Source organism: Miniopterus schreibersii (genome assembly GCF_964146895.1).
Source record: "Miniopterus schreibersii genome assembly, chromosome: 1".
NCBI classification, from domain to species: Eukaryota; Metazoa; Chordata; class Mammalia; order Chiroptera; family Miniopteridae; genus Miniopterus; species Miniopterus schreibersii.
The window spans coordinates 105,080,433-105,152,521 of NC_138101.1; the positions used below are offsets into that span (position 1 = coordinate 105,080,433).

The 72,089-nt window shown below is 44.6% G+C and overlaps 1 protein-coding gene across 2 annotated transcripts; it reads left to right on the forward strand.

Annotated features, from left to right (window-relative positions):
• Nucleotides 1-45,241: 45,241 nt before the first annotated feature.
• TBC1D21 (TBC1 domain family member 21) lies at nt 45,242-58,263 on the forward strand (the record flags this gene model as incomplete). Of its 2 annotated transcripts, XM_081141183.1 has the most annotated exons (11): nt 45,242-45,301; nt 51,892-51,999; nt 52,119-52,222; nt 53,679-53,773; nt 54,255-54,365; nt 54,493-54,593; nt 55,577-55,673; nt 55,889-55,989; nt 57,017-57,133; nt 57,779-57,862; nt 58,231-58,263. In XM_081141183.1, the coding sequence occupies 11 exons, from the start codon at nt 45,242-45,244 to the stop codon at nt 58,261-58,263; spliced, it is 1,011 nt and encodes a 336-aa protein (XP_080997309.1). The 2 variants fall into 2 exon arrangements, with proteins under 2 accessions (XP_080997309.1, XP_080997310.1); XM_081141184.1 differs by lacking the exon at nt 51,892-51,999.
• Between the last annotated feature and the right edge of the window lie 13,826 nt (nt 58,264-72,089).

Sequence of the window (72,089 nt, forward strand, 5' to 3'; positions counted from 1 at the left end):
GACCCTGACAATGTGAGGAAGTCTCTGAGTGACTCCTTTTGCTCCTTCTGAGCTTCCTTCCCCTAAGTCAGACCAGGAGCAGAGCAGGCATGGTGGCTGCTCCCCAGGAGGAAGCAGCAGGCTGCCTGGCCCTGGGCTCTTTGAGGCTCTGAGGGAGGGAAGCCTGTCTAGACCCTTGTGGCAGATGGGATTCCTGGAATCTATGGAGAGACTCATGCAAGAATCGGGGAGGTTAGCACTAATATCTGGTGCAGGCTTGCTTGGCCAGCTAGCTTTGCCAGCTACTGCTGAGAGAGCCACCTTAGCTTTGCTGTGAGGGATTGAACTGGCCAGCTTTATTGGTTTCCACTCTATCAACACCCTTTGCCAGTGCTCTGTGCTCGACAATGGAGCAGGCAGAGAAGGTGGCCTCCTTATGCTTGGTGAGCTCCCAGGTTGGTGGGAGAGAAGAGACTCATACTCCAACTCAAGGGAATCATTCAGTTCCAATTTATTGAGCATTTACCTTCTTCTAGATATGGGCGTGGTAGGAACCCACTGTGGAGGTTAAAATGTTTATAGTTTGTTGGGAATTGAAACATAGAAGCAACTAGATATAAGTGAATTACTCAGGTATTAGCTCAAGGTGACAGGTGGTTCACATATTAAGTGCACAGGAGCTAGGGGAAGGAAGAATTCAGTATCAGCCAGAGTAATCAGTGCGGGCTTCTTGGATAAGGCAGAGTTTGAGCCTGACCTTTGCAGGAAGAGAAAGAATGGCTAAAAAGATTAGAGGAGGGGAAGGCACCCCAGGTGGGCTCAATGCATAGTAAACATGGAGGGGTAGAAAAGAGTATTCAGACAGAGATTTTCTGAATTTTAGCTCAGATGTAAGGTCAGGGGGGCAGAAAATAGATCCTTGGGTGAACCCAGCAGGTCCAAGGCCACTATAGGAGCAAATGTTTCTCTGTAAAAGGAGCCTGTGCCTAGGGATAAAGTAATTTCAAGTCAAGGAGATAGAGATGTTTCAGCAAGACTGTCCCTAAAAGGAAAAAGTGGCATGCATTATGATTTAACACAAGACATGTGTGTCTGCCCCCCTGCAGCCCTTTTCTGGGGGCTGTTTTCTCCATTATCTCCCCCAATCCCATGGGTCAGCCTCTAACCCTGGAGAAGTCCCTGCCTCTGACCTGGGAGAACAGATGACCAGAGTATAAACTGTATGGTGAGGAGGACTGTCAGGAAACCCACATTTTCCTGATTTACCTGCTGTATCCCCTGGGGATGTGAGCATTCCAGGGGAGCCCTCATCTCTCCCCCTGATGGACCTAGGAGAACAATGGCAATTCTAGGTACCAGTTGTGTAGCCTCAAAGAAGTCACTCTCCACACTCAGGACTGTCACCTTCTCCATTAAATGACAGGATCAAATTGGATGAACCCCAATGCTTCTTCCCACTCCAAAACTGGATAAGCACAGGTCCTGAAGGCCTCAGCTCATTCAAGGCAAAGCCTAGAGAAGCCAGAGCCAAAAGCCGTGGGTTATAAAAATGCGACTTAGGGGATCTCATCGGGACCTGTTCTTTTCATGGAGGTACTTCACTACTGGCTCCCACCCCATCTTTTCCTCTGCTCACTTTCTCTCTCTCCCCGTTCCCTTCTCATCTGATTTATGCCTGCCTTGAACTTTGCCATCCTGCTTCCCACAAACTCTTTCAAACTACATTTGTCAAACCAGAAATGGTCCCAGTGTTGTCCCAGGCCCAAGGTCAGAATCTGAAGCCTCAGCTCCCAAATTCTGGTTGGTCTTATTTTTTAATGACATCAGAGACTGTCTTAGTATGAGATCCCCTTGGAGAAATGATGGAGAAACATTCCTGAACCTGGGAATTGAACATCCAATGTTCTTAGAAGTTGGGAAACATTTTCACTGTAATTTCTTCAGTCCACTTTCCACTGTTCTGAGGGTGTAGCTGGTTCTGTCCAAAGCAGTGAGCTCCAGGGGTCCTTTCAGAGGAGGCTGACCTGGAGTGTGAGGTGAGCATTCACACAGAGGAATCTCTGTGGCTCCAAACACCTGTCTTAATAAAATAAGTAACATGGTTCTGACACAGCAGTGTCTTTTGACCAGACACATGTATTTAAGAAATTTTTAAAATCTGAAATATCTTCCCATGGTTCCAAAATGAAAAACTATTAAAGGTATATAGTGAAAGGTTTTCTTTCATTCTCATCTAAAATCCAAGCAGTTTCCACACACCCCCAACTGCTATTAATTTCTTATAAAGTCTTCCAGAGTATCTTTATGTCTATTATAAGCAAAGCCAAATATATATTCCCTTTTTCCCCTATTTTCCATAAAAATTAGTATCCTATACACACCATTTTGCTTTTTGCTTTTTTCACTTCATGAAATATCTTGGAGATCTTTTCATTTCTTAATAAGCTCACTCATTTATTTTCGCAGCTGTATAGTATTCCATTGCAGGCTTTATTAGTCAAAATCCTCCTACACCCAAACACATTTTGAAGTGGTTTATAGGAAGGCATACCTTCAGTAGAGGATGTTTGAGATAAAAAATTACTCGTAGCAGTGAGTCTCAGTCTTTCCTTTGCATAAGAATTTATTTGGGCTGGGCCAGCCGTGGCTCAGTGGTTGAGCATCAACCTATGATCCAGGGAGATCGTGATTCCATTCCCAGTCAGGGCATATGCCCAGGTTTCAGGCTCCATCCCCAGTGGGGGGCGTGCAAGAGGCAGCTGATCAATGACTCTCTCATCACTGATGTTTCTATCTCTCTCTCTCTCTCCCTCTCCCTTCCTTTCTCTGAAATCAATAAAGTTTTTGTTTTTTTTTAAAGGAATTGACTTGGGATGCATAATACCACCCCTCCCCACACACCTTGCCAGGATTCTGACCCAGTAGGTCTGATATTAGACCAGTACACTGTACTTTAAAAAGTTGACTCTGATCCAGCATCTTTAGCCCTCTTTTTGAGAAACTCTGGTGTGAATGGGAAAGGAGGAAGCAAGAACTACACCCTACACTGAAAATACAGAAGTTGTTACACTTAATCATTAAATTTAGCTCTAAGGTTCCTGGCAGCTCAAGACCAAAGTGGAACCAAAAGGATATAGTGTTCTCCCTGCCAGAATAAAAGGCTATTTTTTCAGGAGACATAAACATGCCCCTGGCATTAAATTATAAGCAGAATTTATCATGGGAACCATTACTTAAAGTACATTGAGCTGCACAACAGGCAGCATCTCCCAACAGCCAAAGAAAATGCAGGCACACTTTTCACAGTTCCTCTGCAGAAGTCATGGCCTGGCACCAAGCCCGGCTCAGGACAGTGTTTCTGTAGCCAACATGGGCCAGAGAAGTGAGAAAACATAGGCCATCTGAAAGTGAATGTCTAGTATACTCATGATACTGTCAGAAAACTTGAATGGGAGAGGGTGCTCAATGTGACTGAGGAGAGAGAACAGAAGACACATCCACTCCTGGGGCTTCTGAACCCAAGGACAGACAGGGACTCTGTCCCTAGACCATGTGCAGTATGAAGAAGCAGGCCTCTCATCTTACCCTAAGAAGCTCCTGGAACAATGTGGTGGGAGGGAGAAGAGTTGTTTCCCCCTTTTCCCACCTAAAGCTTTGGGATTTCCTGAATCTTTAGCAATCTGTAATTTTTCCCTTAAGTATACAACTCAGGGATTGGAACATGTTGAACGCTCAATAAATGTTGGCACTGATGACAGTGATGGGGGGGAAGGGGTGGTAACCAGTGTGTTTTCCGTCCTTTATAAGGGCTGGCTCAGATGGCAGAAACACAGTACAGGTAGGCAGTTGAGTGCAGAGGCAAAAGAGTTCAGTGCAGTCTTCTCCATGAAGTGCAGTTTGTAGGAGAGGCCTCTACAGAAATGGCTCTGCTTTTTTGTTTGTTTCCTTGCTTGTTTGTTTTAATTTGAACCCAGTTAGCCACCAGGAACCCTTCTTAGTAGGTGTGTTCTTTCTCAGGGTCCACACCAGCAATGCCAGTTGTGTTTTTAGTCTATCATTCTGACATGACTCATCTGCCACTCTCTTCCACTTTTAAGGACCATTGTGATCACATTGTACCAACCTGGATAACCAAGATTATCTTCCTATTTTATGATCAGTTAATTAACAACCTTAATTCCATCTCCAACTTTAATTCCCCTTTGCCATATAACATAACATATTTACAAGTTCTGGGGATTATTCTGTCTACCACACTAAGTAAAAGAGACTATAGTATACCCAGCTTCTACCACTGGAGCTCAGGCTGTCACTGGAAGCTGGGGACCTGTATTCTCACTCTGGCTTGCCCCCTAACTGGTGTGTAGCCTTAGTCAGGTTATTTTCCTTTTGGGCCCCAGCATTTCCTTTTATATTTAAGATGGGGGAACTAGATGATGGCTATATTAGTGTAGAGATGGGCTTAGAAATATAGACACCCAGTAATAATTCAGTGACTATAAAACAGCCTGATATATCAAACTAAGATGAACAACCAAGGTTTACAAAGGCTCTGCTCCATGTGGTCATTCGGGGATTGAGATTTTTTTTCTTTATCATACATTGGGACCTTGCTACTCACAGTGTGGACCAATAGCATCAGCATCACCTTGGAGCTTTTTAGAAATGCAAATTCTTAGTTCCCACCCCCAGAGTTATTAAATCAGAAACTTGAGGTGGCACCCAGCAATCTATGATCTAACAATCACTCTAGGTAATTCTAATGCACATCAAAGATTAAGAACCACTGCTTGGTTGCATATCCTAGGGACAGCAGGACGGGGAACACACTTGTTACCACCCCCACCCCCCATCACTCAGTCCAGTCTGAGTCTTCATCCCATTAAACATTTTAGAAAAAAATGTTGATGCCTACGGGCAAGATTGGAGTGTGGCTGACACAAATTGGACCTGTTCCCATAGACCAGCTTGTCATGTCTTGTCAAAGCCATTGGGGACATAGGGAGAGTCTTTGGGGGAGGAAGAGAAAGAGTGAGGTTGGAATCCAGGTTCCCTCTGGAGGGCTGTCTTTAGTAGTGGATATGAAGGCAGCCTGCAGACCTGGCGAGAGCATTTGGCCTCTGGGAATGGAAGCATTAAGCTTGACCAAGGGCTCTGGGTGTCTGGAGGACTCTGTTGAGTGAGAGGTTGTGCAATGAAAACTGCAAGTGTCTGCCAGTGAGGAAGATTGACATGGGATCCTCATTGGCTCTCACAGGTCCCCGTCCCCAAAAGGAGTTCATCACCTGACTGACACTCCTCCCAGGGCACTGGCCTGTTCCCACAGTGAGATGCAAGCCTTGCCAAGTACCCTCTCCCAGGAAGGCCTTGTGACTTCCTAGCTCTCCAAGCTCTGATCCCTTCAGCTCACCTTGCTGCATCTTTCTGCCTCCTGGGTCACACTCTCACCTGTCCACCCTAACATGAGCTTCCTGAGGACAAAGCCCTGTTTCTTTCTGCAAACAGGCACTCATGTTCAAGCTGGAAGAACTGCAAGTAAAAGATGGTGGCAGAGGAGGCCACTGAAGTGTTTGCTATGGAGGGCAGGTAAGGACAGGAAACCTGAGCAGAGTGCAGGAGCAGATATTAGGAGCCCTGAGATTACACAGCCTTGCTACAGTCTCCCTGTGTGACCTTAGGCAAGTCTGCTTATAATCACCTGCTGAAGCTTAGTTTCTTCATCTTTAAAATGGAATCATTAATCTATACTTATTCAACCATGTGGGATGATTTATGGGAAGGGCTTAAGAGTGTCAGGAATTTTCTGCCTTGAAATTAGGAACAAGCAGCGGGAGTAGAGCCTGGGAGTCCAGGGACAGATCTCCTATGCACCAACCCTCTATGAAGAGGCTCAACTTGTGACTTTCTTGCAGAAGAGAAATTGAAACGCTGCAGACCTGTTCCCCCCAAGGTGATGCATGAACACACCCCTAAGATTCAGCAACAAAGACAGATCTAGGGTACCTGGGATGGAAAAGGGAGTTTATAAAAGCAAGAGAAAGGACTGGGCATTTCTGTGAGTTACCTCTTAATCTGGAGATGGACCAACCCTGAGTGAGAACTGACCCCCTTCCCTCAAGGTCTCAGAGCAAGGAAGTAAGAGGATGTTTCAGATTCTGCTTACCTGACTCCTCTCCATTATTCAAGACTCATCCTAAGATCTCTCCTTGACTTCCCTACCTTGCTGGATCCCTTCTCTGAATTAATTTACCCCAAGAGCTAGCAGAACCATCAATGACAGCCTGGGAACACACCATGTGCTGCTCTTTGCCTGCTCCCATATATGAAGCTGCACCCCAAGCCAGAATGTGGATACCTAGATAGAGGACAATCTTGACCTTTACTTGTCTCTTCCATTCTCTCCCTCTTTTTCTCCTACTTGGCGTAGCTCCACACAGGGCTAGGCTCTCAAGACTTTTCTGGAGGACAAGTTTGCCAGGGGATGACTCACCTTTGATTTTCTTCTCAGGATTCCATCCTGGGCACCTTTTCTGTCTGGCACAGAGAGCAGAGGGGCAGATTCAAACTTCAAGTTTCCTTTCAGAACTCTTCAGCCCAGCTTCTTTCTCCCATAATCTGCAAGGCCATTGTCCCTAAGGAATCTCACCCATGGTCTGTGTCATGCCTGTACATCCCTGTCTATCCTGGAGTTGGCCTTCCCCAACCATCTCTCCCACTGGTATCCCTGAGAAACCTTGTCATGGATGCTGTGCTGTACCACCCAGACAGCCCCCACAAGACGTATTCTCCCAGCTTTTGGAAGGTGTCTGACAGCTCTCATCCATCTACTCTCTCTGGAAATTGCCTCAGCTGAAGAAAGCATCCTTATCCAAGAACACATCTCCTTTCCTAGGCAGTCAATGCTCAATGACAGGTCAATGACTGGGTATAAAGGCCCAGCTCCCTCACCCTAACTCTAGACAATACTGAAGGGTCATCCTGGCTCTAGAGCTCCTGTGGAATCAGCTGAAGCTTCACAGAGACTGTATTGCAGCCCAGTTCCTCCCTCTGCCCAATCCTGCTCCCTTCCCTCTACCACAAGCATTGTCCCTGAGACCACTCCCCAAGAAATTTTCTGCAAACTAATCATCTCAGAGTCTACTTCCAGATGAACCCAACCTGTGATAGCTCTAAAGTCGTAGCTCAGTTGTATTAAGCTTCCTTCTGACTCCCCTGCCCACCATCTGACTACTGTAGCCCACGTGCACTAAGGCAGAGTAGAGCTGCCCTCCATATCACATTCCCAAGTCTCCAAAGACTGTTTGCTCTACTTTTTGTGATAGTCCACAACCTTGCTTCTAAATGCTAGCTTTCTGTGATGTTCCTTGGGCCAGATGGCATTCTAAGAAGGGCTTTGAAGGCAAGCAGATCAAGGTTTGGGCCCCAGCTCCTTCACTAACTCTCTATGTGATCTTGGGCAAGTTACCTAATTCCTTTATGCCATTGTTACCATATCTGAAAGCGGAAATGACAATAAATTAAAAAATCACAGGTCTGTTATAGGATTAAATGATGTAACATAAGGAAAAATATTTAGCACAATGCCTGGCATGTAAATATGTGCTCAACAAATATTAATTCCCTTCCTTTCTTCTTTTGGGTCTGGGGGCACTTTAAAACAAATTACCAATTACTATTTTAAAATTGACCCAGTATTGAGCATTATAGACACAGATGTGGTATAAGTCTACAAAACATTTTCTAATATGCCACATCATGGAGCAGGGAGGTGAGGTGCTGTTCATTCAATTCAGTTCTCCCTGTGTGCTAGTCTTGGTTTACATGCTGTTGGAAAATTCTTGACATCTAACAAAAATTCTTTTGGCATGAAGAATAGCAGGTGTTTTCATTTTATCTTAAGGGGAAATGGGATCCAGCCAGACATCCTTTCACACCTGGCTGGAGCAGAGGCTGTGCTCCCCTGAGACACAGGACCAATCCTTCTTCCTAAACAACAGGGAATGAGTTGGAGAGGAGGTCTCACCTTAAATTATGGCTGCTTGGGACACACAACTGGAAGAGAACATGTGAGCAGACAAATCAGCCTGCACAAGCACTGTCTCTCCCCCAAATACAATGATCATCCACTCCCCTTCACCATCTTCCTTCTCCTTCAACCCAATTTTCCGGGGAGCAGGAGAGGCCCTGACCTCCCTGGAGCTGGCACCACCTCCTCACAGCAGCATCCATGGGCTGGGCTGGGTGTGCAGGGTTGGACCTGGAAGGGGATTGGAGAGCCTGGGGCAGAAAGCCACACACCCAGTACACATTCCAGCTCCAGCTGAGCCTTTTCTGACAACCTTAGTCCAGGACATGCCGTCCTCAGTGACACCCTCGCTGGGCTCAGAAAATGCTGAATTCAGCCCCAATTAAGGGGTCATCTCAGGGCAGGCTGCTGGCACCAGCAGCAGCTGCTATTTTGGGACTATCTTCTCTCCCTCTCCTTCTCCATGTTTGCTATGCTTTATTTTTCCTTCTCTCTTGCTTCTTCATTTCCATTATCTCTAGGTTTTTCTCCCTGAGTATGCATGTATGTCTTTTCATCTTTAGGCTTCTCTGTCTCTCTGTCACCCTGTCTCTGTGACTGTATCTCACTCTAGATTTCTCTTATCAAACCAATTTGACAAACAGTGTCCCCATCACTGGGCCAGGCCCTGGCTGTGCTCTGGGAAGAAGCCAAATGCAGGCCCTGCCTCTGGGATCCCCTGGTGTGTCTGCATCTCTCTGGTTTTCTCCACCCCTCATCATCTTGACCAACCCAGCTCCTCCTGCCCAGGAACTCTAGGGCTTGTTTCTATAGGCCAAGGAGAGAATCACATTCCAGGTATCCCATGATTAACATGCAGTTTCTATGCCCTCAGTTTCCCAGTCCTGTCATTTGAGGTTGGGAACTTCTCCCCTCTTCCCATAGGCTTCCATTCCCAGCAACAAAAGGAGTGGCATTTCCCAAGTGGATCTGTGACAGCAAAGGCTCCAGGATGCCCAAGAGGCCCAAGACCATGCTGCCTCACTATCCTGAGCTCAGGGAGACCTGGCCTGGGGCTGCAGTTTGAATGGTTTGATCTCAGGCCAGAAGGACATGCCCCTTGTCAATCAAGAGATGCAGGGATTCATAGACCAAAATCTCTTCTCCTTCCAGAGGACAGGGCCTCCTGAAGGGCCCAAAGCCAACACCACGTGGGGATTATGAGGGTTCTTATTCCAATTCTCTCAGTATTACAAATCCTTACATCCTACTCAGTCCAGCTCACTTACCTCCTTCTTGATCACACAGCTTACACCATAGTCTCCTGCCCCCACTCCTGAAGCCCTGGCAGACTGGGCTCTCAGCGCTGATCTCTTCCACCCTGGAACCTGCTGGCTGGATTCAACCTGACCTGCGTCCTTTGGCACAGGGTGTGAAATAGGGACGTTTAATAGGACCTCCCTGGGAACTCTCCAAGCCCTTCTCCTCTCATACATTCCTGTTGAGCATCTTCCCTTCGGGGGCTTCCCTGTATACCAAGATCAGGGGCTACGTGCTAACTTATGTACATAATTGAATTAATGATTTTTTAAAAATTGATATCTTCTATGTTTTAGGCACTGTTAGACATTTGTAGATGTATTACCGTATTCTATTCATAGGCCAGCCTTTTGAGGCCCATTGGCCCCATTTTAGAGTTGAAGGATCTGAAGCCCAAATGGTTTCCCAAAGTCAAATGGTAGGAACTCAGGTCTCCTGATTCTACAGGTAGAGTTTGTTCTGAACCCCAACTTCTGCCTGTAAATAAAAGAAGAAAAGACTTCTACAGAGCAGGCTCTTCCCCAGGGAATTCTGAAGTTGGGATCCAGGCGGCCTCACTGCCCTTAGCTGCTCAAGAGCTAGATCTAGATCTAGCTATTCAGGAAAGACTGGCCTGGTCGCCAGCACGCTGAACCAGCCTGGGGTCTTGCAAGCACCTGCGCCCTTGGCAGAGCAGAGAAGCCCTTGCTCTGGTCCAGGGTAGGCATAGCTGGTGAAAGTTCTCAAAGGGGACCCAGGGGCAAGAGGAGTCCTTTGGGGAGGAGGACATGCTTCATGAGCCAGTGTCAGCCAGAATCTCAGGGGAGAAAATACCAAAGTTTCCTTGGTGGCAGGTGGGATTAGACTTCCACACCTGGTGGGAAATAGGTCAGTGACAGGGCCGTCTTTGAAGCTCCCTGGGTCAGGGACACAAGACTCAGAGCCTCCCTGGTGATCATTCAGTCACCCTCAGGCCTGTGACGTGAGCAGGATGTCTGAAGCAAGCTTTGGAAGGAAGGCCTTTGATGTCTCCTTTCTTTGGTGGCTTTTTCAAGATCCCTCTGCTTTGTCAAGCAGTGCTGTCATGTCAGGACGTCCAGATGAGGAGGCAGCAGGTCGGGAGTAAGGGCTGTGCCAGGCTGCTCTAGAGGGAAGAGCAGCCCTGCCCTGGTGCCAGGGGCCTCCGGATGAGTGGAGTCAGAGCTCTAAAGCCTGTCTGCAGCCCAGGAGTCCAGAACCCTAATCTCTGGGAAACCCCGGCTCCTGAGCTGTCCTGGCCCATGGCTCTCTCACTGGCTTCTAACCAGCAGAGTGCCAGCACTAGCCCTGCTTACCCCTAGATTTCAAGGGACCCCGCACCCTCAGCTCCAGCTTGGGCCCTGAACCTTGGGCCCAAGACTGCTCTGCCTTGGGGCCACATCTTACAGACCACTCAGTCCTTTAGACTTTAAATGAGTTCTCTAATCCACTATGTCTTCTTTGGTTCTACCACCTCTGCCCTGTTCAGACCTTCCTCATCTCCCCCGGATTGTTGTCACACATATCTGGTCTGCCCAACCCCCTGCAGAGCCCACTTTCTAACTCAGTGGCAGTGCCTCCCTCATCCTTCACCTGACACCCGAGGTACTGTGACATGGCCCCTGTAGACCTCTCCAGGTTCACCCCCCCTCTCCCCAATGTACCACTCTGGGCTCAGCTACATGCAGCCACGACTATTCCTCAAAAAGGCCCCCTGCCCTCACCACTAGCCCTAGGCCTCCGTCCTCCCTGAACACAATGGTTCTCTCCTCTTCCTCCACTCAGTTTCTGGACTCCATTCAAGCTTCACCTTTTCTGGAAAAGCTTTCCTGGCTGTCAGGCTGGGCGAGTGCTCTCTTTGTGCCCTGTATCCTTTGTGTCCTGGTCCTTGCCATGCTGGGTTGGCACTGCTGGCAGGAGTGTCTCCTGGAGGGCAGGGGCCGTGTCTGCTTCAGCTCTGTGCCCCACAGCCTAGCACGATGGGGATGATAAGGGCACGAGCAGCCTTTCACCATTTCCTACCATCTGGTTGAGGTGGCAACACACACACACACACACATACACGCACACACAGAAACACATATGCTCACAGTCACATATATTCCCATATACACTAACACACTCACACAGATAAAGCTTTCACAAATATTCTCATGCACACTCACACAGTTCAAACATACAGAACTACCCACACCTTCACAGGGCCAAGCAGTGGCACTAAGCTGAGGGCTAAGTCAATGAGGTGGTGTTCCCTGAGAAGGCAGGATTTGAGCTAGGTGCTGGCAGCTGGCTCTGTGCCTATTGAGGGACCCTTGTGCCAAGGCTGGGTGCAAAAGACTGTGGTGGATCACATTCATGACCCCAATGTTTCACCCTCCCTATGTTCATGCTCTTTACATGTAATTTTGTACTCCCCTCCCCCAGCCTGTCAATTCTTGACCAGGTATGTGACTTGCCTTGGTCAATGGCTGCCAGCAAACAAGACATGCTTTGAGTAGAGGCTTGCAGTGGAGCTTGCTTCCTATGCTCTGCAATCATCATGAGAACACACCTGAGCTAACATGGTGGACGATGAGAGACTTGTGGAGCAGAGTCAAATTGTCTTAGCCCCTAGCCAAAGCTAGCTTAAGTCAGCCAATGCCAGGCCACCTCCAGAGATATGAGCCCAACTGAGACCTAAAGAGCCACCCAGCAAAGCCCAGCCTAAATTTCTGACCCACAGAACAGTAAGCTTAATGCATATTATTTCAAGCCACCGAATTTGGGAGAATTTGTTACACAGCATTACTGTGACAACACAGTGACTAAAACCTAAGAGATCAGCCTCTGGAGGGGCAGGCATATCCACAGTGGTGCCGAGAGTGGGCTGACAAATAGGCAGCCTGGACAGAGCCTATTTTTGCAGCAAGCATTGCTCATTACCTCTCCATTCCAGCCACCTTGGGCTTTGTGAGGCCTCACACATGTTCTGGATCTTTGCACAGCCTGCTCCCTCCTCAGGAACGCCTGCCCCATCTTGCCCTCTGAATCCTGTTCACCCTTCAAGACTAAGTCATAACCTGAAAACCTTGGTGGATACACAGCCTTACAGCCACCCTAAACATTTTGGGAAGGAGGTAAGGTAAAGGAAGTAAGTAAAATCCTCCTTTTCTCTCTCAGTCCCTCCCCTCCCCTATACCTCACTGTGGTCAACCTGTAGTTATCTCTTTCATAATTATCAGTCTGTGGAGCTGAGGAATATCCTGTTCAGTAAGTAGGTCCTGCCTGGCCACAGAGGGAGAGGCCTCATGTAATCCTTGATCTCACAGAGCCTCAGCACAAGGCCTGGTACCCAGAAGCATCTGGGCAGTGGGTAATGAATAGAGAGGAATACACTTTCCAGCTATTGATTTTGAAACAATGTGACACTATGTATTGTAAAAAAAAATAAAAATAAAAAATTCCAAAGACCTATTTTCAGTCCTTACCGTGCTCTGCAATACTTATCAGAGCCTTCTTTCCCTCTGAGCCTCAATTTCCTCCTATGCATATTTAGGGTTTGATCCCTTTCCCCACTCCCTGCCACTGCTGAGCATCTGTGAAGTTTGCCCATGTGTCCAGTCCTTTGCCTGCCAGTCCTGGCCTCTTCCTCCCACCGCTCCTCCCTGGCTCTAATTTTGTGTCAGAGCTTCCCGCCTGCCAGCAGCACTAGCCAAGCTTTTTAATAGCGGTGGCTGCTGAGTTGGTCTGGCTTCTTTTGCCTGCCAGTGTCCTCCACTTCATAAACCTGCCCATGGGATTGTTGAGGCCTTGGTGTTGGGAGTCATCTTTCCTCAAAGCTCTGCTGGGCAAGGCTGGGTTGCTGCCTGTGTGATAGGAAAAGCCTGGGCCATCTTCAGGAAATTCACACACACACACACACACACACTGCTCCTCTCTTGGTAGCTTCTGCTGGGGCAGGTAGGAAGGAATGCTAAGTGGTTGTATATCCCCAGCTAGAGTCAGGTGAGAAGAGGAAACAGAAGGAAAATGGGCCAGTACAATTATCCAGAGAGGGGAAGACCTTTCCACTCCAGCTTACCAAAAACAAGGATGAGAGATTTCAGAAGGCAGAGAGCCAGGTTGGTGCACACTTAGGGCACAGCTTCCTGGATACAGTGCAAGACGGGAGGCAGGGGCCTCTGACCTAGATTGTAGCCTTAGCCAATGTTGCTCTTGTTCCAACCTCACCTCTATGCTGTTTTGGCCTTAGGAGAGCTGCAGAGATGCTCAGATCATGTGTCTCCTCAGAGTTTCACGAAGGAACATGGAACAGGAGTTCATGGGGTGTCTATCACTGTGGATGAAGCTGCAGAGGGGAGGAAAGCCTGGCTTGCACTCACATTCGCCCTGCCACCAGAGCTTCTAGATACTGTCCATCAGCGGCTGTGAGGGGCTGACCTGATGCAGACCCTTCAGCTTTGCTTCTCTGTTCTGCCTTTCTGTCTGCCTCTGTGTCCAGCAGAGAAGGCTTGAATAAAGCACAGAAAGGCTGTGGGCAGGTGCTCACTCACAGCTCTGTTCCCACCCCACCTTCCACCCCACTTTTGTGAAAGTCGGAGACAGAGACTAAGGGGCTGGAAGTCAAAACCTGAGGTTTAGTCAGGTGTTTGCCCTTGGAAAGTCCAACTCTTCTTTTGGATATCTGAATGCCTGGTTATCTCTTCTGCAGGCAAGAAGTAATCAAGCCCATTGTGTCAAATGGTCTCAGGGATGGGAAAGACTTTCTGAACCTCAGAGACCCCTATGCATAGGTGTTTTCATTATCTAGGCTGCAGAGTGGTCTCCAAAGTGCTCTGGGCCTCACTATGGGGGCTTCATGTCCCTCCTTCACAGCCTCTTTGTAGCCTAGGCTTTGAGGAGCACAGCCAGGATCTGGCTCACCCCAATACCCCACTTCATGTTCCCACAGTGAGCCGGCAGTCTTAGAACCCTCTGGGTACATCCCAAGATAAGGCTGTTAGCAAGGTAGAGAAGGAGGTGTTCTGAACCTTCCCTTCAGAAGCTCCCTGCCTGGGGTGTTGACAAAATGAACAGTAACAGGTCAGAGTAAGACAGATTGTGAGTTGAGACTCTCCAGGAAGGGAGAGGGTGGCGTTGGGGCTGGAGGAGCTCAGCAGCTTTCCTGGAGGAAAGGAGAGGCTTAAAGGACACAGTTGAAGCTGCAGTGAGCATGGGCATGGCTGATTGAGGTTTCAACGCCTGGATGCAGGACAACCAAACTCCAGGGGTGGTTCTTGTACCCATCCGAGGTCTAAGGAATAGACATCCATGCATAGATGTCCTGCAGCAGGGAGCCAATGGTGGCTGGAGGGGCGTTCGAGCAGAGGCAGAATGGCACTGGTGCCCCAAGGGTTCCCCTTCTGCCCCTGCCACAGCATCTTTTGCTCTGAAGGAGGGAGCACTAAATTAATGAATGAGTGACCCAGAATACAACCCTGCTGGTGGCTGCCTGCTTTTGCCTGAGAGCCTGGCCAGAATAGAGGCCAATTATCAGCCCTCATAAGCTCAAGGTGTCCAACTTCTTGTCAGGGTGAGAAGAGACTGGAAAATTCTACACCATCCTCAGACCTCCTGGGTCTGCCAGAGCAAACTCCCTTCATCTACATGCACCAGCCATCTGAGCCATGGGGGTCTATTGGGTGAAGAATGGAGATTGTCCCATGCAATCTAGAGATGAGAAAACCGAGTCTGAGGGAGAATAAGGGGTTTAACCTAAGTGTCAAAGCCCAGAACTGGACCCTGGTCCTCCTGCTCCTCAGCTGAGTCACTATAGAAAGGCTAACCAGATCATCTGGGTCAGTGTAGACAACCAGATTACCAAGGGCAAAAGAATACATTTTGAAATAAAACTTACCCTGTGGAGATGTGAGATGACCACTGAGTGCACACACTAGGCACTGTGCTGGACACTGCACAGGGGCTTGTTTAGGACTCAGATCCACCATATAAGTGAATTATCCTCAGCTCCCTGCCACAGGTTGGTGAAGGAACAGAAGCCTGAAGAGTCTGGGCAGTTTGTCTAAACCATCCAGGAGGAAGATCAGAACCAGGGTCTGAAAACAAGTTTCTGTGAAACCTAAGCTCTGTTATCTTTCAACCACCACCTGGCAACACCACACAGCTGTCTGCATTGTCAGGAATGGATGGGCCAGGGAGGAAACAGCCATACAGGCAGGGGCAGAGTGAGGGTCCTACTACCTGCCCCCACTCCAATTTGACTTTCTCATTGCTTCTTCTTGTGCCAGGGCCTGGTACCTCCAGAAACTGGCTCAGAGCATAAGAGTACCAGCAACAGCAATACTTTCTACCATTACTGCTATCTGCGTCTATTCACACTGCAACAGCTTTCTGCACTGAGCACTCTACGTACACGTGCACTCACACACACACTTTACACACATCATCTTCAAAACCAACCCCTGAGGTAAGTTCTCTTTTATTCCCATTTTGTAGATAAGAAAACTGAGTCTCAGAGGAGTAAAGTAACTTGACAGTCTCTCCAAAAACCCGTATAGTCTACACTACCCATAGATGTCAGGTCAAAGAAAAGACATCTTTCCAACAGTAGGAGCTACCTGAGAGTGACATGGCTGTTTCCACAGGATGTAGAATACACAGTGAAGTTTGTGTATTGTGTGGTGGGGTGAGGTTGTGCACATAAAAATATTATTTATAGTTATATTTTAAACATTCAATTTATTAGGGACACACATTTGAAAACAGCTTTTCCTAAGGATTAACTTCCACTTACCAATCTTATTGTTCTATTTATAAATGTAATAAGAACATGACTTTCACTTTTTCTTTTTCTTTTTTTAAAAATATATCTTTATTGATTTCAGAGAGGAAAGGAGAAGGGGAGAGAGAGAGAGAAACATCAATGATTAGAGAATCATTGATCGGCTGCTTAGCCCACAATCCAAGCATGTGCCCTGACCGGGAATCGAACTCCAATCGCCTAGGATCCTAGGTCGATGCTCAACCGCTGAGCCATGCCCTGCCGGGCTTTCACTTTTTCTTCAATTAAAGTTTGATTAACTCAAGTTGAAAAAACTAAACTCCCTTAAACAATCAGTGCCCTTTACAACTTAATTAAATTTGCTTAAACAATTTCAGCTACATTTGAACATTTAATATATTTTATTTTCATAAGTAACTTAAATATCTAACTGAACAAGCAAAAACTTTCCATTGTGTGCCTGAAAAACTGTTGTAAGCCTAGTAAATTAAATGTATAAATATAGCAACTTTCATGTTCTCTTAAATGTTGCTATACTGTTTGCAAAATTAGTCAAAATCTCCCATATCTTTCAACCACAAATTACATATCTGCAGGCTTCTGGTTACAGCTAAGATGGAGTTACACTTTCACCCTCTCTCTCACTGATTACAAATAAAAACCCTGGAAGAGACACATATCAGGTGGATTGGGGAGGGAAATAAACACTGGAAGAATGACAAATAGGGCAGGGAGTTTCCCAGGTTTTATTCTTCCCATATCTTTCAGCTGGGATCCTAGAGGGTCTAAATCCTACAACTGTGCAATGGGCACAAATTGAAAAAGCTCTTTCTGGCCAGAAGACTGGGGACAGGGACCCTGAAGGACAGAGAGTGTGTTTGGTGGGAAGAATTTCAATTTTTTTCTCTTTTACTCTCCAGAACTACTGCAAGGAAAACCTTAATCATGAAGCTATACTCCTTCAGTGTTTTGGTGGCACAGTATCTAAAACTATGAGAGAAAATCCTCCTCTCTGGCCAGAGAAACTGAGAAAAGTGGACCCCCATTAAAGTGTGAGAAAAATTCAGATAATTTTCTCTCTCTTTTATTTCACTGTTTAATCCTGAAAGTGGATACAGCAGAGGAAATGTGTGACAATATGGGGAAGCTAAAACCCCAGGTTTCTAGCTCAAGGACCAGGACAAAGGCCTGTGGGCACCAGAGAGTGTGAGGAGTGGTCATGGGGAACTGGAGAAAGAACTCCTTTAAGTCTGCACATGATGTCCTGGACTCACCCTTGAACTGTGAATGGGCAGAACTGACCCAAAGCAGAAGGCAAGTCAGGACTTGTGGTCTAAAACAAATAAGATTGATTACATAATATTCAAAATGTCCCATATTACTCCAAAGGACCAGGAAAATCAAAGGACCAAGAAAACCTGTACTCACAAAGGACAATAAAATTAGCAGATGCTGTCTACAAGATGATCCAGACAGTGGAATTATCACACAAAGACTCTAAAGCAGCTGTTATAATTAGTCCATAAAGTAAGGAAGACTGATCTTGATATGAATGGAAAGATAGAAACTCTCAGGAAAGAAAGAAAACTGTTTAAAAAATTAAATGGAAATTTTATAACTGAAAGTTTAATAATCAAAATTTTAAAATTCACTTTATAGGCCCAATAGCAAAATGGAAATAAGAGAGGAAACTGAGTGAACTTGAAAATAAATCAATAGAGCCCGACAGGGCGTGGCTCAGCTGTTGAGCTTCGACCTAGGATCCAGGAGATCAGGGTTCAATTCCCTGTCAGGGCACATGACTGGCTTGTGGGCTAGGCAGCCGATCAATGACTCTCTCATCATTGATGTTTCTATCTCTCTCTCTCTCCTTTCCTCTCTCTGAAATCAATAAAGATATATTTAAAAAATAATAATAATAAAATAAATCAATAGAAATTATCTATTCAGCAGAAAAAATATTTTTGAAAAAGAATAGAGTTTCAGGGACTTTTAAGACAATATCAAAAGATCTCACATTTATGTCATATAGAGAGGAGAAAAAGTTTGGTGCAGAAAAAAATGTTTGAAACAATCATGGTTGAAAAACTTCCAAATTTGGTGAACAAACATAAATTTATAGATTCAAGAAGCTCAGTAAATCCCTTCAAAAAAGGATAAACTCAGAGAAAACCTGGCTGAAATATGTTTTATCAAAACCTTGCTGAAAACCAAAGATAAAGAAAAAAAAATTCAAAATCAGCCAGAGTAAAATACTAGAAAAATTGAATATATTAACACATTAGGCTGGCTGGGCATGGCTCAGTGGTTGAGTGTAGACCTAGGATCCAGGCACTCAAGCATTGATTCCGGGTCAGGGCACATGCCCGGGTTATGGGCTCCATCCCCAGTCGGGGGCATGCAGGAGGCAGCCAATCAATGATTCTTTCATCATTGATGTTTCTCTCTCTCTCTCTCCCTCTCCTTTCCTCTCTCTGAAATCAATAAAGATATATTCTTTAAAAAATCAAAAGAAAACAGCCTCAAAATACAAAGGAACCCCATGGTCTGGGAAAACATATTTGCCAAGGATGTATCTGATGAGTGGCTAATTTCCAAAGTGTACAAAGAACTCATACTACTCAGCAAAAGGAAGACAAACAACCCAATTAAGAAATGGATCAAAGGACCTGAATAGGCACTTCTCCAACAAGGACATACAGATGGCCAAGAGACACATGAGAAAATGCTTAACATTGCTAATCATCAGAGAGATGCAAATTAAAACCACAATGAGGTATCACTTCACACCTGTAAGAATGACTACCATCAACAAATCAACAACCCACATGTGCTGGAGAAGATGCTGAGAAAGGGGAACCCTAGTACACTGCTGGTGGGAATGCAGACTGGTGCAACCACTATGGAAAACAGTATGGAGGTTCCTTAAAAAATTAAAAATGGAGCTGCCTTTTTACCCAGTGATCTCACTTCTAGGAATATATCCTAAGAATCCTGAAACACTAATCAGAAAGAATATATGCACCCCTATGTTCATAGCAGCACAATTTACAATAGCTAAGATCTGGAAACAGCCCAAGTGCCCATCAGTAGATGAGTGGATAAAAAGGCTGTGGGACATATACACCATGGAATAATATGCAGCTGTAAAGAAGAAAGATCTCATACATTTTGGGACAGTATGGATGGACCTGGAGAAAATTATGCTATGGCATCAAGAATAAACAAAGAACTCTCGCAACTCTACAGGTAAAAAATAAAATCCAATTAGGAGATAGGCAAAAGACAAAAAACATTGCACTAAATAAGATATGTAGATGGCAAATGGGCACATGAAAAGTTGTTGCTGCCATTGGGGAAATGCAAACAGTTCCTTGCTGCCAGTTTACCCATTCTTCCCACTTCTATAGTCTGCTCCTGTATTATTTCAAGTGTATTAGCTATCTAAAATGATGGACCTGGAGAAAATTATGCTAAGTGAAATAAGCTAGGCAGAGAAAGACAAACATCACATGATCTCGCTTATATGTGGAATCTAAAGAACTTAATAAACTGATGAACAGAACAGATTCAATGACATGGAAGCATAGATCAGACTGACAAATGTCAGAGGGATGGAGGAGGGTGGGTGGGTGGAGGGGGAGAGAATAACCAAAGAATTTGTATGCATATATGCACAACCCAAGGACATGGACAATGGTGGGGAGAGGGACTGGGGAGGGGGATGGGATGGGGTGGAATGGGTCATTGGGGAGAAAAAGGAACATTTGTAATATTTAAAATAAATAAATATCACAACCCACTGGGGTTCATTCCAGGGACACAAGGGTGGTTCAACATATACAAATATGATTAATGTAATATACCACATTAACAAAACAAAGGGCAAAATCATATGATCTTGTCAACAGATGCAGAGAAAGCATTTGATAAGATGTAACATCCATATATGATTAAAACACTCAATAAAATGGGTATAGAAAGAAAGTAATTCAACATAACAAGGGCCATACATGACAAACTCTCAGCCAATGTTATACTCAATGGTGAAAAACTGAAAGCTTTTCCTCTAAAATCAGGAATAAGACAAGGATACCCATTCTTACCACTTATACAACATAGCTTTGGAAGTCCTAGCAAGAGCAATCAGGCAAAAGAAAGAAATTAGAGGATAATTTGAAGTCAAGTAGTGTGATTCCTCTGGCTTTGTTCTTTTTTCTTAGGATTGCTTTGCCTATTTGTGTCTCCATACAAATCTGATTTTTTTGAAACTAGATTATAGTCTGTTCCCATGTACAAAAATTAATTCCAAATGGATCAAAGACCTAAATATAAGATCTGAAACAATAAATTACATAGAAGAAAACATAGGAACTAAACTTATAGAAATTGCTCTTAGAGAACATTTTATGAATTTGACCCCAAAGGCAAGGGAAATAAGGGCAAAAATAAATGAATAGAACTATGTCAAAGTAAGAAGCTTCTGCACAGCCAAAGAAACTTCCAACAAAACAAAAAAGTGACCAGCAGAATGGGAGATGATATTTGCAAACAACAGCTCCATTAGGGGTTAATATCCAAAATATATAAAGAACTTATAGAACTCAACACCAAACAAACAATTAAAAAATGGGCAGAGAGATTTCGCTCAGAGATGCTGGAAAGCCACAAGTGCAAGTCATCAATACCTTCTAGGAGGATCCTATGCTTCCCAAGAAGGAGCAAGAAAAAATGACCAAGTTCCAGCACTAGTACAACAGCTCGCATGATGTGGTTGTGGCTGAGCCACACATTTAGTCAGCCTGATAGGAGAGCATCATAAGTGTACCAGAAGGTGAAGAAGCGGAGCAAGGAATAGAGAACCTGTTAGAAGAAATAATGAAAAAAAATTTACCTAACCTGGTGAAGGAAAAAGTCACTCAACTTTAGGAAACACAGAGAGTCCTAATTAAGATGAATCCCAAAAGATCCACACCTAGACACATCATAATTAAAATGGCAAACATTAAAGACAAAGAAAGAATCTTAAAGGCTGCAAGAGACAGACAGAAAGTTACCTACAAGGGAGCTCTCATTAGACTGTCAGCTGATTTCTCAATAGAAACATTCAGGCAAGAAGGGAGTGGCATAAAGTATACAAAGTAATGAAAAGCAAAGGACTGAACCCAATACCACTTTATCCAGCAAGGCTATCAATCAAAATTGAAGGTGAAATAAAGAGGTTCAGAGATTTTTTTAAAAAGGCCAAAAGGGTTCATTACCACCAAACCAGTACTGAAAGAAATGCTAAAGGGATTGTTGTAAGAAGAAGAAATAGAGAGAGAGAAGAACACAGGCATGAAGAATTAAAATAGCAACAAATAAGTATATATTAATAATAACCTTAAATGTAAATGGATTAAATGCTCCAATCAAAAGACATAGGGTAGATTCCACATATAAGTGAGATCATATGATGTTTTTCTTTCTCTACCTGGCTTATTTCGCTTAGCATAATGTTCTCCAGGTCCTTCCATACTGTCCCAAACAGTGCGAGTTCCTTCTTCATTACAGCTACATAGTATTCTATGGTGTAAATGTCTCACAGGTTTTTTATCCACTCATCTACTGATGGGCACTTGGGCTGTTTCCAGATCTTAGCTATTGTAAATTGTGCTGCTATGAACATAGGGGTGCATATATTCTTTCTGACTAGTGTTTCAGAATTCCCAGGATATATTACTAAAAGTGGGATCACTGGGTCAAAAGGCAGCTCCGTTTTTAACTTTTTGAGGAACCTCCATACTGTTTTCTGTAGTGTCTGCACCAGTCTGCATTCCAGCCAGCAGTGTACTAGGGTTCTCCTTTCTCCACATCCTCACCAGCACATGTCATTTGTTGATTTGTTTATTTGATTCAATGACATGGAAGCATGGATCAGACTGATGAACCTCAGAGGGATGGAGGGTGGTAGGTGGGTGGAGGGAGAGAGCTTAACCAAAGAACTTATATGCATATATGCACAACCCAAGGACACGGGCAATGGTGTGGAGAGGGACTGGAGAGGGGGGTGGGAAGGGGTGGAATGGATCATTGGGGGGGGGGAAGGGACATATGTAATATTTTGAACCAAAAATAAAAAAAAAATAAAAAATTAAAAAATTAAATAAAAAAAATTAATAAATAAAGACATAGGGTAGCTGAATGGAGAAGAAAACATGACCCAAATATATGCAGTCTACACGAGATCCACCTTAGAACAAAAGACTCACACAGGATGAGAGTGAAAGGATTGAAAAAAATTTTCATGCAAATAAAAATGAAAAAAACACAACTGGGGTAGCAATATTCATATCTGATAAAATAGACTTCAAAATAAAGACCATAACAAGAGACAAAGAAGGTCACTACATAATACTAAAAGGATCCATCCAACAAGAGGATATAAGCCTGGTAAACATATATGCACCAAATGTAGGAGCACCTAAATATACTTTTAAAAACTTCTGGAGGACTTTAAGGGAAAGATCAACAGCAGTAGTCATAGTAAGGGATTTTAACACCCACTGACTTCATTGGATAGGTCTTGCAGACAAAAAATCAACAGGGAAACAGTGACCCTAAATGACACACTAGATCAGATGGATTTAATTGGCATTTACAAAGTATTCCACCCCAAAGCAGCAGAATATACATTCTTCTCTAGTACACATGGAACATTATTAAAGATAGATCATGTGTTAGGACACAAAACAAGACTCTACAAGTTGAAGAACATATCAAGCATTTTCTTTTTTCTTTTTTTGAATGATAAGGAATTTAATTATTGAAGGCAAAACCCAGGGATCCAATTTATGAGTTACATAAATTTTTAGCTCTTTATGATGCTATCTCTAGCAGATACCTAACAGAAATGAATACATTGTAATCATGATTGTATTCTTCCCTGAAGACATAGACATTTTGCAAGGCCTGAACAGCCTAGATGTTTGAATCATGTTTACTTCTCTGATGAATTTTGCTCCCTCCCCCACAGAACAACTTCCCATCATCCCATGTTTTTTCCATCTTCAAACTCAACTTATTATACTCTGTAACATTTGTATCTATCTCCTGTTTTAATGCCATCAATGCAGAGCTCATGCCTTTATTTCTCATGAACAAATTATTGCAGTAACTTCTTTTCTTTCTTTCTTTCTTTCTTTTTTATTCAAAATATTACAGATGTACCCTTTTTTCCCATGACCCCACCCCACCCCGCACCCACTCCCCACCCAAGTCCTCCACCACATTATTGTCTGTGCCCATGGGTTATACATATATGCATATAAATTCTTTGGTTAATCTCTCCCCAACCACCTACATACACCCACCTTCCCTTTGAGATTCGTCAGTCTGATCCATGTTTCTAAGCCACTGAATCTATTTTGTTCATCAGATTATTGTGTTTAGATTCCACATATAAGTGACATCATGTGATATTTGTCTTTCTCTGCCTAGCTTATTTTGCTTAGCATAATTTTCTCCAGGTCCATCCATACTGTCCCAAAGTGTATGAGATCTTTCATCTTTACAGTTGCACAGTATTCCATGGTGTAAATGTCTCACAGCTTTTTTATCCACTCATCTACTGATGGACACTTGGACTGCTTCCAGATCTTAGCTATTGTAAATTGCGGTGCTATGAACATAGGGGTGCATATATTCTTTCTGATTAGTGTTTCAGGATTCTTAGGATATATTCCTAGAAGTGAGATCACTGGGACAAATAGCAGTTTCATTTTTAATTCTTTGAGGAAACTCCATACTGTTTTCCACAGTGGTTGCACCAGTCTGCATTCCCACCAGCAGTGTACTACGACTCCCCTTTCTCCACATCCTCACCAGCACCTGTCAGTTGAGGATTTGTTGTTGGTAGCCATTCTTACAGATGTGAAATGATACCTCACTGTGGTTTTAATTTGCATCTCTCTGATGATTATCGACCTTGAGCATTTTTTCATGTCTCTTGGCCATATGTATGTCTTCTTTGGAGAAGTGCCTATTAATGTCTTTTGCCCATTTTTTAATTGGATTGTTTGTCTTCCTCTTGTTGAGTTGAATGGGTTCTTTGTACACTTTAGAAATTAACCCCTTATCAGATACATCCTTGGCATACATGTTCTCCCATATGGTAGGGTTTCTTTGTATTTTAAGGCTGATATCTTTTGCTGTGCAGAAGCTTTTTATTTTGATGTAGTCCCATTTGTTTATTTTTTCTTTTGTTTCTCTTGCCCTATGAGATGTATTGGTGAAAATTCCACTACTTGAGATCTCTGTGACTTTATTGCCTATGTTTTCTTCCAGGATTTTTATGGTTTCAGGACTTACATTTAAGTCTTTTATCAATTTGGAATTTATTCTTGCTTATGGAGTAAGCTGGTGATTTAGTTTCATTTTTTTGCAAATACCTATCCAATTTTCCCAACACCATTTATTGGAGAGACTGTCTTTACTCCACTGTATGCTCTTGCCTCTTTTATCAAATATTAACTGACCATAATAGTGTGGGTCTATTTCTGGGGTCTCTGTTCTGTTCCATTGGTCTATATATCTGTTGTTGCACCAATACCAGGCTGTTTTGATTACAATGGCTTTGTAGTATAGTTTGATATCCAGTAAAGTTATCCCTCCAACTCTGTTCTTCTTTCTCAAGATTCCTGTGGCTATTCAAGGTCTTTTTTGATTTCATATAAATTTTTGGAATATTTATTCTAGTTCTGTGAAATATGCTGTTGGCATTTGAATAGGAATTGCATTGAACGTATAGATTGCTTTGGGTAGTATGGACATTTTAATGATATTAATTCTTCCAGTCCATGAGCATGGTATATGCTTCCACTTGTTTATATGTTCCTTTATTTTTTTTCACTGTCCTGTAGTTTTCCGAGTACAGGAATTTTACATCCTTGGTTAAATTTATTCCTAGGTATATATATATATTTTTAGTTGCAATGGTAAATGGCATTTTTTTTTTTTTAGTTTCTTTTTTTGAGAGTTCATTGTTGGTGTATAAAAATGCTGTCAATTTTTGGATGTTAATTTTGTATCCAGCTGCCTTGCGAAATTCATTTATCAAATCTAGTAGTGCTTTGGTGGAGTCTTTAGGGTTTTCTATGTACAATATCATATCATCTGCAAATAATGACAGTTTTACTTCCTCCTTTCCAATTTGGATACCTTTTATATTTTCTTCTGGTCTGATGGCTGTGGCAAAGACTTCCAGAACTATGTTAAATAAGAGTGGTGAAAGCGGACAACCTTGTCTTGTTCCTATTTTAAGTGAAATGGTTTTAGTTTTTGCCCATTGAGTATTATGTCAGCTGTGAGTCTGTCAAATATAGCTTTTATTATGTTGAGGTATGTTCCCTCTATTCCCACTTTATTGAGAGTTTTTATCAAAAATGGGGTTAAGTTTTGTCCAATGCTTTTTCTACATCTATTGATATGATCATATTATTTTTGTCCTCCATTTCATTTATGTGGTGTACCACATTTATTGATTTGCAAATATTATAAAAGCCTTTCACCCCCAGAATAAATCCCATTTGGTTGTGGTGTATGATCTTTTAAATGTGTTGCTGGATCTGGTTTGCTAGTATTTTGTTGAGGATGTTAGCATCTATGTTTATCAGGGATATTGGCCTGTAATTTTCTTTCTTTGTAGTGTCTTTTTCTGGGTTTGGGATTAGGATGATGCTGGCCTCATAAAAAGAGCTTGGTAGTTTTTCTTCCTCTTGAATTTTCTGGGATAGTTTGAAGAAGATAAGTGTTAATTCTGCTTTGTGTGTTTGATAAAACTCACCTGTAAATCCATCTGGTCCCGAACTTTTGTTCACTGGGAATTTTTTTAATACTGCTTCAATTTCATTAGTTGTTATCAGCCTATTCAGGTTTTCTGATTCTTCCTGATTCAGTTTTGGAAGATTGTATGCTTCTAGGAATTAGTCCATTTTGCCCAGGTTGTCCAGTTTGTTGGCATATAGTTGTTCATAGTATTTTTTTTTTACAGTTCTTTGTATTTCTGTTGGGTCAGTTGTTTTATCACTTCTTTCATTTCTGATTTTATTTATTTGGGTCTTCTTTCTTTGTTTTTTAGTGAGTCTGGCTTAAGGTTCATCAATCTTATTTATCCTTTCAAAGAACCAGCTCTTGGTTTCATTGATTTTGTTGTAATGTTTATTTAGTCTCTATGTCATTAATTTCTGCTCTAATCTTTGTTATTTCCTTTTGTCTACTTCCTCAGGGTTTTTCTTGCTCTTCTCTTTCTAATACATTTAGTTGTGTTAGATGATTTATTAGAGATTTTTCTTGTTTCTTGAGGTATGCCTGTAATGCTATGACCTTTCCTCTCAGGACTGCTTTTGCTGTGTCCCATAGATTTTGTACTGTTGTCTGGTCATTTTTGTTTTGTTTTTGTTTTTTCAGGAAGTTTTTGATTTTTTCCTTGATCTCATTGGTAACCCATTCATTATTTAATAACATGCTACTTAACCCCCATGTGTTTGAATATTTTTGAGGTTTTTTTTTTTTATAGTGGTTGAATTCTAGTTTCATGCCATTGTGATCCAAGAAGATGCTTGATATGATTTCAGTCTTCTTGAACTTGTAGAGACTTGTTTTGTGTCCTAACATGTGGTCTATTTTGGAGAATGTTCCATGCACACTTGAGAAGAATGTGTATTCTGCTGCTTTGGGATGAAATGTTCTGTAAATGTCAATTAAATCCATTAGAACTAGTGTGTTGTTTAGGTCTTGGTTTCCCTGTTGACTTTTTGTCTTGATGATCTGTCCAGTGATGACAGTGAGGTGTTAAAGTCCCCCACTATAACCGTGTTGCTGTCTATCTCCCCCTTAAAGTCCACCAAAATTTTTTTATATACTTAGGTGCTCCCATATTGGGCGCACATATGTTTATAAGGGTTATTTCCTCCTGTTGGATCAATCCCTTTAGTGTTATGTAATGACCTTCTTTGTCTCTTTTTATGGTCTTTATTTTGAAGTCTATTTTGTCAGAAACAAGTATTGCTACTCCAGTTTTGTTTGTTTGTTTGCTTCCATTTGCATGGGATATTTTTTTCATCCCTTCCCTTTCAGCCTGTGTGAATATTTTGCTCTCAGGTTTGTCTCTTGTAGACAGCATATATATGTGGGTCCTGTTTCTTTATCCATTGTCTATCTTATCTCTTTTGATTGGAGCATTTAATCTGTTCACACTTAAGGTTATTATTGATATATACTTATTTAATGACATTTTATCCCTTTGTACTGATGTACCTTTCTCTCAATATTCCTTCTTTTTCTTAAAGCAGTCTTCTTTGCATTTCTAGCAATGTTGGTTTGAAGGTACTGAACTCCTTTAGCCTTCTTTTGCCTGGGAAGCTCTTTATTTCATCTTCAATTTTAAATCATAGCCTTGCTGGTAAAAGAGTCTTGGTTGCATGTTCTTGCTTTTCATTACTTTGAGAACTTCCTGCCACCCCCTTCTGGCCTGAAGTGGTTCTGTTGAGAAATCTGCTGTCAGCCTTATAGAGGCTCCTTTGTAGGTGACTGCCTGTCTCTCTCTTGCAGCCCTTTATGATTTCTCTTTGTCCTTAACATTTGCCATTTTTAATTATGATATGTCTTGGAGTGGGTCTCTTTGGGTTCCTCTTGTTTGGAACCCTCTGTTCTTCCTGAACTTGTGTGGCTTTCTCCTTCATCAGGTTAGGGAAGTTTTCTGTCATTATCTCTTCCACCAGGTTCTCTATCCCTTGCTCACGTTCCTCACCCTCTGGTAACCCTATGATGCAAATGTTGTTTCACTTCATATTGTTCCAAAGGTCCTTTAAACTATCCTCAGGCTTTTTAAGTGTTTTTCTTTTTGCTGCTATGATTGAGTGTTTTTTCTACCATATTTTCTAAGTCACTTTTTCTGTCCTCTGCTTCATTGAGCCTGCTTTTAATTCCTTCCAATGCATTCTTGATATCAGATATAGTATTCTTCTTTTCTGTCTGGTTCTTATTTATCATATATATCTTTTTTCATGCTGATGAAGCTTTCACCAAGTTCCTGGACCTTCCCATTAAGTGTCTTGTGGTTCTCATTAATTTCCTTGAGCACATTTATAACCATTACTCTGAACTCTATTTCTGATAACTTGCTTAACTCCATCTCATCAAGGTTTTTTTCTGGTGATTTTTCCTATTCTGTAGTTTGGGGTTGTTTCTTTGTGTTCCCATTTTCTTGACTTCTAATGTTTGTATGTGTATATTAGATATATTTGCTCTCTCCCAGTCTTGTGGGGTGGGATTTTGTACTGTATAACCAGTGGGACCCAGAGGTGTGTTTTCCTTATACTTCTGAGCTATATTCTCTAGGCATGTCCCTTTTGTGGGTGTTCCTTTTGTGGGTTCTTTGGGCTCTCCTGTTGTGATTGGGTCTAGATTGTTATTGACCCATTTATGAGAGGATCTTCTCAGGTTGGCTAACTGTGAGGCTCAGCCACAACCATGTTGTGTGAGCTGTTGTACAGGTGCTGACAGGGCAAAACAAAACACAACCAAACTGCCAGTAAGCAAACAGAAACTTACAAAATATCCTGACAATGACAATTAAAGCCACCGAAGAGAAAGTAGAACTGGGAGGGTGATGCAAGAACACAAATGCTAAAGCAAAAAAGCAAGAGAGAAAATGAGATTGCTACTGGTAAAAATAAAATAAAAAATTTTAAAACAGACAAGCTACTAGGAGATAAAAGGAGCAGAGAAAAGATTCTGGAAGGAAAGCAGGATGAGCAAAAAAATAAGGGTAGAAAGTAGAAATAGAAAAATGGTTGAAAAAGAAAAAACAAGAGAAAGACAAATGCAAACACAAACAAAAAGACAGGAAGAAAGAGACTAAAAGGGGGAGAAAAAGGATAAAAAAGTTATACCAATGGAAGAAGAGGAGCGAGAGGTAAAGCAAGGGCAGGGAAGGAGGCTAATAAGAGATATGGATGAACAATAGAGAAAAGCAATAAACTTACTGAGTATAATGATAATATCTTAGTAATAAAGCAGAGAATATCAAGAAAATCTTGATAATATAACAAAAAAACAAAACAAAACAAACAAGCAAAGCAAGACAAAACAAATCCTAAAAAAAACTTAATTAAAAAATTAAAATCAATTAAAAAAAATTTTAATTCCTCTTTTTTCTAAAAAATTAAGACAAATACAAACAAAAAAATTTAAAAATTTAAAAAGTCAACTACATGAGTTTTGTCTGGGCAGCTTATGTTGTCTGAGGCTGACTCTTTTGTATGCTGATTTTAGGTGTCCTGGGAGGTACTTGTGTGTCAAGCAATGTCAGGAGCTCTCTAGGTTTGGTTCTGGTGTCCTTATGTAGCTTGTTGGTCTGAGGCTCTCTGTGGACCACCTCCTCCTGTCAGCTATTTTTGCTTCCCCCTTGTGGTTATCTGGTCTTTCTCCAGAGTCTTCTGAAGAGAGTCTAGGGTGCAGGCCAGATAATGTATCTTGGGATATTGCTCCCCTTACTTAGAGATTTCACTGTTGGGCACTCTATGTGGGGAAATTAGTCTCTGTTTCAAAGCCAACTCCTCTGTTTTTACCAAATCCCCCAATTCTAGTTCCCCATACAATGGCCCGCTGCAGGTTGAGATTAAAATAAGTCTGTTGCCTTTTCTGTATGGGCAGTTTCAACAGCCTGGGCTTAATGGGTTTGATCAAAAGAGACTCCAGTGAGCATGTTGCCTGCCCAGCCCCTAGAAGGTGCTTTAAGCTTTTCTTCCAGTTCCCAAACAATAGTCCCTGAAAGTCTTACTCTTCTCTTGTTGTCCTGTGAGCTGTTCTCCCTTCCCCCTCAGGACTATGCCCTGAAGGGGATACCTGGGGCTTCAGTGAGCTGAACCAGCCCCTTTTCTGTTGGGGGTGGTGCTACCTACCCTGTGGGAGAGGTAGGCTGTGCTCTGCCCCTCCTTTCCCAGATCTGGTTGGCTGATCTCACAGGGCGGTAAGTTCAAACTCTCCACAATGAAGGCACAAATCCCAGCTTTCACTGGTTTGCCTCCCCAGTGCAAGCCAGGAAGGTGGATACCTGTTCAGCAATCAAAAATGCATGAAGCAACAAAGAGTCAGAGAACCTTCCCTGCGAGGTCTTGGTACCCCTGTTCCTTGGAACCAAGCAGGAGGGGTCACAAAGTCAGTCCATGCAGGTCTCCTGCACAATTGATCTCAGTAAAGACGGGGCAGCTCCTTGCACACTATCTCAGCTCTTCTCAGAGCAGCTCAAAAACCTCCTATTCACCCCACTGGCAGCTCCAGTGTCTGGAGACCCGATCTGCCCCACTGGCAGCTCTGGTCCTTCTCTGGCAGCAGGTGAGCTCTCTTCCTCTTCCCCGCTCCACAAAGTTCAGTTGCCTTCTGGAGTTCTACATAATGCCTTACAGGAAAGCAGAAGGCCCCTGTAGGTGGCTGCTGAGTGCAGCCCTCTGGTCCCTTACTATTTGGAAGCCGCACCCTGTGGGATAGCCTTTCTCCATGATGTTTCTTCAGCGCTGGGGTGAAAGTATCCTGCCCTGGCTGCCTCCATTAGGCATGTTGTTTCACTGGGAAGGTGCAGTCCCCTCCTTGCAGGCACACTGTTCCCTTGGCTCCCTCTGCCTGCTGTGCATGGGCTCTCCTACCCTTCTCCTCAGCTTTGGGTTTGAGATCCCAGATTTTGGATGCCTTTCCATAGTCCCAAGGGGAGGGAGCTTTACAGTCTCTAACCCTCAGGCCTCACAGCCCAGCACTGGCTTCAAGGGGGACTCCCCCTTTTTATGCTCCCCTCTCTTACCAGACTTCATGATGTTTCTTCAGTGCTCCTAACTCAAAATATGTCCACTCAGGTATATTTCCCTTGTTTTTCCAAGCTGGCTATGCAGTATTTTAGCTGTAAGTCCAGACCATGGCTGAGAGCAAGGGCACACCGCTTTATGTCAGAGTGCCACCATCTTCCCTTCTTCTGCAGTAACTTGCTTTATATCAAGCATTTTCTCTGATCACAATGGCTTGAAATTGGAAATCAACAACAATAAAAACACTCAAAAACATTCAAACACATGGAAGCTAAATACATGTTATTAAACAATAAATAAGTCACCAATGAAATCATGGAAGAAATAAAAAACTTCCTGGAAACAACTGAAAATGAACACACAAAAACCCAAAATCTATCAGACACAATACAATGTAAGCAGTACTGAGAAGGAAGTTCATAGCACTACAAGCTTACATCAAGGAACAAGAAAAATCTCTAATAAACTATCTAACCCTACAACTATAAGAATTAGAGAGAGAATAACAAGAAAAGTGCAGAGAAGTAGAAAGAAGGACATAATAAAGATTAGAGTGGAAATAAATGACATAAAGACCAAAAAAACCCACAACAATACAAAAGATCAATGAAACCAAGATCTGGTTCTTTGAAAAGATAAACAAGATTGAAGAGCCTTTAGCCAGATTCATCAAGAAACAAAGAGAGAGGATTCAAATAAATAAAGTCAGAAACAAAAAATTTGAAGTAACAAATGACACCACAGGTATACAAAGGATTTTAAGAAAATACTATGAACAACTATATGCCAACAAATTGGACAACCTAGGTGAATGGACAAATTTCTAGAAATATACAATCTTCCAATATTCAAACAGGAAGATTCAGAAAACTTGCACAAACCAACAACAACAAATTACATTGAAGCAGTAATCAATAAACTCCCAGCAAACAAAAGTCCTGAACCGGACAGGGGAATTTTACCAAACATTCAGAGAAGAACTAACACCTAACACCTAGCCTCTTAAACTATTCCAAAAAATCAAGAGGAAGGAAGACTTCTAAGCTCTTTTTATAAGGCCAGCATGAACTTAATTAAAAATCAGATAAAACACAACAAAGAAACAAACTTAAAGGCCAATATCCCTGATGAACACAAATGCTAAAATCCACAATAAAATATTAGCAAATAGATCCAGAAATACATTAAAGAAGTCACACACCAGGACCTAGTGAGATTTATTTCAGGGATGCAAGGCTGGTACAATAGTTGCAAATCAATAAATGTGATACATCACATAAACAAAATGAAAGATAAAAATCACATGATCATATCAATAAATGTAGAAAAAGCACTTGACAAAATTCAGCACCCATATTTGATAAAAACTCTCAGCAAAGTGGAAGTAGAGGGATCATACCTCAGCATAATAAAGACCATATCTGACAATCCTTTAGCCAACATCATACTTAATGGGCAAAAACTAAAACGACTTGCCCTAAGAACAGAAACAAGACTGGAGCATCCACTCTCAACACTCTTATTCAACATAGTACTGGAAGTGCTAGCCACAGTGATCACACAAGAAGAAAAAATAAAATGTATCCAAATTGGAAAGGAGAAAGTAACATTGTCATTATTCACAGATGACATGATATTGTACATAGAAGACCCTACAGAATCCACCAAAAAACTACTAGAGTTAAAAAATGAATTTGGGCCCTAGCCAGTGAGTTCAACTCTGGTCAGGGTCATGAACTTTTGTTGCAGGCTCAATCCTTGGCCTCATTTCGGGGCACATGAAGGAGGCAACCAATTGATTTGTCTCTTTCATATTGATGCTCCTATCTCTCTCACACTCTTTCCCTTCCACTCTCTCTCTGAAAAGCAATAGAAAAAATATCCTCAGGTGAGGATTGAAAAAAAAAGAATTCGGCAAAGTAGCAGTATACAAAATTAACATCCAGAAATAGATGGCATTTTTATTTTATTTTTTTAAAATATATCTTTATTGATTTCAGAGAGAGGGAAGGAGAGGGAGAGAGAGAGAGAGAAACATCAATGATGAGTGAGTCATTGATCGAGCCCACAACCCGGGCATGTGCCCTGACCGGGAATCGAACCCTGATCGCCTGGATCCTAGGTCAACGCTCAACTGCTGAGCCACACCTGGCGGGGCTAGATGGCATTTTTATACACCAATAATGAACTTTCCCATATCCCTGATGAACACAAATGCTAAAATCCACAATAAAGTATTAGCAAATAGATTCAGAAAGAGACACTAAAGAAATAATTCCATTTACCATTGCAACAAAAAAATTAAGATACTTAAGAATAAACTTAACCAAGGAGGTAGAAACCTGTACTCAGAAAACTACAGGAAGGTGATAAAAGACATATAGGATGATATAAACAAGTGGAAGCATACACCATGTTCACGGATTGGAACAATTAACATCATTAAAATGTCTATACTACCCAAAGCTGTCCATAGATTCAACCACAATCCTTATTAAAATACCAATGGCATATTTCACAGATCTTGAACAAATACTACAAAAATTTATATGGAATGAAAAAAAGACCCCAAATAGCCACAGCTATCTTGAGAAAAAACAACAAAGTTGGAGGGATCACAATACCGGATATCAAACTATACTACATAGCTACTGTAATCAAAATAGCCTGGTACTCATACAAAAACAGGCAGAGATCAATGGAACAGAATAGAGAACCCAGAAATCAACCCAAACCATTATGCTCAATTAATATTTGACAATAGAGACAAGATCGTACAGTGGTGTAAAGACAGACTCTTCAATAAGTGGTGTTTGGAAAATTAGACAGGTACATGGGGAAAAAAATGAAACTAGACCACCAACTTATACCATACACAAGAAAACTCAAAATGGATAAAAGACTTAATTGTAAGTCTTGAAATCATAAATATCTTTGAAGAAAACAGGCAGCAAAATCTCAGACATCTCATGTAGCAAAATTTTCACTGATACATCTCCTAGGGCAAGAGGAACAAAGGAAAAAATAAACAAGTGTAACTACATCAAACTGAAAAGTTTCTTCACAGCAAAAGAAACCATCTTCAAAATGCAAAGGGGTTAATTTCCAAAATATATAAAGAACTCATGCAACTCAACAAAAGGAAGACAAACAATCCAATTTAAAAATGGGCAGAGAACCTAAATAGACATTTCTCCAAAGAGGACATACAAATGTTCAAGAGACATATGAAAAAATGCTCAAAGTCACTAATCATCAGAGAGATAAAAATTAAAATGACAATGAGTTATCACCGCACACCTGCCAGAATGGCTACCATCAATAAATCAACAAATGACAAGTGCTGGCGAGCTGTGCAGAAAAGGGAACCTTAGTACACTGCTGGTGGGAATGCAGACAGGTACAGCCACTATGGAAAGCAGTATGGAGTTTCCTCAAAAATGGAACTGCCATTTGACTCAGTGATCCCACTTCTAGGAATATATCCTAAGAATCCCGAAACACCATTCAGAAAGAACATATGTACCCCTATGTTCATAGCAGCACTATTTAAAATAGCTAAGGTCTGGAAACAGTCCAAGTGCCCATCAATATATTAGTGGATAAAAATGCTATATAATGGAATACTAGTAGGTGTAAAAAAAGAAGGATCTCTTACCCTTTGAGACAGCATGGAGGGACCTGGAGACTATTATGCTAAGCAAAATTAGTCAGAGAAAGACAAATATCACATGATCTCACTTATATGTGGAATCTAATTAACAAAATAAACTGATGAACAAAATAGACCCAGAAGCATGGAAGTATAAAACAGACATGAATCTAAGAGGGAAGGAGGGAGGGGTGGAAAGAGATTAACCAAGGAATTTATATTCATATATGCATTGCTCAGGACTCAGACAAAGAAAACCCCAAAACACCAGAAAACAAAAAACAAAACAGAGATACTACAAGGTACCACCTCACACCTGTTAGAATGGCTATTATCAACAATACAGGTAATAACAAGTGTTGGAGAGGTTATGGAGAAAAAGAAACCATCATTCATAGCTGTTGAGAATGTAAACTAGTACAGCCACTCCAGAAAATAATATGTCAGTTACTCATAAAACTAAAAATAGAGTTACCATATGACACAGCAATTCCTCTTCTGGGTATCTACCAAAAAATCTCAAAAACATTTATTTGCAAAGATATATGCATGCCTCTGTTCATTGCAGCGTTATTCACAGTGGCCAAGACATGGAGGCAACCAAAGTGTCCTTTGGTAGAGGATTGGATAAAGATGTAGTACATACATACTATGGAATACTACTCAGCCATTAGAAAAGATGAAATACTGCTATTTGCAACAACATGGATGGGCCTTGAGAATATTATGCTATGCGAAATGAGTCAGTCAGAAAAAGCTAAGAACAATATAATTTCACTCACATGTGGGATATAAAACTGAAACTCATAGACACAGACAACAGTATGGTAGTTACTAGGGGAAGGGAAGGTAATAAAGGGTAAAAGGGACCAAATATATGGTGAAGGAAGACAATTTGACTGTGGATGGTAGGCACACAATGCAACATATAGATCATGTATCATAGAAATGTACACTTGAAACCTATATGCTCTTATTAACCAATGTCAATCCAAAAATTTAATTTTAAAAACAGCCAGAGGGAAACAATACATTACATATAAGGGAACAACAAAACGACTACAGATTTTTCATTAGAATCCATGGAGGCCCGAGGACAGTGGAACAGCATCTCTAAAGTTCTGAAATAAAAGACTGCCAACCCAGAATTCTCTATCTCTTGAAAAAATATATTTTGGAGCAAGAGAAAGACATATTTAGATGTAGGAAAACTAAGATAATTGATTACCCTCATGCCAGCTTTACAAAAAATGCTAAAGGAAATTCTTGAGAAAGAGAAATGATACCAAAAGGAAACTTGGAACTTTAGGAATAAAAGAAGAGAAGTAAAAATGATAAATAATAGACTATTTTCTACCTCTTAAGTACTTTAAAATTCATAAGGGAAAACTGGGTTTAAAATGGCCAACACTTTGCCCCCGGGGCTTCCCCTTCCTGCACCCTGCCACTTTCCCACCTGCACCAAACTAGATAGGTTAGCCCCGCCTTCCTACCGCAAAGTAGGCAGAAGCATGCACGGTATATAGCTCCTTGCCCAATTGTGTTCCGGGCTCAGACTTTGGACTTGGACTCCTCTGGGCCCACCTGCGTAAAATAACCTCCTGAACCCGGAGCCTCTGAGTGCTGCTTGGTCTTTCCATAAGGTGAATGTTTCTGGTTCCACAACAAAATGCATATGACTATTGAAAGTAAAAATGATAGCATTGTCTAATGGAGTTTTCAATGCATATAGATGTACCACCTATAACAAGTACAGTAAAAGGGGGGGGGGAGGGACTTGTATGGCTGCAAAGTTTATATACAGTCAAACGTTGGTTCTCGAATGTCTCCCATCTCGAACAACTGGGTTCTTGACTAAGTTGTTCACTGAAAAAAAAATGTCTTGGTTGTCGACCAAAACTTCAGTTTTTGACCTTACAACCCTTTCATGTTGATACCTGAGCATGACAAAAGAGAATGCTTTTGTTGCTAGAGAAGTCAACAGCACAATTTTAAAGCATAAAGAGGCCATCAAGAGTGCCGATATTGCTAAGGGTGTGAAAGTGCTCACAAAACAATGACCACAGGCAATTGAAGAGGTAGAAAAACTGTTGTTGATTTGTATAAACGAAAAGCAGTTAGGCAGTGACAGCATTTTGGAGGCAACCATATGTGAAAAAACAAAGATGCTGCATGCTGACCTTCTAAAAGACACCACAGGAATGAGTGCTGAAAGTGATTCCTTTAAGGCTAGTAGGGGGTGGTTTGATAAATTTTAAAAAAGAACTGTTTATTTATAAACAGTACATTAGACATATACTGTATATAAGAAAGGTTAAAACAAGAAATCATTTGGGAGTCTGGAATGGATTGATTCAATTTAGATTATTTCTAATGGGAAAAAAAGATTTGGTTTTTAAACAAATCATTTCTCAAAAAGTCTTCAGGAATGAATTAAGTTTGAGAACCAAGATTGCATTTTGTTTCACCTGAAGTGGTAAAATATTAACTCTAAGTAGACCATAAAGAGTCAGGTATATGTATCATAATCTCTAGAACAGCCACTTAAAACTATACAAAAAGATATGGTAAAAAAAAAAAAAAAGCCAACAGAGAAATAAAAATGAAATACTAAAACAATATTCAAATAATCCAAAAGAAGGCAGAAAAGGGGAAACAGGAATGAAAAACAGAGGGGCCAAACTAAAACTAAACAATAAAAAGGTAAACCTAAATCCAACCATATCAAGAAATATATTAAATGTAAATGATTTAAACATACCAATTAAAAGATAGGCTGTTAGATCAGATTTTAAAAGGTAAAAACCCTCCCCTCCCCCAAAAAAGTTAAGACCTAAATACATGCTGTCTAAAAGAAACCCCCTTTAAATATGATGCTACAGATAGGATAAAAGGATGTAAGAAATAGACCATAAAACATTTTTTAAAGCTGGAAAGGCTATATTAATATTATGCAAAGTAGACTCTTAAAAACAAAAACTTATCAGGGATGGAGAGGAATATTCCATAATGATAAAGAAATCAACTCATTTAGAAAACATAACAATCCTAAATGTGTATGCACCAAAGTAGAGAACTTCAAAATACACAAAACGAAAGAACCCATAAGACTGAAAGGTGAATAGACAAACCCAGTTATACTGTACTCTAGCACTCATATCTCATTAACCGATAGAAAGGTAGAGAGAAAATCGGGATGGATATAGAAGACTTGAACAATACTATCAATCAACTTACTCTAACTGACATTAACTGAACATCCCACCACTAAGAGCAGAATGCATACTTTTCAAGTTGCTCATGGATCATTCAATATAGATCATATTCTGGGTCATAAAACAACCTTAACAAATATAAAAGAATTGAAATCATTCAAAGTATATTCTCTGACCATAGTGGAATTAAACTAGAAATGAATACCAAAAACATATCTAGAAAATTCACCGATTACTGGAATTAAGCAACCCACTTCTAAATAACCCATGGTTCAAAGAGCTAGGAGGTTGAAAAGCTGACATGTTGGCCCAGGAAGTTTGGTTCAGGAGCCCACACTCTTAACCACAAGCCATGTGACCTCTCACAGTTTTTCAGGGCCTTGAATGTCAGGCTGAGGAATTTGGAATTTGCACTGTATTTAATAGATAAACATTTAGGGATTTCATACATAAGGCACATATTTGCAGATAGATTGAGTTGGGTGTGGTTTGGGAGGAAGGGTAGGAAAAACCTACATTCTGTCCCGCCTCTGTGGTGAAATTAAAGAATTTGGATTTTTCCAGAGGTCTAAATTGAGACCTTTTAGAAGCAGGGCCCATACCTCCTTTTTCACAGAGTTTATTGTCAGTCTTTGAGGAGTCTACACATACCAGGTGAACTGGCAGCTCCAGAGGGAAGCACATCCTCTGCTCTCACACAGGGGACTTTCTGAAAACAAAGACATGTAAGCCCATAAGAATGGTGATTTCCCAAGGGTTAACTAGCTAGTGGCTCTGGGAAAGTTACTTAACCTCTCCAGAGCTCAGTTTCTCATCTGTACAATGGGGATGTATTAGTCATTAGTTCCCACAGACCAAGCCTTGGGCTGAGCTTCCTGGAGAAATGGCAGGTGGAGAATGGGAAGCGCTGGCTCTGGTAGCTGCTGTGGGACCCTGGCTGGCTGGAAAGGGGGGAAGGGGGCCTCTAGTATGCAGTAAGACTTGGAGGAAAGCCTGAGCATGACAAGGAGTGGGATTCCTGCCTCCATGGGGCCAGGAGGAGGGGCAAGGCAAGGCATGTAAAACATCCTTCTCAGAGACTTTGATCACAAGATGGCTCTGTTCTCTGAAACAGCAGAGATCAATTCTCCTTCTTATCTCAGCCTCTCTGTGCGGTGGTGTCACGCACTGCTGCTGCTGCTGCTGCTGCTGCTCTCAGAGACCTCCCCACCTCTCCCTGCTTCTTGTCCACACCCAGGATACGGGCATTGAGCAGAGCCCCTCACTTTCTGGCCTTCACCTGATCAGACCCCAGAAGGGAAGAGAAGGGAAAAGAACACCTATCCCACAGAAAATATGAGTTTCCATGGCTCATTTTTGTAAGGGTCCCCCTCACCTGGGCATTTCTCCTCTTTTCTTCAAAGCCTGGCTTTGAAGCATCACCCTTTGCTGAGATTTAAAGATGTTGGGCCAGGAGGCAGGAGACTGGATTCTAGTTACAGGTCTGCCTTTGATTTTCAGGGTGACGTTGAGCAAGTTACTGCCCCTCCCTAGAGCTTAATATCTCTATGAAGTAGAGTTGCTGTAAATGTTTTTCAGGGCTCAATTTAAAACTCTGTGATCAAGAGCAGCCTGTGGCCAGGGTGAGGGGTCAGTGTAGGTTTAGGTGGTAGAACAGTTTTTTTCATGTCCTGTCACAGAAGAATTGCCCCACTTGTCTTCCTTCTGAAGGATCCTCCTACCGGCTCTGTTCTTGCTGCCTCATCTGCATTGGAGAGTGAACGGGGCCCCTGACCAAACAGCTATCTGAGGCCAAGGGTCAGCAGCAGCCTCAGTGATCACAGCTGTCCTAGTTGTCCTCACTGCCTGGCCCAGGAGGCCACAGCAGGCAAGAGGGCTGCCTAAGGCTGGGGGATCCCAAGAGAGAGTTTCTTGGGGGTCACGGTTAGCCTGGATATGCTCTGGAGCAAATAACAACACAGACAACTGTGCCGTACACTATGCTAAGCACTTTAGACGTCATTTAAACCTCGCAACAATACTATGAAGTAGAATTGGTACAGCAATTTACAGATAAGGAAACAGAGTCTGGATCACACAACAAGTAACTTGTAAGTCTGGGATCTGAACCCATGTCTTATACAGATCATCCTGGAAAGAGGAGAATAGGCTTCGTTTCCCCAAAAGCCCACAGTTACTAACAGATCTGGTTGGTTTGCTAGAGATGAGCCTTCATTTCACAGAAGAAGCTTTACCTCTGGATTTAAGATCCAAGACTCCCTGTGGGGACCAAGGGGGAGGTGGGCAGAGAAAAATTAAGGTGTCTTTCCCACGGGAGGGCACTGGTGTTCCTAGAGCCAAGGCCTGAGAGGGTCCCATGGCTTACTCTGTGGTTTCTGTGGGAGACCTGCTTTGTAGCTGCTCTGGAGATGCAGATGCAGGAAAGTGATTCAGGTGACATGGTCAGAGGAGGCCCTGGACACACACAACTGACTGCCCTTGCTGTGCTGGGGGAGACTGCCCAGCCCTTCCTTCCCCGATGTAAGCAGCAGGGAAAACACATTATTTTTTCATTAAAAATTTATTTGGGAATAGATAGCCTTCTGAGATGTAATTAGCCACATTCTTTTCCTCCATTAACAGTCCCTAGAGTTGCTGGAATTTCATGTCCTTTTTCCTCTCTGTTTCACCCCTTCTGTCCTCTTTATCAGCTAAGCTGTAACCCTTCCCCTCGCTCTCTCCTGACTGTCACCACATTCCAGTTGGGAGTGAACAACTATTTTAATGTCTTGAGAAAGTCGTAGCCAACTCCCTCCTCCTTGCTGGGCTGAGGGATCACAGTTCCCTGAGGCAGCAGGGGCTTGAAGGTGCCCATTTCTGCCAACAGGACTCAGAGGCAGCAGCTCCATGTGATATGGAGACAGCCTGGCCAGTGGCAAAGCTCGGTAGAGCTATAAGGATCCTGGCTCCCCCACTTATTGCCTGGGTGATCCCAAGCAAATAATGTAACCTCTGTGACCTTCTGTTCCCTTCCAGGGTGGTCAAGGTTGACATTGACATATGTAAAGCACTATAGCAAGTGCCCTATAGAAGGTAGCTGTGAGTGGGATGTCCAGGGAAAAGAGGGCTCTTCTGGGGGCCAAGTAAGTAGTAGACATGACCGCAGTAAACACACAGGCTGGGCTCGGTGAGAGTCTGACCTATACACTTGGTGGTTTCTCAGGAGCCTGGGCTGAGGGGCAGGGGTCAGGGGAACCATGGCAAAGGAGTCAGACCCCCTCAGAGCAGGAGGGAGCTCTTAGAGGCGCAGCCTCAGCTACCAAGGGCAAAGTGCCTCCCTTCTGCTGACTATGGGGGCTTCTTCCTAGAGTTGCTCCTCTGAGTTATTTCTGGTGTCCTTGACAGCTGGATGGGAGGTGACAGAGGTGTCATCTTCAATTGACTAAGGGAAAGTGTGGAGCAAGTGAGAGCTCCCTAAGATGATGGAGATTGTCGAAACTGCAGCAACTAACCCAGTGGCACTCCAAATAGCTCAGGGGTTTCACCGCGGCTGGGCTGGCTATTGCTTTGGGGAATTCCAACTACCTCATGCTCAGAATAAATCTGTCTCAGTCCCACATCTCTGCTCCTCTCGTGCTGGTGACACATGATGGGAAACTTCATCATGCTTGGTGGTGTCAAGGGCAGAAAACCTGCTGTCAAATCTAAACTTATTCTGGCTCCCCACAATGAGAGAAAAAGAAAAAAGCACAGCTTTGGCTCAAGAGATTGTTGGCCCTTCACAATGAAATAAAATCAGAATGCATGGGATTTATACCTAGAACTAGAGTGCCCCCGACTTAGACAATCATGGGCAGGTGTCCTTTGAAGGGAGCTAACTGATAACTGTTACAGGGACACAGAGTTGTGTCATGTTGTGCCAACATGAAGGGAACTGGAGTGAACTTGGTTTCTAATGCCAGCCTTATCCTGCTTTTGTAGTGATCCTGGGCCTAGATTTCTGGAGAAATGCAGAGAAATAGAAGCTGACTTGTTCACAGAACTTTACACTTTGCACTGATGTTACTATAAGCCTCATGGAGAGAGGCAGAATTTTGACTCATGTCTAGTCCATAAAAACTTTTATGGATATGTCTCAGGCATTAGCAACACTAATGGTGATGCTGAATTAATAGCTTCTCCCAGGCACTGGGTGCCCCTTGTCCTCCAGACCCCTGCTGGGCTCTTCACACACACCCTTCAGTTCCATGAGGCATTATCAACCACCCCACCCCAGCACATATGAAGACACTGAGACTCAGAAAGTTAGGAGATGGTATCAAGCAAATGACACCTGTTACCACCCCTCTAGGGAGGAGCCTCATTGCCTGGTGGAGTGCAAATAGCACAGCAATGCCTGCCACTGGGGCAGCATCGCAGAATGTCAACCCACTGCATGGTTTGCAGGTGTCATAGTAGCCAAGAAGACACAACCTACCCAGGCGCTGGTGGGAACAGTGTTTTACTACATAGAGAAGAGACAGAACAGGATCAGCTTCAATAGTGGTCATCGGTCCCCATGTCCAGCAGTCTCGTCCTGAAGCAACACAGGGTGATAGTTTGCACACACCCCACTCTTGCTGCAGGTGAAAGACACCACCCTCTCCCCCCCCCCCCCCCCCCCCCCCCCGGAGCAGACATAGCAGTGGGACTGGCCAGGTGCCATATGACACACACACTTAAGCAGAATAAAGGAGCACACATTGAATCTGGAACAGGGAAAGACATTCCCACACAAAGTGATAAATCCAGCACAGCTGTGAGGGCTCCTATCTCTTAGTAAGAAAGTGCTCCAGGTCCAAGGCCCACTCTCCTGCAGCTGAGTAGGGGTGGAAAGGCTGCATGCTCCTCCCAACAGGTGAGACCAAGGTCACATGGTTGGTGGGTGACAGGATCAGGATTTTAACCTGGGTTTTTCTCACAGCATGAACACTGCACTCCTGAGGATGAGAGGGTCTCCTTCCAGCACCTTCCAAGTCAGTCCTGCAGCTTCGCCATCACACCCCTTCAGCCAATGTATACAGCCTTCCTCAGAGCAGACAGGCTGGGCGTCTTGCTCCCTCCCAGGGCTTTTTGTTGTTGTTGTTAATCCTCACTCAAGGATATTTTTTCCATTGATTTTTTTTTTTTTTTTAGAGAGAGTGGAAGGGAGGGGGAGAGACAGAGAGAGTAACATCAATGTGTGAGAGACATATCGATTGGTTGCCTCCTGCAAGCGCCCAGACCTGGCCAGGAATCAAGCCTGCAACTGAGGTAAATGCCCTTGACTGGGAATCGAACCCATGACCCTTCAGTCCACAGGCCAGTGCTCTAACTACTGAGCAAAACCGGCTAGGGGTCCCAGGATTTCTTTAATGTAAATTCTAGATCTCTCCAACCTGGCCCACACTCTAATACCAAGAGTGATGTTTTTAAACTTGGGGTTCTTGTGCCCTGAACCCCCCACCATGTACAGTTTAAAGCAGAAAACTGGGCTCCCATCAGAAAGGGGAAAATGCATATGAGAAAAGAAATACAGGGGACTCTGAAGAATTGGGGTAACTTTGCAAAAAGAAGGACCTGTTAAGGACCATTCAGCCCTGGAGAAAAAATGAGATTGACATGTGTAAACCCCTTGTAAGAATCAGAAATGGTAAAAAAGGAATCAGAAACCCTCTTGCTTCACACAGTATCTGCAGTCCTGTTTGAATATTAAGCCTCCACGTGATTGCTATGAGGCTTTTGTAACATGACCAAACTGCACTGGCTAACTTGGGGCAGAGTTGTAACCTAAAATTTGAAGAGAAGGAACCAGAGGTGAAAGGAAGTTCAGTAAATGGCCTACGTCAATCATGTTCATTTTAGAAACCACATTGGATTTGGCACTCAGATTTTCCAGCTCCCTGTCTGATCCTCAGCTTCTTAGGGAAAAGTTGCAGTTAATTCTCAGTTCTCAGCATGGTTCATGTGGAGGAAAAGAGGCATAGATAATCCCAAATGGTGAGTAATGCCCACTCCATGCCTCCTACTCTGGACATTTGTTTTGGAAGCTTCTTGAGGACCTTAGAATGAAGGCACCCTGTGTGGGAAGTGGTCCTGTCCTTACTCCACCTCCTGTCTACTCAGAGCCACTTCACCTTCTGCTCTATGAAGACCTGGGGGCAGCAGATTAAGGGGAAGAGGCTATAATACTTTCCTGAGTTGGGACAGAATAGTGGAGGGAGGCAGAGAACTCAACATTTTGATTTAAAAGGCCTCCTACAGTGCCACAAACTTGGAGGACAGTACAGTAAATGAGACAATGAATTGTGTCCACTGGAGATTTCCATGTGGATACTGATTCACTATGTCAAGAAGAATGTGAAAGCCAGAGGTTGACCACATTCTGATTTCATGGCTGGGGTGACCCATGGCTCAGGAGGGGGAAACATCCAAATTTGAGGCCAGAGTCTAAATTCCAACTCCAAGATCCCGATTTCACTTTGGTTGGTCTAATTACTGTCATCTCCTAATGACTAAGGAGGCTTTAGAGCCAGATGGCTTTCACAGCCAGGACCTGAGTAGAAATGCAAGTGATGCTTAAGGAGAACTGGTGATGTTGGAGCCAAGAGAAGCCAACTCCTCAGGTTCATTCAACACATATTGAGCACCTACCAAGTGCCAGGCACTGGGGAAAGTACAAAAGAATCAGACAGTGACCCTTGTCTGAACGAACTCAGGGATCTGAATAGAAATCTCTGTAATACACACAGAGGAGAAAGTGAGGTGAGATCTGAGAGCTTTGTTTATTTTTCCATTTAGTTAAGCCATTTTTTCAGTCACTCAGGCACTCTCTTAAGTGTTCTGGATATAAAGATAACTTAAACTGATCTCTACCCCTGAAGTTACCATTTAAATACTGAATCGTAGTCATCCCTGAAGCTTTTCAAAATACAGGTTGCCAGCCTAGACATACTGATTCTGAACGTCTGGAAGCGGCACTGAAGATATCTGAAGCTCCAGTTCCAGGTATCTCCAGGTTTGGGTCCTGGTCTTGTGGAATAACAAGTGAAGGGAGTCCAAAGGTGGGAAAGCCAGAGATAGAGAGAAAGGCTCCCTGGCCCACCTCTGCCACGAAGCCCTTTGTGACCACTCCAGCACACTGGTCTGCATGTCTTGATCCTAACCTTCTGTGTGTATTGCAGTTTTCCTAGATGATTAGTAGGGTTAGTCCCCTTGGCTCTTGTGTGTGTCTTACCTTTGAAGCTGAGTACTCCCATGTTCCAAGGTCATTGTGATGAAGGTTCCAGGGGCCTTGTGACACACTGCTGGCTGGCTCTGTTCAAGTGCGGGAGGTCAGAAGAGGTTCAGTTCCCCCTGGGAATGCAACTCATCCCCCAAAATGAAGATCATTTTCCCTACTAATTAAGCCTCATTTAGAGCTCCAAGAAAGCTCTGGTTAGAGGGTAGAGGGTACTTTGAAGACAACCAGCAGGGGCCATGACCACCCTCTCTCCCGAAAACAGCCTCTCTGCCAGGCTGTCAGCCTCCTTCATCCTGGTACGTGTTCTTCATCAGCTCCAAGTCCCTCCCCAATGTTAGGTTTGTATTAAGCCATTTTCCCCTGCTGGGTGGGAAAGACAGGAACCACGAGCTGACCTAGAAGGGGAAGGAGGGTAGGTTGTACCTTGGTCTCGCCATCAGCACCAACAACAGGACTGAGAAACACAGGTCCCCTTTCATCCTTCTCTCTAAGCAAGTGTTATCTTTTCCTCATATGTGACATTCTAACTAATGAGCTTTAGGTTTGCAAATTCAGTACTAAAGATGCTGATTAATTTTCTTTGGTGCTTTTGCCAACAATTTTGGTATGCTGCCACCAGGTGGCAGTAATGCTTTTGTTAGTGGTGGTTCCAAGCCTAGTTAGTAAGATAGACTTACTCGTTAGAAGTCAGCCTCAGTCACAGAAATTTTCCACACAGTATATTTTTCAAAATTATAGTAACTAATTACAATTTCAAGTCTCATTAATCATAATGATTAAGAGAGTGATACATAAAAGAGCAGAAATCCAAAATGAGTACCTCTCACCCTGAATTTTAAATCATATTGCTTTATTGTAGATTATCACCAAGCTTTGATTTTAATTTTCTTCATATCTTTCTTCATTTCTCTGAACTTAGAGAAAGATAATAATAAAACAACAAACTTTCACATAGCATCTCTTATGTACAATGACTATTTTAAATGTTTTATTTATAGTCATTTATTCTCATCATAACCCTATAAGATGAATGATGCTATTATCTTCATTTTATAAATGAAAAAGTTGAGGCACAGAGATTAAGTAACTTACCTTCATTCACACAGCTACTAAGTGGCAGAGCTGGTATTTAGACACAGACAGGTGGGCTACAGAGTCCATCTTCTCCTCCCCCCCCCCATTGATTTTTAGAGAGAATGGAAGGAAGGGGGGGAGAGAGAGAGAAACATCAATGTAAGAGAGACACACATTGATTGGTTGCCTCCTGCTCACACACCCCTACCGAGGCTGGAGATCAAACCTACAACCCAGGTACGTTCCCTTGACCAGGAATCAAACCTGTGACCCTTCTGTGCACAGGCCGACACGCTAACCACTGAGACACACCAGCTATGGCAGAGATTCCATCTTCTAATTCAGTGATTCTCAAAATGTGGTGCTCAAACCTGCAGCATCAGCATCAATTGGGAACTTATAAGAAATGGAGATTCTTGGACCCCAGATTTTCTGAACCAGAAGCTCTGGGGTAGCCAGTGATCTGTGTTTTAACAAACCTTCTGGGTGATTCTGATGTGCAGCTAACTTTGAGAACCACTGTTTTAAACCATTCTTTTCATCAGTATGCTATACTGATGATACACCCTCCATGCCTGGGCTGTTGTTAATCACCCAGGTAACTTTCAAGTAAACTTATGGCCCCCCCTTCCCAATTTTAATATGTGTGCCCTCCTTGGGCCCCTGCCTCTCCCCTGGGTGAGAACCATTGACATGGTAAGCTACAGTTAATGTTGGGAGTGTGTCTTGTCCCTCAAGTGAACTGGAGTGAAAAAGAGGTTGAGAACTTTAAGCTGAGTCAATGACCCTTCCCAGGCTTTCTTGAGGGCTCTGTTACTTAGAATTCAGAGCAATGTGGCATCAAAAGCCTTCATAGAAAGTTTTTCTTATCCTCTAGTGGATTTCCTATTTTACTAAAAATATTAGTGGAAATCCTTAACCCAGTGATGCAGAAGGGCGGGGAGATGTACACCTGCAGCCAAGGCCTCTGGAGCAGGAAGCCATTAGAAGGACTGAACCACTTCGGGTTCTCACCATGGGCCCCTTTCTTCAGGGGAAGCATGGTCAAGGTTTCCCTTGCTGGTGAAGAGTTTCTAACCTACTTATGCACATCTCGAAGGTGGGAGATTTCCACAACTACTCTACCTAGCAGTACTCTTCCCAGGAGACTAGGAAAAGCAGCTACTACATTGCTGAAGGGTATCTGGCACCTCCAGGGTATTACATAGCTCCCCCTCCCTGGTCCCCAGACTATTGTACCCAGATGGTTGTGCAGGGTGTTAATAGCCTGGTGGAACAAGGACTGAGGGAATATGAGAATGAGAATGAGAATCAAGGTGGATTTGAGAGGCCATGGAGCTGACAGGTCCATCACTTTGAAGGGCCCCAGATACTGATTTCTGGCACAGACTGGTGTTGTGGATGTACTAAGAGAAGGGAGGGAGGGGGCTTTCATGAAGAAATTTTCACCTTTAGCATGTCAACAAGCTTCTGGTGTCTGTCTTTGGCTTGCTAGCAAATGTCTCAGATTTCTTGTGGGTGGCCTATCGTTAGCTTAGATGTGGAAGATACAAGGAAATAGACGGCATAGAGAAAAGGAGTTTTCTGAAAGGAGAAGGCAGTGTCTTTTTATAAACAAATTCAGCCTTGACAAAGTAGGTACAGGGCCCCACATTGCTTAGATGTTTAGTAATGTGAATTCTTGGAGAACTAGGCAGATGACTTCTTGTGATGTTTCTAATTCTCTCTCTTTATTGTGTTGACGACCTCTTTTATTGTAGTGTGCTGTGCATATTACTTTGATTACTTTGCCACTCTTTTATTGTGTTTGTCTCTTTTTTCATATATTCATCTTTTCTTCATCTCCTAAGGTATTTGATTTTAATATACACCTTTTGCTAATAGCTTGTGTGAATGTATATTTTTTATTCAAACTGAAAATCCTTGCCTCTTGTCTGTCCTTCCTGGTGGCATGGCATTGGGGTTCAGCACTTTGACTCTTGCACCAGACAGATCTGAGTTCAAATCTCAGCTCTGATACTTTCTGTGTGACTTCAGATATGTTAATTAACCCCCCAACAGTCTCCTGGCCTGTAAAACAGTGTAATAACTACACCTACCTTATAAATGATCATAAAGATTAAATGAGTTGATATTTCTAAAGTGCTTAGAAAAGTGCCTGGCACATCACTGATGCTTTTAGGTGTTTACAATTAATAAGAGAATTTCATGAATTTGTGTTCAAAATTAATTCTTTAAATTTCTATACTTATACTTTATGATTTTATTAATTCCGTGTTGTTTTTGTATTATTAAAGTGAGTTGGAAGGAAAATGCCTGGTTCCTATAAATCTCTAATACTTAAAGTAAAAAATAAAACAGTTTCTTCTGACTCCATCTTCAAAGCAAATGAAGAAATTGAATTTGCAATTTAAAATCTTCCCACAAAGAAAACTCCAGGCCTAGATGGCTTCACTGGTGAGTTGTACCAAACACTGAGGAATGAAGTAGCAGCGAGTGTACAAAAACTCTTCAAAAACTTGAAAAGCACAAATGCAAACCTACTAATTCTATAAGGTCAACGTTACCCTCACACTAAAATCAAAGACATTGCAAGAAAATTATAGACCAATATCTCTCATGAACATGGATGTAAAAATCCTAAATAAAATTTTAGCAGATAGTATCCAATGATATATAAGAAGGATAACATTTGATCACCAAATGGAATTTATCTTATTTCCATAAAGGCAGAATAAAAATTAAACATTCACTCCTGAAAAAACTCTACACAGTAGGAATAGAAGGGAACTTTCCCAATCTGATAAAGGGCAGCTACAGTTAATATCATATGGAATGATGAAAGCCTGAATGCTTTTCTGCTAAGATTAGGAACAAAACAAAGATGTCTGCTCTCACCACTTTTATTCAACATTGCACTTGAGGTTCTAGCCAGTGCATAAGACAAGAAAAAGAAATAAAAGTATCCAGCCTGGAAAGGAAGAAGTTAAACTGCCCTTATCCACAGACAACATGATCATCTAACTCAAGGTTGGCAAACTTGATCTGTAAAGGTCAAGTAGTAAGTATTTTAGTTTTTGCTTGTTTTTGTTGCAACTACTTAACTCTGCCATTGTAGCATGAAAGCAGCCATTGACAATGCATGAATGAATGGGCATGGCTGTGTGCCAATAAAACTCTATCTGAAAAATAGGTTGGAGGCAGATTTGGCCCATGGGTCATAGTTTCTGATCCTTGGCCTGTATAAGTCCCATAGTACCACCAAGAAAAAAAACCCCAACTAGTACTAAGTGAGGTTAACAAGTTTCAGGATACAAGATCAATATATAAAAATCTATTGTATATACTAGCAATGAACAATCAGAAGTTGAAATTTTAGAAATAACACCTTTTACAATAGCATCCAAAAAAATATTTAGGGATAAATCTAACAAAATATATGAATAACCAATACACTAAAATCTACAAAACATTGCTGAGAAAAGAAATTTAAAAAGACCTAAATAAATGGAGAAATATACCATGTTCACGGGTCAGATGATTCAAAGTGTTATCAATTCTTCCTAAATTGATCTATAGATTTAATACAATCCCCATCACAGCTGTCTTTATTACAGAAACTGATCAACTGACTGAAATTTGTATGGAAATGTATTCCTAAAGTCCATGCATTTCCTTTTATAATTAGGAATCTAGGACACAGCCCAGCTTTGTCTATCTCCTCCTACATCTAGTACTGCCTCAGTGCATGCTGAGTTCAGTCTCTGATGAAGTATAGGTATGAAAACATGACAGCTGTCAGAGGCGCAGAAGCCTGGCTCTGATTGGCTTAGATGACAGTGTCCATGTAGTAGGTGCATGGTATTGGAGCAGATCCTGCTTCCCAGGGTTAAGACAACACTAAGATTTTTAGTACCTTCTTGGAACCATATGTCCTATTTTGGTTCAGAAGATAGAGACTGCATAGAGAAGACAGAGTGTGTCAGCCCCAGGGGAACTGATCACCAAAGGGAAAGTTTCCAAAGGAAGAGTGGGAAATACAGCAAATAAACCATCACTGTGGTGGTCACTGTCATGGTTCTAAAGAGCCATGTGTGCTCAGTAGCAGAAACAAGTTTCAGACCCCTTTGTGCTCTATCTTCCAAGCACTGCAGAATGTGAAGAGAAGGCTCAAGGTGCGGGACCAAGGTGACCACAGAGGGTGCAGGTTTCAGTGACTAGCATTCAGGAACAGCCATTCCAGTGAACTTTGGAAGCTGTCTTGCTTGATGACTTTTTTTTACTATTCTGAAGGGTCATTGAGTCTATAGTTTACCACCATTCCATCAGTGTTTCTTTGAGGTGACTGCATTGGTCATTCATTAGGAATGTAAGGGAGGTTGGCTCCGTGTTGCAAAATGAAAGGTGAAACATGTTTTTCTTAAAATGCAAAAGGTTTTAGAAAATACATTATTACAATGTATTGCTTAGACCATCCCTATCAAATACGGACTTAGCAGAAATTATCTCAAATTTGGGCCTGCGGGCTCTTGTTTTCAATTTCCAGTGTTGATTTACCACCTAATACCTTGCTATGGACCAGAAGCGTCAGCAGTCCCCTGGGAGCTAGTTAGAAATGCATCGTCTTGGGCCCACCCCAGACCTTCTGAGTCATAATCTGCATTTTAAAGATTCTCAGGTGACTCGTTTGCAAATTTAAATTTGAGTCACACACATGCATATTCAGGCGCATATTAATGGGAGGTTATTTCAATAAGAACTCTAACTCCTTGTTATTGTTTTATGAGCATTTTTAATTACTTTGTATGCAGTGTACTCATTTCCCAAGGGACACACTCACACCTATGTAAACCAGAAACCATTACAGGAAAGGTAAAATGAAGCACATGAATGTGTTTAATTAGTGCTTATTTTATATTTTTATTATGAAAGCAACATAAGTCAGTATAGAAAAGTTTGAGAATACAATAAAAAGGAAGAAGTTAATTATAATCCTATCATTCCAAAATAATCACTGTCACCTTGGCCAGTGTGGTTCAGTTGGTTGAGCATCACCCCATGCACTAGAAGGTTACCAGTTTTATTCCCAGCCAGGACACAGACCCAGGTTGTGGGTTCAACCCCGGCTGGGGCCCATATGGGAGGCAACTGATTGATGTTTCTCTCTCACATCAATGTTTCTGTCTCTCTCTCCCCCTTTCCTCTCTCTAAAATCAATAAAAACATATTTTTAAAATAATAATAATAATCAGTGTTGGTTTTAGGTAGTTTTTTTGGTATTTTTTTAGCCTTTCTAACAGAATCTTTATAGTGACTAATTCACTATGTATTTGAGTATATAAGGTGTAGTTTTATAATACATAACAGGCAGTTATGGAGGAGAGTACATACAGAAGATACTGAATGTAAAATTTTGTATTTTGCTTTCTTCTGGTAACATTTATATTTTCCCAGATTATTCATTCCTTGTAAGCATTGTTTTATATGCCTCATACTATTCCATTGAATACATAAACTGTGGTTTACTTAACTATTCCCTTATTGCATAACATTTAGAGCACTTGCATTTTTCATTTTGGTAAATATCGTACAATGAAAATTATTGTGCACTTTAATATGTTTTTTTCAGTAATTTTCTCAGGGGATCTGAGGGCCAGCTGGTAAGTCCTGAGAGTCCAACAAGAGAAATTAGTCAGAGACTACTGTGAGCTCAGGTTCGCATTGCAAAGTCCAGAGTATATCATTTAAAAATCACTCTGAAAAGAAAAGCCAAAGGTCCCTAACAGAAGGCTGAAGTGGTTGCCCTTGACAGGTGAAGAGAAAACCACCCATTGACAAGACAGAATGGGATGGCTTCTTTGACGAGAATGGTCAGTTGGCCAAGTCACGAGACTTCATTTGTGTTAACATTCTGGAAAGGGTATGGTCCCCAAGCTACCATTGGCCTTCCCCTGGAACTAGGGAGCAGGGTGGGCAAGGGGGCAGGTGGTGCTGGGAGGGGCTCCTTTAGCAGCTTCTCACATCCCACCCCTACCCCAGGGTCTGCACCCCTTCGTGAGGACAGAAGCCTGGAAGTTCCTCACCGGCTACTACTCATGGCAGAGTTCCCAGGATGAGCGGCTCACAGTGGACAGTACAAGGAGGTAGAACATTCCAGATCCTATAAGGAGAGGGTGGGTAGCTGCACAGTGGGCAGGGGGTGCTCACCCCACCCTGGCTTTAAATATACTTTAAACAGGCTTCTCATTCTGAATGGCAAAATCCCCATGGCGCTGGACCCAGGGCCCATACACGGGAGAGGCCTTCACCACCCAGTTCCATTTACCAGCCCACAGACGGGGCATGGGCTTGACCCCAGCAACTGCTCTTACCCTCTCCTCCTCTCCCCCTGCCCCAATGTCCCATCCTTCCCTGGGGTCTGTGCAGCCTACTGAGGTGGAGAAGACTGACATGCAGGGCAAGTCAGAGGAAAATCCAGGGCAAGAGGGGATCTGAGGGCCAGCTGGTAAGTCCTGAGAGTCCAACAAGAGCCCACCTGTGTTAGTTTCCTGAGGCTGCTTTCACAAAGCACCACACACCAGGTGTTTTACCACAGTAGAATGTATTCTCTCAGTTCCGGAGGCCAGAAGCCTGAAAGCAAGGCACTGGCAGAGCCGCTCTCCCTCCGAAGGCTCTATGGGAGAATCCCTCCTTGCCTCCTGGAGGTTCTGGTGGCTCCAGGTGTTCCTTGGCGTGTAGCTGCATCACTGCAGTCTATGCCTCCGTGGTCGCATGGCCTTCTCCCTTCTCCCTCTATCTCTCCTCTGTGTGCCTCTTATAAGGACACTTGTCATTGGATTTAGGGTCCAACTGGATAATTAAGAATGATCTCATCTTGAGACCTTTAATGGGGGTCTTATATCTTAATTATATCTGCAAAGACCTTTTTTTCAAATAAGGTTACATTCACAGGTTCCAGAGGTTAGGGTATGGACATATCTTTTTGGAGTTACCATTCAGCCTACTACAGTACCAGCTCATTGTAATGATGGGCACAAAACACTCCCTCATCCAATCCTTATAATTCTGAGGCATAGGTGCTAGTGTTATCCCACTCTGCAGATGAGGACACTGAAGTTTAGAGAGGGAAAGTGAGGTCTCCAAGGCTTGACCCTAGTTGCAGACCCCCAGTTATTAAGTTGTGAAGCCAGGATTCAGGGGTGGCCATCGGACTTCAGAACCACAAAGTTGCCCGGCAGGGCATGGCTCAGTGGTTGAGCATCGACCTAGGATCCAGGAGATCGGGGTTCGATTCCCAGTCAGGGCACATGCCTGGGTTGTGGGCTGGGCAGCCGATCAATGACTCTCTCATCATTGATGTTTCTATCTCTCTCTCTCCCCCTCCTTTCCTCTCTCTGAAATTAATAAAGATATGTTTTAAAAAAAAGAACCACGAAGTTAATCTCATCCCCATCTGCACTCCAGGTGCACAGAAGAGGGTGGTTAGGGCTGGCACAGGCAGAGGGGGGGGGAGAGTCTCAGACAGTGAGCACAGCCCAGGGTCCCTAGACTTTCTGGGAGGAAAGGCTGCCTCGTTTAGCTTTAGTTCTGTTCTCATAGGAAGAATTATGAGGCCTTATGCCAGATGTACGAGAAGATTCAGCCCCTTCTGGAAAACCTGCACCGGAACTTCATAGAGACCCGGAATAACATCAGTGAGCAGACTAGGGTGGGAGGGCTGCCCAGAGGGAACTGCTGGAAGCCATCCCTGACCCGTCCTCAGTCTTTTGGGGGTGGTTCCCCAGTTCCTCAGAGCTTCCTTGACATATGCCTGGAATTTTTCTGGCTAAACAGTGGTTAGTCCATCCACCCATCTTTACTGGGTGCTCCTAGATGCCAGCATGGTGTTACTATGGGTGCATACTGTTCCTGCTGGTTTGTCTTCATCTCTTCCCACCTTGGTCTTGAACTAAGCTGGATTTAATTGGATGAAGGGGTCGCGTTCCTGGCAGAGGGTTCAGCCTGGTCAAAGATTTGGAAGTGGAAAGAAACCCAGGCAGCTCAGGGATACAGTCTGGGTGGCTGACTCTCCTTTCAAAGCTTCCTCCCTGTGTTGGTTGGGGGAAATAAACTCTCCCACAGACCTTCTGCTGGAGTAATCTGGTGATACCCACCTGTCCCTTGCTCCCAACCTAGCATACGACATCCAGAAACTCTTTGACAAAGATCCCCTGGGCAATGTCCTTATTGACAAGAAAAGGCTGGAGAAGATCCTACTCCTGAGCTATGTCTGCAACACCCAGGCAGGTGTGCCACAGTGCTGAGCCTCCCCTTGGCCCCCTCTTCTCAATTCCTTTCTGGAATTACTTCCCTGCCCAAGCCCAGGTCCTGTCCCTCCTACCCAGCCCCTCTCACTGGCCCTTCTCCACCCCAGAGTATCAGCAGGGCTTCCACGAGATGGTGATGCTTTTCCAGTTGATGGTGGAACATGACCACGAGACCTTCTGGCTTTTCCAGTTCTTCCTGCAGAAAACAGTGAGGGTTGGGCCTGAGCCCAGAGACAACCCCCCCCCTGCAATCCCTCTGCTAATTCTCTAAAGAACCCCTTGAGGTTAGGCAAGCTTTAGCAGCCCCAGTCATTTTCTCTAGCCCTGGAACAGCTATTTGGGTCCCAGAGGAGCCTCGAAGAGCAAGGCCAACTCCAGTGCAGTGTGTTTTAGGGTGAGGGTAGCAAACATTGGAGTTGAGGAGGGGGCTGGAGTAGTGCTCTGTGTCCAGCTATCACTTTGAAAGAGTGTGACTGACCAGGCCCAGCGATAGCACCCACTTCTCGCAATCCTCTCCCAAAACATGCTCTGCTCCCACAAACAATCCATGGCTCCTCCTGCCTAAAGAATAAAATCCAATAGCCTCAGCCAGGCATTCAATCCTCCGTCGTCAGTCTGCTCTCACTGTTCCCGTCACATAACCTGCACTCCAGGAACACCAGGGCAGTTGGGATTACCCAGATGCACACGGCACTGTCCAGGTTGAAGACTTTTGAAATTGCTACTCCCTGGAAAGACTTTCCTCGTGATCTGTAAGGGGGCTTCCCAGAACCCACCCTCATCCCTTCCTCCATCTGTACAACAGTGTGCTCACTGCACTTTCCTTGTCCTGGTTCTGAACCACGGTATGTATACGAAGGAATAACTGGGCTCACTGCATTGTGAGCCACACCTGAAACATCTCTGCATCCCCATCACACACACACACACACACACACACACACACACAGGTGCACACATATATACAGATGGATACATATACACACAGATCATATAGACACAGACATGATGTATGCATATGTGCACACACACATACACAACGCTCAAACTCATACAGAGACACAGGCCCAGCCTGGAGACAGACATACAGAGCGTCCCCAGAATTGGAGAGTTGGTGAAGAAGGGTTGGCTTTTCTGGTGCCCTCAAGCCCAGAGGACTCAGTTTCCCTCCCTCCCACTCATCTTTCACAGGAGCACAGCTGTGTCATCAACATCGGGGTAGGCAAGAACCTAGACATGCTCAACAACCTGATCAGCTTCCTGGACCCTGTGTTTGCTGAGCACCTAAGTGAGTGGACAGGGTTCATCTCGATGAGGTTGGAGTCTAGACAGTTGAAAATCCACCACAAACCATCTCCAAAGGCAGCTGGGAAAATAACAGCCAGGCACCCCTTGTTTCCCAAGTGTGGTGACTGGCTATCTGTTCTAGCTCTCTTGTGTGTGTCAGCCCCTGTTTTCTCTGATTATGGCCTCCTGGCTGGTGCCCTGTTTCTCTCCCCACAGAAGGAAAGGGTGCAGGAGCTGTGCAATCCCTCTTCCCTTGGTTCTGTCTCTGTTTCCAGCGCGCTTTCAAGTCCTTTGATGATGTCTGGAGGCTCTGGGAGGTGAGGTGCTCTGCTGGGAACAGAAGAGATAGACCCCACCCCTCGGGCAGGCAGCAGGAGAGCCCTTTGGCTTGCCTCCCCTTTATTGCTGGTTTTGGATGGAGTCCAGGTGCTCAAGGTTTATTGGGTCAGCTACCCTGCTCCTGCCCAATAACGAGGAGGCTAGGGCATCTGTTCATCCATCTGTTCATGCAGTCCCTCCAACCTCACCTTCTCTGGGCAGTCAGGACAGAAGAAGGGGTCTTACAGCCTGTGCCATAAACACCTGGCCTGCAGTTCAGCTTCCCTGCCTCTTGCCCAGGTGCCTGACTCTGCTTGCATTTCCTCATCTCCCCCTTCCTCAGTCTTCCCCTCCACCTGGGTGCTAGCTCCTTGCTGAGCCTTCACTCCTGGAGAAGGTGGGACCCCCACAGGCAGGTTGCACCTGCAGTCCTTTTATCTCAGTCCCTATGGCCATGAGCAGGTGAGCCTCCCCGGGAACACCCCCCACTCATCACTGCCCTGTCCCGTGGCCTCCACTACCTGCAGGACCCAACCTAACGTTCAGCCCTATGAGTCACCCCTGCCTCCCTCCTCCCTCCTGATCTGGTAGTCTCCGTGCTCAAGTTCATGATCACCCACAGGACTTTGGTGACACCCCTGTGTTGTTGACATCAACCATTGCTTTGCTGAAGCTCCACTCGAATGTTACAGATAGTTACCCGGTTGTTCTCTGCCCTCTCCCTACCTCCCTCTTTCCACTTCCTCTGCTCCTCCTTCCCTCTCTGCTCTCATTCTCTCTCTTCCTTCTCCCTCAATCTAATGAATTCCCTGAAGGCTTTATTTCTGATTCCCTAGTAGCCAGCACAATGCCTAGAATCCCAGAGGTAGCTGTGAGCACTTGCCTGAGTGAGTGAATGAACGAGTGAATGAGCAAGTCAGCAGAGAGGCCCAGGAATGTCTGACCCTGGGCACGTGGTTGGTGGGTGACTCGCCATCTTAAAGCCTGTGCCACAGGGCACAGGCCAAGACTTGCCTGCCCATGCAGGTTCTGCTGACCGGGAAGCCTTGCAGAAACTTCCAGGTGCTGGTGGCCTACAGCCTGCTGCAGATGGTGCGTGAGCAGGTCCTGAAGGAGAGTATGGCCGGTGATGACATCCTCCTGGTGAGAGCACCCTCTGGCCAAGCCCAGCCCCATGGCTCCTGGGGATCCCGACACCCCACACCATCTCGGCCTCAGGCCTCAGGCTCGTGGGGTGCTGGGCTTCAGTGCCCTCTTTGCCCCTGGACAGGAATCATGATGGGAGCTGACATGTCCTGAGCATGCTGAGAGCTTTATAGATGAGCTCATCTAAGCTTCACAACAAGTGTGCCCAGAGGGGTGATGACTGTCATCATCTTCACCCCTATGTAGCGTTTAAAGAGACCAAGCCTTGAATGGTTCTCAACCACTAGACTTGACTGCTTCACAGTTAATCCCTTGGCTCTAGCATCCTCCTGTGGAAAAAGACTTAAGGTTTTCCAAAATTTCTCCTGTGCTGAAGTCTTTATTCAAAAAGATGTTAGGTGGCACCCCAATTATAAAACCAGACCTCCTTGGAAGCCTGTGAGACCCTCAGTGGAACCTCAGGACTCCCTAGACCCCAGTATGAAAACTACCTTTACCATCTCCCCAAAATATAAAATTACAGTGTTGAAATTCCAGGCACTGTGCCAGGCGGGATGGGAAAAGATCAGGTGGCCCCAGTGACAGCCATGAGCCGCGGCTCTGTCCCCTCAGCCCTGTTTCCTCTGCCTTTTCCTGGCACAGGCCTGCAACAATCTGGTTGACCTTGATGCTGATGAGCTGATTTCTGCTGCTTGCTTGGTTTATGCGGAGTTCATCCAGAAGGATGTAAGTTGCCCCAATTATTTGCCCTTCTCCTCTTCCTCTTCCAAGAAGTCTTCCCTGATCTCCCAAGCCCAGCCCATGGCAGGTATATTCAGCTTCAGAGATAGTTTGTGCCACATTCTCTGCCACCAAGCCACAGAAGTTCTCTGCATGGTCTTTTTGCTGTTTGCACATGTAACACGTGCCTCCTTGAGCAGACTGTGCTTCCCGAAAACACAGCCCTCATCGGTCCTTCCCTGTGGCCATCTCAGTGTATCTGGGCTCAGAGCTGAGCACCTCATCAAGAGAATGTCACTGACTGGATGAACTGAAGAATGAGGGCAGCAGACCAACATCTGTCTCCCTCAACCTGCCGGACCCTCCTCTTCCAGGTTCCTCAGCCATTAAAGGATTTCTTTCTCTGAGGACACGCACAATGGACAGATGCCCTCAGAGGACAAGACAAAGGTGGTGCTTCAGCAGTGAGGTCAGGATCAAGTCCGCCAGGGCCTTAGGGTGAGGGCATAGTTAATACAGCTGCAATACAAACAGCCTTCTGGAGTCACAGTTTGTGGTAGGCAGTGTGTCCCAGGGGCTGAGGGCAGAAAAGGGATTGTCCAATAAGAAGAGAGGCCTGGTGGGGGAGAAGAGAGATTACAAGGGCTAGAAGCATAAATTCTGGGAAGAGATTGGACAGGTCGGGTCAGCAACTCTTCTGTGGCCGAAAGTTTCCAAGGCAGCAGTGGTTCTGCACTGGGAAGCAAATGGTTAAGGGTATAACCCTCTCTGGGAGCCTTCCCACCTCCTTTGGAAGACAGAGTTGAGTGGTCTAATAGGCTTGCTCAATCCACTGGACTCGGTCCTGAGAGAGAGTCTGACTCCAGGGGCTGGCATCCCCCATTCCTCCCCTTACTCCCAACACACCAACCACACATTAAGTTGTTTCTCCAGAGCTTCCCCAGCAGTTTGTAGAAGGACACAGCCCAGATCGCTGGGTAGCAGGTGATTCTACTCCTGGTCTCAAAGCCTCCCTCACAATTGCACCTTCATTTCTCAGCCTGAAAATATCTCCTCAAGCTGAACGATCTTTTTCAGCCTTACTCAGTCTCTCCAGAGAATGCCATCTTTTCCCTGGCCTGGGCAGTTCAGTCTCTCCCTGGGGCAGAGGCTCAGCCACCTGCTCCCCCCAGGCTAGGCCAAAGCCTCAAGCCCCTTGCCCAGCCTGCCGCCATGCTCTGAGGGGTACCTGAGGGCAGATATGAAGATTGGCCAGAAGGGGCTGGGGCTGGCCATTGCCCCCAGAGCTGCTCATCAAGTGTGTGCACATGTGTACACACACACACACACACACACAGCCCTGGACAGGAGCTACAATTTTTCAGAGGGGGCTGGTGGATGAGTGGGAGGGATCCATTGGTCTTGCTGTGGATCCTGGCCCTTGGGGATGAGAGATAACCATCCTTCCCACTCGTCAGCCAGCTGCCCCACCCTTTTGCTCCCATCCTGTCACTCTCAGCGACTGTCACTCAAGGCACAGTGTCGCCAATTCTGTCTGGTCTCTTTCCCCTCAGGTGACAATCTCCCAGCATTCACTGGGCAGATTCATGTACTGTGTTTCTCCTTAGATTTATGTTCCCAAAACAGATGATTTAAATAAGGACTCCTGCATGGAATACAGTGCTCCAAGAACAAAACTGTGTTTTTATTCTACCAAAGAATAAAAGATACTTTATTCTACCAAAGAGTAAAATATGTTTTGGTAAGCTAGCTGTGGCCTCAGAAAGAGAAGAGTCCACAGAAACATCAGATAAGCATTTCCTAGTGCTTCTTTTGGCCTGGAGGCATTAGTTGGCCTGTGATTTTTGGTTGGGACATTCACAATGCTGAAATCTATTTCCTCCAAAACTAAAAAATTCAAGCACTCACCTTCTAAGCCAATGGTTTTCAAACCTATTTCTAAAATCACTGGCACCCCATTGTAACACAATCTGTCTCCGAAGCTCAGTAGTTAAAGTTGGGGTGGGGAACCCAGCGCCCTCCTCTCTGAAATCCTCATCAGACCCCTCCTCAAACCTCACATCATTAGCTCTGTCCTACTGGGAGCATGTTTGGAAACCTCTATTGGTCTTAAAGATGACCTGGATTAAGTCTTGACACCAAATTGACCCAGGTTCAGATAAATTCCAGGTGATGTAGTGATGAATGTGAAGATCTTAGAAGAGCCAAACTTCTCTCAGTTCATCTGCAGCACTCCTGGCCGTGGACTGTAGAATACGATCTTCCCACCATGCTGCAGAGTGTATCATAGAGCCAGCACAGGCTTCTCCTCATTTGTTTATCACTTATATCACCCAGTGCTACTTTTTTCAGGTCTAGTTAGGAGATAGAATTATGGGAAGCATTGAAATCCTAGATCCTAGGTTCCCTTGAATGTAGGGGCTGTGCTGGTCTAAATAATATGTTTATTTGACACACATTTATTGAGTCCTTACTACTGTGAGCTGCCCGCTGTCCAGGCACTGAGAATGCAGCAGTGGGGAAAACAGACAATCCCTGTTTCCATGACACTTAGAGTTGAGTGGGGACCAGATAATCCCCTTGAAGAATTTGTGATTACAAGTTTCCTTTTGTGCTCTGAAGGACAGAAGAAACATGGTTCTAGGAGAGAGGATAAAAATGAATGGTGGTGACAGTGACATCAATGATGATGGTGGTGATGATGACGGTGGTGATGATGATGGTGGGTGGGAGGAGTTGTGATGTCAATAATGATGGTGGTGAATGACTGTAGTAGTGATATCAGTAAGGACAATAGTAGTAATGTCAATGATGGTGGTGGTAGTAATGGTGACTTCAGCAATGGTGTAGTGTTGGTGGCAGAGATGGCGATGTAAGTTTTGGTGATGATAATGGGGATGTCAGTGAGGTTGGTGGTTATCAGTGATATTAGTGTCAATGGCATGGTAGGGTTGGTGGCAGAGGTGTGATGTCATTGCTGATGGTGGAGGTGGTGGTCGTGGTGATGTTAGTGGTAGTGCTAGTGGCAGAGGTGTGATATCAATTCTGGCAGTGTTGGAGATGAAGATGGGGGGAGCTTTCATTCAGTCAATAAGAATTTACTGAGTGTCTACAATGGCCATCTCTGTATTGATATTGATGATGGTGTTGGTGGTGATGGCAATCATGGTAGAGATGGAAACAGTGATAAATTCATTCTGGAAAAACTAGTGCCTAACACGCTTCTAATATAATATTTTTTAACAAGTCATAGTGTCCATGAGCATAGAGATAAAGAAAATGGAAGTACCCAGGCCTTATCCAAGCTTTCTAAAACTTGGTCCTGAGACTGATATGAAAGCTTAGATAGGTTGTGCGCCTTCCATGACCTCACCCCACCTCTCCTCCTTTCACTCTTGTTCCAATCTTCTTCCCTGGGGGTCATTTATTCCCTCTTCTCTGGCCACCCTGAATGATGGCAGGCTCACTCTTTGTTCCTGGAGCCAGGATAATGACTTTCTACCCACTAATAGCTTCACAGAGGCGGCATGAATAAAGGCCTAAGTACTCTGGGCCCCAGAGTACTTTAGAGTACTATGTTTTAGATTCAGAGAGGGAGAAAGGAGGTAGGCTCTGCATGCACCCTCAGGCTGCAAGACCTTTATCCAGTGAGGGGAAGGACTTCTCCTACCTTTAGGGGGAAGATCAGAGCCATCAGGAAAGGCCTCCATTGCTCAGGACCCAACTCCATTGATATGACCAAACTTGAGGTAGGAGCACTGGCCTCTCAAAAGAACAAGGGAAGAAGGAAGAGGTTGATTTAAAAAGTGAAAAGAAAAAGGAGAAGTTTTAGAAAATTGGGGAAGGTAGTGAAATAGGAAGGAATGTGAGCTTTCTTCTTTAACTAACTAAAGGCCATCATTCATGTTAGGGACCATCAATAGAGCTATCAGTGCTGGGTGAACATGGCAAAGTGACAAATGGCACTTGTGCACTGATCCTCAGGGCTCATACTTCTCAGTGATGAATTTCCCAGACCACTCTTTACACCAGCCCAACACAGACAAGTGTACACATACATAGTCCATACACTCACAGTGCAGCCCAGGGCCCCCTGGTGGTGGTTTGGTTAAACTAACTGAGATATAGCTACATTAGAAAGATCTTTTGACTGCCTTTCAGAAGAGCAAGGGTGTTCAGATCCATTTAGACCAAAGAAACTATCTCTTCTCTCTTACTGCATAACACATACACACACTCATATCCAATCACTCAAATACACACTCATATACACACATACATATATACACACTCAATACACATATGCACACACAGACGCTCGTACACAAATACACACATATACACACACTCACAAAACACACACACACAAATACACACACACATAAATATACACATACACACAATACACACAAAAGCACACTCACACATACACACATGTACACACACTCACACATCCATTCACACACATGCACACACACACCTTGAATCTGTCACCAACTCCTGCCACTTCTACCCCTACATAGACCGTTCATTCAGTTCTGCAACTGCTGGGAGAGGGAAGGTGGCTTAGCCATGCCCTCTGACCTCTTTCCCTCCAGCTCTACACAGGCCAGGCTCTGCAGGTCCAGAGCTCATTAGTGCTGGGACTGGAGCTGCCTCCTTAGTGAGGTTGCCCGGAGGAGGCTGCCCGGGCTCCTGCTCCTGCTACTGTCACCACCAACCCCAATGAGATGTGTCAGGTCCCATAATCTGGAGCTGCAGCTCCCACTCCAAAGGGTAAGGCAGCAAGTTTTCCCCAATCTCATCATTTCACTGACACTTTAGGGACCTGAGGGAGGGGATTGTGACAATAAGGAGTGCGCTGGAGCTCCAGGAGGTCAGGAACAAGGGCACTGTGGCCCCAACCTTCACAATAATTATAGCTGCATTTGCTGAGTAATTACTATGTTTCGAGTCCTGTACGAAGCACTTCATAGGCTTTGTCTCCCATAATCCTCAAATTCAGAAGACAGGTGCCATCATTACCCTCTTTTTACTGGTGGGAACCCTGAGTCACTGGGGTACACAGCCAGTGATGGCAAAGTAAGAATCTGAATGCTGACAACGAACCCCAGAGCCCTCACTCTTAAAACCACAGAGTTAGTTCTGGGGCAGCTCCCATGTTCACTTGCTTGATGCCTGTTATGACCTCAGTAAGTTTGGAGAAAGCCAAATTACAGCCAAGTTTACTACATCTTGTTTTAAAACAAAGTTCAGGCTTCTCTGGACAATGCTTCTCCAGGATGGGGGCTGGGCTGGGGCTCTGGGGTTACGAGGAAGGCAGTATGCAGAGGTGAGAGGAGTCCGGGAGGGCTGCCATGCCTCTCTGCCAGGCATGGAAATGGCAGCAGCAAAGCTGGGAGGCTGGAGGGGGAGGGGAGGGGTGGAGGATGGCTGCATAGGAGCAGACCCCTCTTTGGATCAGCCCCAGGCAGGGAGATGGGATGGAGCAAGACCAAGGCAGAGGCAGGAAAGCTCCCCATCATTGCCAAGTGATGTCCTGCTACATGTGAGCCATCAGCCACACTACCCAGGATGGGAAAGGATTTATTTCTGAGGCCTCACCTAAAGCACTAGCATCCAAACTGTCCTGCAGGCCTCCAGGGCTAGGTGAGCCTACAGTGCTGAAAAGAGGAGGGAGGCAGCAGCAGGGTGAGAGAGTAGAGCCACAGCAGTAGCTTTTTCATCTCAACTGCACATTAGAATCACCAGGGAGCTTTTTAAAAATAACCCAGGCCCACATCCCACCTATGAGATAGAACCTCTGGGGGTGGGCCAGAGCACTGATACATTTAAAAAGCTCCCCAGGTGATTCTAGTGTGCAATCATGGATGAAAAGCCCTGCACTCAGAGCAGGTGTCTGATGGAGGGGATGAGTGGTTTTACACCCTTCTTCTGCACAGGATGGGGTATGGGGCTTGCCCAAAGTCACACAACAAAAGGGCTATGGCCTGGAGAGGGCGGAAGTGGCATGCAGGACACTATTCCTAGCTGATACTGAGGACCAGAACTCATCACTACAGCCAGACCCCAGCATCGGTTCCACCCTGGACCACACCAAAGCTTCAGGCTGCCCTCCCCTCACTGGCTCTTAACGAAATTCCCCACATCCTCACCTTGAGCCTTCACTGTGATGACTCTAGAATTAAGCATTCCAAGTTATTTTCTAAGCCAGCACATAAAAGAATCTCTTTAGGGAATTAATAAGTGCCCAAGTCTCAAAGGCCCGACCCTCACCTGCAGTGATATGCAAACAGCACCTGAACACCCATAGTGCAGCACTCAGAAGCTGGGAGCAAATGGAAGGCAAATGTATGCAATCATTATGCAAACAAGGGCAGCTCCGGATTAATGGCCTCAGTCTTCAACCAGACACAGCTGTGCAGTCATGGCTGACAGGGAGGGCTGATGCTTCCTGGTGAAAGCATCTTGAAGGGTCAAGAGGAGGGGTTGTGCTGACACCTGGCTTGCTGATGGTCTCCTCTTAGAAACCTAGGAGGGGTGTCTGTCAGGCAGGAGAATGTTCTTCACGGACTAGGCTCCTTGCCCAAGTCCCAGGTTCAATGCCAGGCGCTGAGCTCTGGGGGAGAGCATGGTGGTGACAGGGATGGTGGGGGTATGGGAAAGACGAGGTGGAATTGATAGGGTTGAAAATAGCTGAGAAGATGGCAGAGGTGGAGGTGAGAATGAGGAAGTCCCTGGCAATGATGGTGATGGCAGAGGGGAAATGAGGTCGGAGGAGACAGTAGCATGGTGGTAAAGAAGGTAAGTATAGTGATGACCATGAGTGGCCGTGGTGGTGGTCATGGCAGAGGCAACATCGGGTGTGATGCTGTGGATGAAGCAGAGATGACAGAGGTAATGCAAACAGCAGTCATGGTGGGAAGGGTGGCAATGAGATGCAGGTGGTAGAAGTCTGGAGGAGGAAGGGACTGAGCAGTGGCAGAGAGGTGGGGGTATGAAGGTCACTGTGGTGGCCAACGAGAGGTAAGGGTGATGGAGAAGTGACAAGGTAAAGATGACGAAAGGGAGTTGGTGAAGATTGGTTCTCAAAACTCTTAAGCTCATTAGGGGAGGCTGTTAGAGAACCATCATAACCAAAGCAGGGAGAAAAGGGGAAGGAATCTGAAGAGACACAAGGTCTGCTGTGATGGGGAGGAGGGGGCCCCCAGCCACAGTTGACAGGAAGCTCAGAGACAAATTCTGGCTTCTCCTCAGCAATGTCTCAGCTATACCCCAGTTCCATTCAGTGAGGGTGGCAGGCTTGAGGTCTGCAAGTGACCAGTGGGGTGACCTAGGGTTGGAGAAATCATAGCACTGAGCCTGTTTCCCCCTCTGTGAAAATAGGAGGAAGTGTGAAAACAAAGTGACTGAGTGAGTGAGTTTGGTCTCTCCTTCTGGGGCAGCAGACTCCTTATCCATAGAGGTCCCTGTGGCTCATCAGCTGTGCATGTGTAGTAGCAGGAAGCGTCCTGTGGGTGGCCAGGAAGGGAGAGGTAAGTGTCAGAATACAGGAAGCACACGGTAATTGGGACTGGGAAGACACTGACAATTGTCTTCTCAGGAGAATTAGGCAATGGCCGGCTCTCATGCCTTCTCCATGGCCTAGATCCTCTCCACTTTTCTGTCACCCTCTCCTCATTTTGGTCACTACAATGAAGGTCACCAGAGCTGTATCCCTGATGCTCTCCTCACAGCTCAAGTTCCCTCCTGGGAGGCCACATCCTAAGCAGGCTACAGAGTGAACTGGTTTAGTTCACAGGCTCTGGAATCAGACTCCAGGTAATAGTTGACCCTGGAAAATATGCTTAATCTCTTTGAGGCTCTATTTTCTCATCTATAAAGTAGGGGTAAAAATATCTACCATACAAGTTGTATTGTGGATGTATATAACATGGTTAGCCCAGCAAACTTCAACTTAAAGAACTAATAGCTGTCAGGAAGACAGTTCAGGAGTCAGGTGCACCAATATCATTTATTCTTTAACCTAAGAAGCAGTAGCCACAGGAGAGACGGCCTCTCCAAGACCTGTGGCTTCCCACAGCTGCAAGGTACAGCCTCTAAAATGAGCCACCTGCTCATTCCTGTGGAACCCACACTTGCACATAATGTCCTGCAGAGGGCGCACCTCCTCCACAAGCCTGAACTCCATGGAAGACCAGGCTGCCCCAGGGAGGAGACACCCTGCCCAGATTATCAGTCACTCTGCAATCCCTGTGCTCTGGCTGGGGTGGAGGGGGGAGAGAGGGGAGGAAGCCTAGACCCCTGGCCAGAGCTGCTTTGGGACGCTGGAAGAGGAGCAGGGAGTTGGAATCTGTTTGTGCCGCTTAGAGAGCCTAAGCCTTCCACTCTGGCTGCAGATTTGCTAGGGACCAGCCATTAGCTTAGGGCAGAAGAGCCATCAGGGTTCCATCAGGGAAACATCTCTGGGCAATTCCATGCCCCCTTTCTTTGCTTGGAATCCCTCCCCACACATACACACTGTGGTCTGAAAGAAATTCCCTCCTAGCCCTCCCTTGAGTTTTTTATTTTCTTAACCAACGGTGGAAGGGATGAGCAAATTTAGAGTCTGCTTGGTGGCTCTCCTGGCTGAAATCAGCACATCTTTGAGGTTAGGCTCCCAGATTCACACCCTTCCCCTTGTCTGGTGATGTACTGAAGTCAGCTTGTACTGATGCAAAAACCCCAACAAATTTGCACATCTTTTCCAGTTTTGCATTCAGTGGCATCATGTTGATAGCTTGAACTGGTCATGGGGGTAGTATTTACATCATGGCAATTGGCAACTGCTACACATTGGGGCTTTCCTTTAGGTGCCTTCACTCACCTCCCCCACTTCCACCAATCTATGGCTCCCAAATGTGCTGAGCCCTGAGCATGTTCATGGGTTTGCAGCATTTGCTCCAAGCTGTGAGACTCCCTCAGGGGACAGAGCAGAATCCATTTGGGGGGTTGTCAAGTGGGAAGCATGGTGCCTACTGAATGTGCTGCCTCTGTCCCAGGGGTCCTGTGCCTTCTCTCTAGGCAGTGTGGTCTGGAGGGAGGGCACTAGCCTGAATGTCAGACAAGCAACCCAGGCCCAGCAAGGGAAATGGCTGGCTCTCAATCATCAGCCACATGAATGGGATAATGGGACAGGCCAGGCAGGTCTCCAGATTAGTGGCCTCTCTGCTAGGCTTGGCTGCTCAGAGTCCAAGTCCCAGGAAGCTTATTGTGCTACTTCCACATATAAAAAGTTTTTGTTGTTATTTGTTTCTGGAGAGGGCTCTCCAGAAACTGAGTCCTCGTACCTGGTGACCCTTTGTGCTGCCCACCTTGAAGCATTTGGGTAGGCAAATCAGGGAGGAAGAAAAGAGGGGTAGGAGACCTAAGTGGGGAGAAGGTGGAGTCAGGCTGAAGAGAAATGTCGAAAAAGCATTTCAAGTATTGCTGTGGGCAGGTTGGGGCAGAACCACAGGCCTCCATGTAAGGGGAGGGCAGGAGCTCACCTCTGTTCCTCCAGAGGGTGATTGCTGGGCCAAACCAAGCCCAAGGCAAATCCAGAGCAAGTACTTCAATTTCACCTTATGAGAAAGAAGAGAGATGTCCTGGCCCATGAGGAAGGGTGACCGAGGTCAAGTAAATCAAGGGAAAGAGCCGGCTCCTGACCCCATCCAGGGTGTTTTTGCTGAGAGACTGTTCCTTGGATCTGAGCTGTGCCTACTGCTGGCCTGCAAAGCCCCAGCACCCCCAAACTGGAATGGCTTACGAACCAATGTCATGTATGTGAAGAGGATACGCTCAGGCTTGGACGATTCTACTCCACAAGCTTTCTTCTCTGTCCCACCAGCCTGGTAATGTGGCCATACCTTTCCTTCATAAAGAGACGAAACCATGGTTCTATGCAAAGCAGGTGACACCCAATTCTGAGGGCCAGGCAACTGGGCACCTCATTTTCTCACTCTCCCCCCAAATCTGACCCCTCACAGCCTATCAACCAACTAGCCCACAGAAAACAGCTAAATATAGTCCCTTATTCCTTGGCACCTACCAACCAGCCACAAACTGTCCATGCACTTTCATTTCTCAGCTGTGTGGTTCCAGCCATGAGCCATATGCTGCTTTGGAACCTCACTGGGCTGCTCTCCAGCCCATTTTTGTTGGGGTCTGCACTGAGGAGAAAACAGTTTGAGAGGACCAGTTTAGAAGATGTGAAACCAGCATGACTTTGGAATCAGAGAGATAGGGTTCAAATCAACTTCACCACTTCCTAGTGTGTGACCTCAGGCAAGTTACTTAACCTCCCTGAGCCTCATGGTCCTTATCTGCACAGTGGGGCTAATGTTGCATGCACAGAACTGCTGGAATGGTCAACCAGGATGATAGGTGTAAGCTTCTAGCCATGACCTGGCACACAGGGAGAGCTTGATAACAGTTCATCCTCTCCCATCACACAGTCATCCTTTGCTTATCTCACAGTAGAACAGAAGTTATAAAACTATGCCTGTCCAGAAGATCTGTGAAATCAGTGGTTGGTTATAGACAGAGTATCTGACCCTATGCCCTGACCCTGACCTTCCTCTTTGACACTGTGGAGCTGTCAGATGTGCTTCCTGGGGAACTAGATGAGTGCCCATGTGTGCCCGTGCGTGTGCACACACATACACACACACACACACGCACACGAGGGCATGTGCATATCTATGCAGGTGCATAAGCCACAGGCTGACTGGGGCAGGAGGAATGGGCAGGGGGGCAGGGCGCATGCAGTCCCCACCTTCCCCCAAGCCCCCTCCACCAGACTGCCTCTCTGCTCTGCGCTCCTGGGCCAAGCCTGGACCCTGGTGTGTGAAGAGGCTTTAGTGCCCTCTGCTGACAACATTGCTGTTTGCAGCCCACATTCAACTCAACAGAGCCTGTGTGGCAAGCCCTGGGTGCCTTGGGGACTTCCCTCTTTCTAGTGCGGAAAAAACGAAAACCAGAAGAGAGGAAGAGAAAGGAAATAGGGGCTCAAAGAGCCCCTTCTGTCTTCAAAGCCACCAGGATGGAGGATCCAGCTCTGTGTCCACTCCAAGCACAGCAGCTGCTTACAGTAGAATCACTTCCTCAGATGCTCATATCGACCCTCTCAAGACCTCACAGTGACACAGCCAAGCCCCAGGTGTTCCCAAGGCTCTGGCTGTGATGCCTGTAATTCCATACAACTAAACTATACCCTGGGCCAGGAAAATTTTTCTACCACCTCTGGAAATGCCAAGGCCCAGAGGTGGAGGCAGGAGAACTTGATGTTAAAAAACGTGAACTTGGGAGCGAGGAAGACCTGAGCAGAGCACCAGTACTGCCTATCAGTAGCCACATGACCTTGTGTGCCTAACCTTTCCAAGCCTCTGCATTCTCATCCTCAGAATGGATAGAAATAATACAGTTGCCATGGAGATTAAATAAAAATTTGCTGAGCACAGCCCAGGGCCTGGCACATACCAGGTGCGCAATAAATGCAGCTATTATTATTATAACTGTTGTCTCCCTTTCCATGGGCTTCATGAGGGGTGAAGGACACAGTGGGATCAAAACCTCTGCAGCTTACCTAGCACCCTGGCAGGTGGAGGGATGGTGGGGTCATCAGAGTCCCACTCTTTGCAGAAGGCCATAGGGTCAGTCAGTCAGATTCCTGCCAGGAAGAAGGGTTGAGACTGCCTGATGGGCACTGACCCTCTTTCTCCTGGAATGGTTCTTCCCTGCTCCCTTGTGAAGCTGCCCTCCCGGACCAGGCTGACTCTGCAGGGTGTGCATCTGGCCTGATGTGGCCAGCAAGGTTCTTCTCTGAGATATTTAGACTTAGAGCCACTGGGAGCCAGTTCTGTCTTGTGGCAAAACCTTCATGTTACAACACTTGGAAGCTGTCAGTGGCAATCATTTCTGTCTTGTGGACCAGAAATGTGGACCAGTCTGCAGTGAGAGGAAAGAATGAGGCTGATCTGCAGCAGGAACAGAATATTAGGGCTTGAAGAGGTTTTCATGGTTCACAGACCCTTGGTTCCAGATGTCACGTGTGCCCGCCTACATCACTGCCCCTCCTCCAGCTAAACTACTAGATTCCTACTTAGATTCTGTGAGATGCTCCAGGGTCCCTCCAGTAAGCCCCGACTTCTGCTGAAGTTTGTATGAGTTGGGCTTCTGTTACTTGCAAGCAAAGGGACAAGGACATGCTCCTCAACTCCTTGGTCCTCTGCCTCCTCTCTTCATCTTCACCCACAGATGTTCTCATCCCACACTTTTGTGCATTCCCTAACCCTTAAAAGTTCCAAAGCTGTTTAGCTTTTTTCCCCCTCCTTTTTGCTTTTAAGAAATGTTTTCTCAAGTGTAAGACACTTATTATAGAGTCTCAATTTGTTGGAGTATAAACATGAAATTCTTTCCTAACAACTACCCCTCTTGCCCAACTGGGTGGCAGGGCTCTTCATGACATAGTAGCTGCACTGCACAAGTCCCCTGCATGCCCATCTGTTAGAGCAGTCCCGTGTCAGTAATCCAGACTTGTTCCTGGTCCCCCCCTCCAGTCAACCCCTCCCTCTGCTCAGACAGAACTGTGGCTGCCTCCCCCACCTCCACCTCTTCTATGGATCTCTGGGACTGGGGACCAGGAGAGGGATTGAAGTATCACCAGACTGTCCTGTCCTGGGTGGATTGTCACTGCTTCTCTGGCTACTCTGACTGTCCTCTATTCCAAAGCTGAGTCCTTCTGAAGGGCCTGTGCATCCTTTGAAGCCCTGGACTGAGGCCCTCCTGGGCAGGCACCAGCATCACAGGTCTCTCTGCAGTGCTCTCTCTGCCTGCTGTCTGGCTCCCATTTCCCTTTCCCCTATTCAAGCAGCTCAAGGTATATCACAGAGTCCACAGTTGAAGCAGACACCCACCATGCTTGGCTTGCCTTACAAGAAATTCCCTGTGGAGAGAGCAGCTTCTGCCACCAACACAACGCTGCACCTGCCCCCCAGATCCCTATTGCTCTCACACTCACCACTGGGTGCAGTGGTTGACAGGGAAGAGCCAGTGCCGCCCCTTGCAAGCCCTACGGAGAGAAATGTGCAATTTTCTGAATGTAGGGACACAGGGGCCCTGATGTCTTCATATTCAATTTTTGGTCTTAGCTGCCTTGCAGAACAGGAGGAAAAGTGCCACGCAACATCCTGTTATGCTGGCACAGGGCTCTCCTCCCTCCCAGAGACCAGCCAAACTAATCAAAAAGGAGAGAAGGCGCATTCCCATGTCGGGAATGCTGGGAGTCCATGGGAAATGTGTGAGATCCAGTTAGAAGGGAGACCCCAGGGCTGACTCACAGCTCCAATTTCTGAGAAAGCAACACTGTACCAGGATGAGACGCTGGCAGCATTTACCTATTGCCTCCAAATTTGGAGGGCAGGGGGAGGGACATGAGCTTGCAGAGAATATGCCATTTGGAGGCCCTGGCAATGCTGTGGATCAACAGTGTGTGGAAGGAGCTGACGGAGGCCTTGGAGTTCACGTGGTCACTAGGCCAAGTAGATAATTGGGGGGGGCGGAAGGGAGCTCTCCTGAATCAGCTTCTCCCTTACTCCACATTTCTCCTTTCCTGATAGGGTGCAAGTCTTGTCATGGTTACATCAGTTACCTAGAGAATCAGCCTGGCACATAGCTGGCCCCTGGTGCACAGGCAGGGGCCCCACTGGGCCTGCCCCAGCAAACTCCCAACTAGATCCCCCAACTAGATGCCCAAGCTGGTCATGGCACTGGAAGTATACTTGAGCAGAGAAAGAAGAGCAGCACACACACATATACATCCTGCAGCCAGCTAGACGCACGAGTCAACTCTGTAGATGAGTCAGGTATGTCACAGGTAATGTGTTCATAGCCAATTGGTGACATGAGTTTGCACTAACCAGCCAGCCCTTCAGCCTAAAATATGACAAGACAATGGGAAAAACATCCAGGTGGATAGTGAGCTAAAGAGAATCCACTTGGAGAAAATAATAAGAGTTTACAAACACTAATTTTTAAAGGAAGAGTAACAGCGAAGCCCCCCGCACAGGCACCTCAATGTGCAAACACACGGGGTCTTTGGAAAGGTCACATCATGAGAGGGGAAGACTGTGCCCCTGAGAGGGCGAAGGAAGGCATCCTCGGAAAAAGATTTCTCACAGCAACACAAACAACTTCCAGGCCACATGTGCTTTGT